This window comes from Micropterus salmoides, unplaced genomic scaffold (genome assembly GCF_014851395.1).
Source record: "Micropterus salmoides isolate LMB-PRFRI ecotype aquatic unplaced genomic scaffold, ASM1485139v1 Ms_hic_scaffold_10, whole genome shotgun sequence".
In the NCBI taxonomy this organism is placed as follows: Eukaryota; Metazoa; Chordata; class Actinopteri; order Centrarchiformes; family Centrarchidae; genus Micropterus; species Micropterus salmoides.
The window spans coordinates 3101284-3173372 of NW_024040041.1; the positions used below are offsets into that span (position 1 = coordinate 3101284).

General features: G+C 39.8%; 2 protein-coding genes across 2 annotated transcripts; one reads left to right on the top strand and one right to left on the bottom strand.

Moving 5' to 3' along the window:
- Positions 1–10636: 10636 nt before the first annotated feature.
- On the bottom strand, positions 10637–22121 carry eve1 (even-skipped-like1; the record flags this gene model as incomplete). Its single annotated transcript, XM_038737143.1, has 4 exons — positions 21892–22121; positions 18567–19039; positions 11678–11708; positions 10637–10654 (listed from the first exon to the last, which is right to left on the bottom strand). Coding segments are annotated over exons 1-4 (735 nt in total), but the record flags the coding sequence as incomplete, so codon positions are not given.
- Positions 22122–52527: 30406 nt separating this feature from the next.
- Positions 52528–55528, top strand: hoxb13a (homeobox B13a). The gene is made up of 2 exons (XM_038739719.1): positions 52528–53744; positions 54822–55528. Exons 1-2 carry the CDS (start codon positions 53030–53032, stop codon positions 55067–55069), a joined length of 963 nt encoding a protein of 320 aa, XP_038595647.1. The 5' UTR covers positions 52528–53029; the 3' UTR covers positions 55070–55528.
- Positions 55529–72089: the final 16561 nt, after the last annotated feature.

The window sequence follows — 72089 nt, forward strand, 5'->3', positions numbered from 1 at the left end:
GTGTGTAGATTTTGAATATTGGCAGTTTTACAAAAAGTGATGGCAGATCGAAAATGTGTTTAACACACAAGTTCCAGCGGGGGAAGCTAGCGAGCCAGCTAGCCAGTCATGCTCACAGACCCCTCTGGCTTCACAGTCACACACACCACTGCAGCCAACGCAGCAGATGACAACAACGGCAGAGGAAACCGCAGCTTTAACATTTTTGTACAGTTATTCTGTCTTTACATTCTAAGTAATGTTGAAAATTTTTTACTTAAACCATGACACATCTGTTGTGCAGTTGTGGTTGTGTGTCTCGTTGAACATTATGTTTCGGCAGTTTCGTGCAGGGTTTTTATGATGACCCTACATTGAGGGGGTACTATCTGCAATGGAAAACAAGAGGGCGGCAGGCCAAAAGCGAGTTGAGTCGAGTTGAGTTAAGCTGGTACCAGTGATGTAAAACGCCATATCTGTCCACAAAGAAACTCTGTAAATCACATATTTCATTTCACTTTTACTTTTGTAAGATATGATAAATGAAAAGCACCATGGTTAAGGTATTTGATAGTTCCATCCATCCATCTATTGTCAACCGCTTACCGTGCGTACAGGGTTGTGGGGGGCAAACAACCACTCACACTCACGCCTAAGGACAATTTAGGGTCACCAATCAACCTTACCCTTGTCTTTGGACGGTGGGAGGAAGCCAGAGAACATTCAAACTCCACACAGAAAGGCCGGGGCAAGGCCTTCTTGCTGTGAGGCCACAGTGCTATCCAGACCGCAGTAAGTAACTTCACTGTATCGTTAGTGGATGGCTCTTCCACTGTGTTGTCCTGTGCCCTTTTGTTACAGTGTTTTATATTATATGGGTCACATTAGTTATAGCGACTGAGAGGTGGAGAAGCTGTGTACCTGAGTATCGGTGAAAGACAATATATCTAAATTGAACGTTATGAAGCAAACAGCGGCAGTTCCGAGCTAATTAGCATTAGCTGGCTGCCTTACATCACTGTAGGCTAGTAAACAAATCGCTCCAAATTTGCTTTGTACCGTTAAATCCTTTCTTGCAGGCTAATTCAACACTTTGACATAATACTGGTGGTACACAGGATAGTAATATGGGTCGCATTAGCTGGTGAAGTAATGTGGAAAGCAATACAACCGAATAACATTAGCAACTGCTCGGCGTTAACCATGTGCTTTATTTGTAAGTGAGGCCCATAGGAATTAAGGCAGTGAAAATTATTAAGTAATTTCATTGAAAAACTATATATAGCCCCTTTGAAATATCTAGATGACAGGGTGCACCAGCACATGACAGGGTGGACACATAAAGCACAACACACAAAGCATGACAAAATATAAAAATGAAACAGGGACAATGACGATGATGTGGATATTTTGGGACAATAGGATGAAAATTTGGAACTTCCGTTAGCATATTAGCTTAACCTCTTACCATTCCTGTAAAATTCATGCAAAACGCCTATTCAAGGCATATCCAAAGTAAAATGAATATAGTTATAGGTTATAGGGCTGATCTGGTTTTTGATCAGCCCAAAAGGACTCATGTCACTCCGTTACTGTGTGATCTCCACTGGCTCCCCGTGGCCTCCAGAATCAAATTCAAGTCACTAATGCTGCATACAGAGTGACTACTGGGTCTGCACCCATCTACCTAAACTCCATAATACAAACTTACGTTCCTTCTCGACCACTGCGCTAATCCAACGAACGCCACCTGGCTCTGCCATCCCTTCACACAAAGCAATCCCAGACCCTGTTCTCATCTGTGACACCACGATGGTGGAACGAGCTACCACACGCCATCAGAGCAGGGGCGTCCCTGTCTAACTTCAAGAAGCTCCTGAAAACTCATCTCTTCTGAGAACACTTCCTCTTGTAACACCTCTAACTCCTAACATGCACTTCCTGTGCTCTTCTTCTATCCCCTTACAATTATCTTGCATTGATTGCACCTTCTGTTAAGTCTTACTTCTTTCTCTAGGTATTTACCCCATTGATGTGATATGTGCCATTAGCACTTACTAGTATTAATTGCTGCTCTTACTAGTATGTATTGTCAGTTGTAGATCTTGTGCTGAATTTGATGCTCTGTTGATGCTTGTATGTTTTTCTAAAACAGCACTGCCCCTTGGCGGCAAGCGGCTGCTGCTGCATCACGCCGTAGCTTGACGCAGATGTGTTTTTTTGCTGGTAGATCATGGACTTCCTACTAAAAGCTGGGTATCGTTATTTTTTAGAATTTTATTGGCTACACGAAGTGCCAGTCATCGGCGCAATTGGTTGAAATTGGCTCTGCCTACCCAGGAAATAACAGGGGCTGGAGCTTTCTTACAGCGCGGGCCCTCGTTGGCTATTGTAGGCTGTGAAAGGGACACGTGTGCTCCAGGACTTTTTCTTTCAATCTGAGTTCCGTGTGACTTTGCCGGTTAACATGTAGGATTTTTAAATTCCACAACTACACTTACATTTCATATCACCATTCACAGGTTAACAACATTGTGTTTTATGAAAAATGATCTTGTCTGACAGACAATAAAACTGTTTTGAATGGAATTCATCTTATACGAAAATCTTCAGCCAAAACAAAATAGCCAGTAAACAACAGAATAATAGAACATGACACAGCTAGACACACAGGGGGATGACTTAACATGCAACAGATGCATTAAAGAAAAATAGTTTATGGGAAAAAGTTGTTAGGGAGCTCGATTTGGCACTCCATGTGGAAGTGGCGAGGGTCTAGTTTCGGAAAGAACCCAAGATATCGTGGTTGTTTACATTCAAATCTGAGTTATCATGGTTATAATCACATACGAGCCACGTCTGCCGGCAAATATGAAACAATGCAGCAACTGTCCCTGGGGATTTATTGATGGAATAATGTGTTTCGTACTAAATGTTTTTACTGGTTTGGATCGTCTGGACCTTTGACAACGTAAGACCATTTTACAACATTATACAATGAGGCTCCATAGGTGAGTTGCGTCAATATTGATTGTACTGGTTGGTCTGACAGAGGCGCTGATTGTACCCGCTGTGGTGATTGTGTCTTGAAATGGTTTGCATTGGTCGAATCACGAGGATTTTAGCTTTAAAATGGTGTGTCATATGAGTATGAAGTTAACATAGCAGCTGTGTGCACATACCGAAAGCTGCCGCCAGGACCTGATGGCCCGTGGGCGGGCTGTTGGAATGTTAAGAGGTTTTAAGTCTACTACTGATATGTTTTGAGAATTATACTCCTGCATATATATTTTGCTCATAAGAGAACCAATTAGTTTGAGATGTCAATAGAGGGGTGGTGACGGAGCAGTGGCTTTGGCACACGCTATGATCCATCCACCAATGTGTCGCTGAGCAAGACACTTACCCAGTATCTAGTTGCTCCAGAGGCGTGTGACCTCTGACATATATAGCAATTGAAAGTAGTTTTGGATAAAAGTAAATACCTCTATAGGGTTCTTCTCACATCTTCTCACATCACTTGTCTTGGTCATATAACTGTGATATCTACAATGAAGCAAGGCCTACAGGTCTTTGAGGGGGGAAAGACTGATGGTATGTTTGATTGGTTTAGACTGGTAGATGTTTTATTACAGAAAGTGTATGAAACCCATGACCGAAATAGTAATGTATGTTACTTATGGATGGAATTATAGCGGGGGGGAAAAATATTCCCCTTTTTGCTGAGGACCCCTGGAACCACCATAAGGACCCCTAGGGGTTCTAATGCACAGTTTATGTCTGCCTGCTCTGACATGCTGAATGTTTTTGAAATGAAAATGTGTTTTTTTAATGTTTGTATTTTATTGCTTTAACTTGCTTGGTCTAATTGAAAAATTTGTGTGAATTTTGACTATGCCGTTTTCCCACCAGTCACTATTGTGACCGAGTATAAAACCTAATATTTCACTAACTTAACCAACATAAAATCAAAAAGGGCATAACGTTTGTGTGTTAGGGAGGTCTAAGGAGTAAAATGCATGTACTTAAATTGTTAGGAAAAATTTGGGATTAAACAGGTTAAGAAGCATTCTGACATAGCATGGGTTTTGCAGTGAGAGGCATCTTTTTCCAGTTGTTTTCTACAGGCAGTGAAGAACTGAAGAAGCCCCTTGAATGACAGGCTGAACAACTTCAAGTACCTTCAATTGCCCCTGATTTAACTCTCCTTGGATAACTATGACCTGGATGACTGAGAATCTTCACAGACATCTAATTATTTTGTGTAGTAAAGTAATGACAGGGTGCAGTACAGCTTAGTACACAACAGGTGGCAGTATATGATACGTTATTTACTGTATAACGTGGTTAGAATCCACAGAGTGTTAGGTATGTCTGTTCGAGGAGGGGTTAATTGACAGGGGAGGGAGGGGCTTACTAGGCTATGGGTTATCTCACATCCCTGGCACACTGCCATGCTGTAAGAGAAAAAGACACCTGTCTGTCCACAAATGATGAGTTCTTATGCTGGTACAGTTCATTCCGACACAGATCCTGCATATCTGGACTGTACAATTGTACAGCATTGGCACAGCTAAACATAGCTTTGCTCTGTTTGTACATTTACTTTTTTTACAGTTTAATACTACCTGTGTGAAGAGTTACCAAATTGTGACAGCAGGTGGTATTAAGTTGGGTCAAATACATACACACAGTAGGCAGTGCAATACACAACCAGCATCATTCCCCGTGTGGTGAAAAACCCTGCTACAGGGAAAACTCTCAGCCCTTTGCAGCTGTAGAGCTTTTAAAGGAAAACTAATTACATGATTTATAGTGCAAGATATTAATCCTTCAGTAAATGGCAAGGGAACTGCAACTTGCAATAAATGTTCAGCTTAAAGACCACAAGGATGAAAGCAATACTACAAATAAATTGTCATTTAAAAATCATCATGAGAAATATGTATTTAAGGAACATGAAGCCACAAGCATTAGCGAGAAAATATCTGAGAAGTGCAGAGTGGGGGACCGAGGCTTCCGCCCATAATATCATCACCACACATGTCAATTCAAGGCAAGTCAGTTTTATGTGTATAGCTCAACATCACACATTTGCCTCAAGGGGCTTTACAATCTGTACAGCATATAACACCCTCTATTCTTAGACCCTTGTTTCGGATTAGGAAAAACTCCCCCCAAAAAACTTTAATGGGGAAAAAAATTGAAGAAATCTTAGGAAGAGCAAGAGAAGAGGGATCTCTCTTCTAACTTATCAACAATATGGTCACAACAGACACGAGATGTCAGCTTTGCTAACTGACATATGGACATCTAATATTAGCCTCACTAGTATGGTCAGCTTAACTGCTCATTGACTGGATGAACAGTTTGAGTTGAAGAGGGCTGCACACGAATTCCACTGGGTCCCAAACAGCAGCATTAGCAAATTCCTTTTAAAACATACCTTCACAATAGAACTTGGCAAAGAAGAATGTGCAAATTGTGATAATGTATCTTAGGCTATGGAGTATTGCTAGCCTGAACTACAATTTATCATGCGTAAAGTTGTATTTAGCTAAAGAAGTGTCTCTCACAGTGTTTCCATCAGAGAGATGGAAACTCTGTCATCCCTAATGTTATCCCTTAGAGGCACTGAAATGTGTTGAAAGCTCAAAGGCACCATGGTGTCAAAACATCCAAGGACACTCTACTAGAGACAGTAAACCAGAAATTACATATACAGAGCTAAAGTAATATTAGGCAGCTATCCATGACCCAAAGATGGCTACTTTGACCCAGGCAAAAAACAGTACAAAATAGAAAAGTTGCAGCAACGTATGAATAAAACAGCCAGTGATGGCTAGGCATGGGACTATGAGATTTTGACGGCATGATATCCTTAAGCAAAATATCACAGCTCTCACAGTATCACGTTATTGCGATTACAGCTCTAAAATGTATTATTTTTAAATGTCTGTGTAAAAAACATCAACTTATTTCTACTGAACACATATACAACATATTCAAACATAAACTACTGCTGCTAAGAATAATATCAAATAACTATAAAATCGATTATTGTTATTCAGTGTTGATAAGCATAAACACATGAGGAGAGAGAGACAGCCCGAATGTGACTCACACACAGACCCGTCTGTTGCGCGGTCTCTCTCCATACAACAGAAAAACAGTGGAAAAGACCCTAGCATCGGTCTTAGCCTCCTCGTCAGTGTGTACCGCCTTCTGTACCCGAGGACGGCGGTTTGAGTCAGGACCGATTACACGAACACTATCAGATTGATGCAAATTTTCATTTTAAGATAGTGTTACCTTGAATTTAGCGAGAGCATGCAACTGTTTTTAAAAAAACTTTGCAGAGGTACAATTAATGCTAAAAAAAAATACCCATAATGACCTCATCCTTAATTTAATTTCATTATTGCGGATTATTTAAGCTAACTGTCACAAACCACTAGGACCGGCTGGGCACTACTGCCCACATCCACCTGACACCCTGCCATCCTGCAGCCACAGACACACCAGCAGCTTCAGACTGGAGACAGACAGACAGGTGAACTGACACACCTGCAGCTTCTTCTCTGCTGAATAGCTGCAGAATTAACACGTTTCTTTAGTTCTGTTCTCACACATCACATGACCATTTTCACAAAATAATGAGTAAATCTGGGTATAAGAAACATCCATTTCCATTGCATTATTTGTACTTTCCAGAATGTATTCGGGTACACCCCAATGTATGTGTGTTTTTGTATTTTGTATGAGTTGTAGATGGCATTTATATGTTTATCATCATCAGTTGTATTTGGACATGTTTAACAGAAAAGGTACTAAGGAGAAAGTAGCTAATAGCAGTAGAGTTGAAGAAGTCGTCAGTATGTGTTGACTGAGTTATGTAAGTATGCACATGACACAGAGCTGACCTAAACTGTATCTTTATAATTCCAACAGAAATTAAATGTGTTGCACCACAGTGAGTTTCTTGTCCTTCTTGCCCCTCTAACATGATGTCCATTCATGTCAGAAGGAAAAGGTGTTTATAGCTGTTCTAAACAGCCACGCTCGGGTGGCGGGTGAAAAGCAGTCATTGAGAGCAGGGAAACGTGGGAGTTTGGTGTGACCATATGGCATTATTTGGTGTTTTGAACTGCTTCTGTTTCCTTTATTCAAGTTCTTCCCGATTCCAGCCTTACTTTTTCACTTAATTGTCTACATCTTTATCAAAATCAAAATCTGCACATTTGAATAAGAGGAATGAAAAAAAATAGACAAAACTTACCAATGAGAATATCGTAGCTTGTGTCTTTTTCTTATCTGATCTGACATGATTGTCTGGACCTATATATGGGACTCTATATACTATATACTACATACTATACTACATATACTATATGAATTGTGGCTGTTGTGGGGATCAAATCTGTACTCTTCTGGTTAAATGACAACCACTGGTCTTTGTTGGTCAGCATTTTTCCTTGTGACCGATGTGGATCAGTAAACCTGTAAGTCTTATTTGAGAGTCCCTTTCGTTTAAAGCTGATCTGGTTTCACATCTAACAGGCTCATTAAACTCAAAAGGAAAATTATTTGCTCAGCTAATTTATGCATCAATAAATGAAAGACTCTCCCTTGAGCAAGCATAATGTTAAATATTACATGGCTGAAACCACCATGGCTCTTTCTATTGTTAGAAAGAGAACTAGCACAGTGCTTAGTGAGTAAAGGCGCATTTTAGGAAGTATGCTGAGCTGGCAAATTTCTGTCCACTTAGCAATGCCAAAATACAGCATTGGAGAATAGCATATTTTTCAACATTGACAAGGGAAAAACATTACTTCTCTCTATGATTATGCCCATCTTCTAGCTAAAGCTAGCAAACAACAATTTCCATTTGCATTGCTCAAGTTTGATTAACTTGCCTGTCCAGCAGAAAACAGGTAACTTTTGTCCTGCATAAGCACCTTCCAACTGGGAAAAGCCACACTGATGTTTATCCTTGATTTCTGCCGTCATCTGTCCCAACTTTGCTGGGCTTCATCATGTTTCCCTTCGTGCTAAATGATATGTGTGGTCCTCTATTTGTCCAAATTTCACTTCTCTCCTTACGTCTAATAAACCAGACTATTACTTCTTCTACTTCGTATTCAAGGTAGTGACTAAACGCACTCTGTAGGGCAGTTTGTCCGTTTGGGTTGTAGAAACATGGCAGAAAAACATGGCGGGGGGTCCGCAGTGTATATAGATAGAAATGGCTCATTCTAAGGTAATAGAAACATAATGGTAATTATGTAATATAAAGATATTATACACCACTGAAAACATAGTTATGGATATTATATTGCATTTCTGTCAATAGATCCTCCTAAATATTCCACACTGAACCTTTAGGACATCGATATTTAACAGTGAAATTAGTTACCAGTACCAGACAGAGCAATGTCTGGTCAACTCTGCAGAGAGGGACACAAACAGAACCAGCTGTTTGCACAGCTGAGGACCTCAAATATGGCCGACAGACAGTAAATCACATGAAAGCCCTTTATTCACTTCTTACCTCTCTACATCCCACCTGAGCCAGTTCAGACAGGCCAGTCTGTCTTCCCCCTCTACTTATGGCCTTACATGATTACACCACATTATTATCCTAGCAGTACCCTGTGTGTCCCGCTGTGCTAAGCTCTGTTCATGCGTACTCACCTGTAATTAACCCTTCTGTTTATTGTCCTACATTATTACATACAGCCTATGTAGAGCTGCTTCTAGTTTCAGCCTGCACAAGTATGGCTGTCATGGCGAACACCTGTCCAGGTGAGTTGGAAATCAGTGCAGGGTGCCTAAAGTTTAAAGGCGCACCTGCTGTCCTGGAATCAGCAGAAAGAACAGCACTGTGCTGTCATTTCAGCTCTCACTCTGGGACTCTTGTGGCCACATTGTCTGAACTGTATTCACATCAGTATTACAGCATTGCAACTACCAAGTGGATCTGGAATTCATTCTGCTAAAGGAAATTAATTACCTCACAAAACCTCAGAGATCATATGCTTCAGTTACAGCTTTGTTTTGATTCTGTAAACCTCATATTGATTACTCAATGAAGCAACTGTTGCACTGTAAAAGCCGTGAACACACATTTTTCATTTTCTTATTTGTTCATACTCAAACTTTTATTACCATTAAACTTAAAGATCTACCCTTGTAATGTGCATCAGTGTTCTCATGCCGTTTTTGTAGGCTGAGTTCTTAGAACTATAAAATTAGGTATAGGCCTGGCATATCCAATCCACTACTGTTCAGGGCCCACTAAAGCATTTAGTTTATTTGAAAATTGTAGTGTTGTGTTTTGGGCTGTAGGCCAACAAGCCAGACCAGTGAAAAACAGTGGAAAAGAGCCAGTTTCAAAAAATAAGCTATCATTCAATCAGCAGGCGTGTGAGACGCAAACTCTTTCTAATGCATCATTATTACAAAGGAAAATCATTTCACATTAGACCCTCTGCTGATTATAAAATAAACATTAAAATAGGCACTAACAGTCAGGAGTCTACAGCCATGCTAGCAGCTGTGGTTATACAGTAGGCTGTACTGCACACAGGTGCTTTGAGCTAAATGCTAACATCAGCATGCTAACATGCTGACAATGACAGCAGGTATAATATTTACTGCATTTACCATCTTAATCTAGCATGTTAGCATTCCAAAATGTTGCGAAAACAGTGGAAACCACTTATAGCCAGTGTTCACACTCAAATTTAAACAAGCTAACTCAAAGTTCACACAGATTAAAATGAACTAATACACGTTAATAGTTCACAAATGAAAAAAATGGACCAGAGACCCAAGTCCAGACCAGAGTGGTGAACAAACCAACCACCTATCAGACGAACATTGCCATCCCTAGATCCATGCTGATAGCACAGCTGAAATGCAATTTGATTTCAGTTTTAGACTGTCTTTCAATGACGCTATGACCAGAATAGTTTAAAACACAATTATTGCCCACTCTGTCCAGACCTGGTTCTATGAGGGTGAATTATAAATAACAATAACATATTATAATAATGTAAAAAAATCCCAACTGTAATGACAACCTGTTCTCACTACTAACTCGTCACATGGACACGTGGTAAAGACCCATCGGCTTCAGTTTGTAACACACTGGGGAACCCTATAGCGTCAATATTCAAGTAGTGGGGGAACACTAGGGCTGGGGCGATTCGTCGACGTAATCGATTACGTAAATACGTCGACGCATCGCTGCATCCGGTGTGGGATTATCCCGGACAAGCTCCAGCTACAAGACCGCGCCTTCGACCGTCTAAAGTTTGGAGTATTTCAGACACTCAACAACGTGCTGCTCCGTGAGCTCTGTGAACTGGAAACAGCTTCACTGCTGCACAACTGCTGTCCACGAATACATGAAGCAGCACGAACACGTGAAACGAAAGTATCCCGCAGCACTTTGTCTAGACGGCAGCACCGCAAATCGTGTTTACTTTCTGTCGTTGTTATTATCACAACACATCAGTGAGTGGAAATGTGATTCATTTTAAGATTTGCTGCTATTGTCATTATTCTAATGTGCTTCATTAGGATGATTGAATAAAATATAGATTTATTGATTAGACATGTTTTTGATATTTATTTTGGATAATCGAGTAATAGGCAACTTTTCTTTCTTTAGAATAAACAAAATTAGTCGTTAGATTAATCGTCTAATCAAAAAAGTAATCGTTAGATTAATCGACTTGAAAAATAATCGATATGTACAGCCCTAGAAAACACTGAGTAAGGAGGTGGTTGGGGTGGTTCAAAGTCCGGGTTCTGGCCTGGACTATTTTTTACAGGTTAGGGATGCATACCTCTAGTGATAGGGTTGACTAATTCATGTACTCTAAGGTGCTGTCTAATTAATGTGCTGTTTTTTTTCTTGTTGATTTTCTAGCAAATAAGCTCACTGTCAGCAATGTTATTGTTAATATTTTGGCACAGTGTTTAGTATATGTGAATAGACAAGCTAAGGTTTTAATGCTGTCCTTAAAGCAACATTGTATAAGACGTTTTTGGTGCGATTTGGCACCCCTACCATTTGTGTAATTCACCACTGTCGTAAATAAAAACAGCTGTACACGTACATTTGTTATGATTACATTACAATAAAAAATCAGCAAGTCACCAACTTTGCTAACGCAGCCAAACTTCATGAAAGTCCAACAACACAAGACATAGAAATATTACTTACTAGTCCAACATCAACAGCAGTCTTTTGCTTGGTCACTGTATGTTTCTCTTCTTAGCTTCCTCTGTCAGCATCCTCTTTCGTATATTCGCCTTGACTATTAGCTAACGTGATGTCCATAGAGGCTGCTGAGCATTCAGCGGAGCTGCTCAGCATAATGTTGCTTGAAACTTGAATGCAAGCTAGCCAACAAAGCGCAAAAGCAACCAACGTAAGAGCACTTACTGAAAACGTTATCGATGTCAGAGTGTTTTATGTAGTAAGTTTGCTAACATTAACTTGAGATTCATAACTAGCATTTATGAATCTGATGATCATAATGTCGATTTGTTAGACATGAATTCATGCTTTGTCAGGTCTGTCAGCAAGTCAGCAGGACAACAACTTTTAAAATGTTTGTTTTCTGAATGGAGTTCAGATGCTATGCTATGCTAACCTGTTCACAGTAAAGTACAACGATACCTGGAATATAGTTACAGACACATTTTCTGAACTCACCAGGTAGTTCAACTTCCTCGCTTTCTTTTCTCCCAGCAATGTCCAGTTTTGTCCGGTTTTTATATAAATATGAAGTAGTAGTCCAGCAGAACTCTGGTGCCATCCGACGCTAACAACAACAGTGGAAACTTATGTGCACGGAAGCTAGCTGCTGAGAAGCGCGAGTGAAGATAAATCAAGTTGTAATCCCAAAAACTAAAGTAAAAAGCTAATTTAATAAAAGCAGTTAACTCTGAGCTCCTACCGTGAGTAAATGGCGTAGTTGTCAAGAAAAATTACTCGCAAGTTGGAAAATTTAAACTTGCATGAACCAGCGAATGTCACGATAAACGCCTCTTTCGCAGGAATTTGCCTCTTCGCGTTGCTCTCTCTTTTTCTCTTCCTCGGACTTCTTCTTCAGTCTCTTTGTAGCCTCTGCCATGATATCAATACTGAGAATACCAGGCTAGCTGTTTCCAAAGAACTTACATTGTACATTCTATACTTTTGCTTCCTTTTATATTACCAGCACCAGACAGAGCAATGTTTTATTTCCTGTTTCAAGAGTTTCGTTGAAGTGTTGTGGTGTCGTAAAGCATTATGCTGTTCTCGCAATACAAATCGTGCACAGGATTTCAATCCTATGTAGAGCTAGACAAAGCGTCAGTGACGTCATTCACCATCAAAATGAATTTGAAGCTGTCTTTAATATGGGATTAATATTCTACATAATGTTGCTTTAACTATGTTATCATAACTTTGGATTTTATTTGTTCTTAATAAACCTGATAGCTGTAGCTTGTTAAATTTGCTTTAAGTCTACGTTTCATACTTAGTGTGTTTAGAATATGTACTCACCTACTCATGTCTTGTCAAGTATAATAATAAAACAATATAATATTTACTTTATTGTCCCACTGGGAAAATTATTTTTTTCCCTCTGTTGCTGGCCTGAGCACAAACAGAAACCTATGCATTTGCAGTTGATGTCAGAGTGATGGGTAACCACAGTGCAGTGTCTAAGTGGTTAAAAGCAGATGCAAAAAAAAAATCAGTGGTGGTACAGTTTAGCAGCAGTGTGCACAAAGCACTTGTCTTTTATAGGAATCACCAGCCAACAGACTGATTGACTTTTCTGTTCAAAACCCTCTGCGTCATTAACAAGACGAGGGCTGCTACACTATGTGAGGGTTCGTAAACCAAATAACAACTGCAAGGCATGAACAAACAGAAATGCACATGCATTTAAATGCATGCAATTAATTCATGTATGCATGCATACACACAGTAGATACACACATACATACAAACATACGTACACATACACCTAATGTAAAGACGACATATACCTATATCTATGTACTCATCCATTCTCAATCTTTCTCTGTCTCGTTCACTGTCTTTAGTCTCTTTCTGTGTGTGTGTAAACACACAGTCTTATCCACAAAAAACAGCCTCTATCCATGAGGACCTCAATTTTTGTCTCCACTGTGACACAAGGCCCTATGGACTAGTGTGCATTCAGGTTAAAGTCCCCAGCAGGATACAAGAACATGAAACAAATACACACTCAATCTTTTTCTTTCTTTTTTTTTATCAGTTTATAGCTTCAGTGGAGGGTTTGTGTTTAGATTGTAAAACTCCATCAGACCACAGAGAACTATGGCAATTAATCAGCGGTATCACACTAATATGAATCAGGTCAGAGGATATTTTATTTTGAGTAAGCATGGCAGATTAATTATAAAAGTGACATTTAAAGGGATTTTGATCACAGTGCATTTTTACCATTTATAGTAACTTACAGTAAGTTACCATACTTTTAAGTGAATGGAATTCAAATCTATTAAATCTGCAAGGCACTATTTTCTGTAGAGGCCAACTTTGAGTTAAAACCTATAAAAACAAATTGAGAAAACATGGTAATTGGAATTGTTTGTTTTAATATACAGAAAACATAAATATCTGAATTCAGTGAGGTCAGTGACCATATCACTAACTGCATAGAAAATAATTAGAAATACCATTTGAACAATATTCAGAGTGTATTTTTATTTATAGTCTAGTTGTACCTTTTATGCATAATATAAACCACATTGTAGAACATTTTGCCCCAACAATACCTACCCTGTCTCCCTACAAGCTTCCGTGGTATCAGTATTATGTTAAATATATTAGCTAACATTAAAAACGCAGGTCACGTTTCTTTAACATTGTGTGGAAGTCGGGTACAGTGCCCAAGGAGTGGCAGACTGGGGTGGTGGTTCCCCTGTTCAAAAAGGGGGACCAGAGAGTGTGTGCCAATTACAGGGGTATCACATTTCTCAGCCTCCCCGGTAAAGTCTACTCCAGGGTGCTGGAACGGAGGGTTCGGCCGATAGTCAGATTGAAGAGGAACAATGTGGTTTTCGTCCTGGTCGTGGAACAACTGACCAGGTCTTTACTCTCACAAGGATCCTGGAGAGGGCTTTGGAGTACGCCCATCCAGTCTACATGTGCTTTGTAGATCTGGAGAAGGCGAATGACCGGGTCCCCCGGGAGATACTGTGGGAGGTGCTGGGGGAGTATAGGGTGAGGGGGGCCCTTCTCAGGGCTATCTAATCCCTGTACATCCAAAGCGAGAGCTGTGTCCGAGTACTCGGCAGTAAGTCGTACTCTTTCCAGGTGAAGGTTGGCCTTTGCTAGGGCTGCGCAATCCTGATTGTGATATTCATGGACAGGATATCGAGGCGTAGTCGTAGCGAGGAGGGGCTGTGGTTCGGTGGGCTTGGGATCTCGTCACTGCTTTTTGCGGATGATGTGGTCCTGATGGCATCAACGGTCCGTGACCTTCAGCTCTCACTGGATCGGTTCGCAGAGCTAGATGGAGCCAGTATTCCATATATGGTAATTTCCCCCGCACAACAACGCTCAGTCTGTCTGTACTGCTCATTGGCAACAACAGCCTGGTAACATGCAAAAGGCCAATCAGAAGACAGTAGGCTTTGAGAGGGAGGGCCTTAAAGAGAGAGGACCATCTACAGCTTGTTTCAGAAAGAGGCTGAATTGAAGCCCTGCATGAAGAGTCAGTATAAGACAGAAAACTATTTTGAATCATGCAAAGCTGCCATACAGGAGTCAAAGAACTACAATATAGCACTGGAAAAGCAGTATAATACGTCTCCTTTAAGCAGTACTGTTTCTGTGGTGTGAGGTACCCTGAAACCTGACTGAAAGTTTTCCAGCAGATTGTTTTCGGTTAAAAATGAGGAGAGTTGAGAAAGAACCACCTCAACATAAAACATAATTTAGAAATGGGTCTAAAATTATTCAAATGGGTCTAAAATTATTCAAATCCATAGGATTGGAATTTTTTAATAAGAGGATGAACCACAGCATGTTTAAAAGTGGATGAAACAATTCCATTTAAAATAGCTATTTATTATAGACAAAAGGCTAGGACCAACAGTATCTAAAACCTCTTTCAAGAGATGTGAGGGGACATCGTCTGTAGGAACAAAAGTAGGCTTCATGTCTGAGGCTATTGTGGTATCCGAACAATATCCATCAGTTCTGACAAGGCCACAGGCTCAAAACAATTGAGAGAAACAGGGCATGGGGCTCGCTCAGATGGGTTGATATTGGAAGGTGACATACCAGATCTAATGATGTTAACCTTGTCAATAAAGAACCTCAAAAACGTCTCCTTAATTTCAGAGGTAGTATCAGGGAGTGCAGTAGCATAGTTTAGAGCAGTGTTTATTACACTAAACAAGGTTTTAGGGTTGTGTGGATTCTGAGCTATAATATCTGAGAAATACTTTGGCACGATGTTAGGCAGTTTCTCTGTATTTCATAGGACACTTGCAGATTATTCTTCCAATTCCTCTCCCCACCTGCATTCTTGTCTAAGGGCATGACTCTCACTATTAAGCCAAGGTTGAGCTAAGCATAAAGGACCTCTTGATCTGAATGATGGTGTCATGCATGTTTTTGTTGCTTTCTTTGCATTACATTACATAGTCATGCATTTGTTTTTTTTCATTACATATTAGATACTACAGACAGTTTTGAATGGCGTTAATGATATTTATTAATATCTTATCAAAACGTGATCTATGTACAATTCATTCCTTCACAAGTCCTGACACACATCATCTTCCATCTACTGGTAGTGTGAATTGCGTTTGTTCACTTTCAGCGATCATTTGATCTTTTTTGGTTCCTTGGATTGAAACATTGTCTCTGTGAAACGTGACCAAACCTACATTTTGTTATTTGTAAAATTGTCTCTGGGTGTGGTGTTAGACAAAGCCTGCCTCTGTTCTGTAGAGTTTTATGACTGTGTACCTTAACAGGGGATCACTTAACAGCTGTTTTGATGTCAGAGCAAAGGTCAGCAATTTAAAAACAATTATCATACAAACACATTATTTTCAACCTTCAAGTAATTTTTCATTCAAAAATTTCACTCACATATCAGGAATATTTTACAGTAAAGGCACAGAGGCAAGATCCATTGTAGACATTTTCCTGTGACACAGAACATATTGAACAGCAACATTTACGTGCTAGAACAATTTCTTGATGAGCAGCGGGCTGCAGTTCTAAACTTAACCATTGAACCATTGATTTCAGTAGATGTAGAGGATAATAGTAAAGGCTGCAGTTACACTTATGCACTTACAGTTTTGTATGAGAATTTTTTCAGCATGTTTGTTGACAACAAGATCATGCAATGAGTGAAACTCTGCTAGAAGCACAACTGATGTACACAACCGCTCTGCCTCTAGTTTTCTACGAATTGAATCGGTTCTCTTTACTCTCTTTACCATGAAATAGCCAAATGTGTCAGTGAATATCAATTTACACTTTACAGTTGTACAAATAAATAAAATCAGCAGTCATTAGTATTACAGCAGAGAAAACAATGAAAACTCCAAAACCATAATATGTACATCAATGTCTTCACTTGGTGCAATTGTGCTTTTATAGATGCTGACTTCAAAATGTCTTTTTGTGTTTCTTTTTTCATCTTCGCTCCCCTTCACCTAATCAAAATCACATCAAACAAACACACAAACTCATATGTGCACACTTACTGTGGCTTTGCATTGTTTGTGTCTTTGCATACCACACCAGGGGGGCTCTTTAAAACATCACTGGTTGGGCATAAGGGTCAAAGAATCTCAAAAAACAACATTGCCTGTAATGAAAGGTGACAAATCTGAGGATTTAGAAGGTGTTTGAGTTACATTAAAGTGCAGGAATGCTCTAGCAGCCTATCATTCTGAAGAGCTGACCACCAGATGTAAGTATCGAAATAGAAATTCAAGCATTTGCAGGAATGTTAGCATGTACTGAAGACTACCAAAGGTACTGACTTCTCCACTCAGGCTTAAGATAATTTATAAGAGGATATGTCAAGAAACAGAAGCTCAAAGTATTATGTATGGCTGGCAAAAATTTGAATTTACAATATTTTATGAATAATGGTATATAGTCTGTGTCAGTCTGTATCAGTTTTGTTAGAAATTACAGAGAAATAAAGAGTAGATATTCCTAGAAAATAAATAAAAATAAAAATCATACAAAAGATTTAACTCTAGTTTAGACTGAAAATACGATGCATTTTTCCACCCTGATGATGTTATGTAGATTTCTGAAATGAGTATACTGTGGCTTAAAGAGTAACACCAGGCTGACAAGCAGTGTTCCACTGCCCTCTCTGGCTGAAAGTTTGAATTCTGCAGTAAGATGAGTAGTTACACCACTGAAGGTTAGCAAAAACAAGTTTTTCGATGTTAAGTTACTCTTTAAGGATTGTTATGGCGTATCCTGACTGAATGCAAAGATTTTTTAAAGCTGCCATTGCATACAAGAAAATGGAAATATGCAAGTGCACACAGAGACAAATTTGCTCCATGAAACCGAACTCTGAAAGAAGGTGGATGAAAGTGGCATTGATGCAAGTTGAATATTTTAACTGGAGTCAAAATTTTGCTCTACTACCCATTGCTGTGTGAGTCCTCTTTATCAATATACATACATAAAAGTCTCAGCTGGTGGCTCAGTTGATAGATTGGCTGTTTGGGGTTAATAAACATGGACTGTACCAACAATCTAATGGACAAAGTCATAAGAAAAAAGCAAGACAAACACTTGTTTGGTATTAAATCTGAATGCATCTTGAAGCTGGCAGTTTGCTCCAAAAGCAACTGAATTTGGCAGGTTTGCACAGACATAATGTTAGCTATGCTACTGAGGCCCTCATCCACACTACTACGTTTTTGTTTAAAAACTGAGTTTTAAAACGAAAATTATCTCCGTCCATCTAGTGGCCGTTCAGGTACAGTGGGCATGTGCATGTCGGTGTAAACATGGTTGACGATGGATAGATGATGGATGGATGGACCAGTAACGACCTGGAACTGGAGTTTAAAGCAGCTGTGGCGGCGGAAAACAGACTGAGAGTCGTTGCAAAGTAAATAAGGTAACATGCACAGTAAGTGTAGGCTATAAACGACAACGCAATAGTGTGGATGGGGCCTGAAAAGGTTTGCGTTCTGGCCAACCTACTGAATTTGGTGAAAGAATTTCACAGCCTTGTAATACACTTTTTGTCAAGTAGTAAACATTGGCCTCCAGTTAAAAAGCAGTGTCGTGTGTTTGGTGTTGTTTTAGATAAGACCTGTCAATCACATGTTTCCATTTCATGTTTGTACTGTAGTGAAACTCTGTGGTGCTGTTTTGACTTGGCAAGCATCGCAATGTAGATAGCATTAATTGAAGTATACAGGGAGGATACTGCTATTTGTTTGCAGCAGCTTATTTGAAAGCCTTGGGGAGTGTGGAAAATTAAATTTTGTTTGACGCAGTTTCTGTCTGGTTTTACACTATCTCTTCCCTCTGCTCTAGGTTGGCAGGCTGGATGTTGGCCTTGGGACTACGACGCTGGCTCAGTCCCAGTGTCTCCCCTCTTGCTTTGAGCAGTTGTTCTGGTCCCCAGTGAAGGCAGAGGGGGCAAGGACATGAGGCGGGATGGTGCATGATGCTGGTGGAAGGGTAGAGGGCTGCTGTGGTTGGAGGCAACCCTCCTGGTCTGTTGTGGTACTGGGAGAGGCGGAGTGCATCCAGGGTCCTCATGGGTGCGCTGTAGCGACTGTGTGCTGAGGATGCTGGTGAGGAGAGAGATAGGGGGTAGTGGTGGTGGAGCGGGAGGGGGGGTGGCATGAAGGGGTATGTCAAGGTGGAGGAAGGGGAGGCACGGCCCATCAGGAGTGCCCCCAGAGGGTCGACGAGAGGGTGAGGCCACGGTAAGGAGTGTCTCTGCCGTTTGTCCTTCATCCTCCTGTTCTGGAACCACACCTGGAGAGAGGAAAGGAAGGAACAAAGAAAGAATTAAGGTAAGGAACATCAAAAGGAGTACAACAAGGAAAGAAGGAAGAAACACAGGAAGAAGGGCGACAAAGTTGAGAAGACGACAATGCAGATTTGAATAAGGTGAGAGAAGACAGGAGTGTGTAACCCCCCCTCCCCTGACACACAAACCCCACACGATTATAGGCAATCCTTGACAATTCTGATTCAACTATGTAAATCCCAAATCCTTAGTCGGGGGCACCCCTCCTTGGACCCCTACCCCTATCTGCTAATTAGCACTAAACACAAAGTAGTACAGCTGAGGCTGATGGGAATGTCATTGGCTTTGTAGGTATTTGGTCATAAATCAAATTATTGAAACGTTTAAATTTAGACCTGACATGGGACATCAGTTAATGTTATTATGATTCATCATGTAGGGAGCATGAGCGTCTGTCACAAATTACACTACAATCTATCCACTAGTTGTTCAGATATTTCCCTCAAAACAAAAATGACAACCTGATGGTGGCACTGGATTAAAAGTCAGAGGATCATCAAAGTCAATAAGATTAATCCTGTGGGGAACATGAGTGTCTGTACAAAAATGTCCACCTGTTGGTGGCTGTAATGTAGCAAGTCTAGTAAATAATAGGGACAAGTTATTGCTGCTCAGTGATTAGAGACTGAAGTGTAGCCTGTGGGCAGTGTGAGCATGTGTGACAACAGCAGTAGCATACACAGTAGCTGCAATGTATCTATGTCCCCAACATGGCTCCTATTAAAGCTTGGAAACTGAGAATACTCGCATAGACTGGTCATTAAACATTACAGTGGTAGTAAAGGAAAAGTCAAGGGATCCCCAAAGTCATAGTACATTGTGTGGGAACCATGTATTAACTGTAGATGTTCAAATAGTTCTGATAATTGTACTTAATATATCAAAATATTTAATTCCATTGCTCTTCACCAGATTCCATTTTTCTATATTATTCCTGCTTTTTTCTGTTGCTGGACTGACGTCTGTACCGTCTTGAAGCTTTAAAGCTGAGACTTACAAGCTGCTTGTGTGTCTGTCTGTCCAGTCCTCAACTATTTTACCAGCTCATAGAATCTCCCGAATAGGCTGCGCTTCTAAAACGTCAGGTGGCAGCATTTACAAGGCATTGCCTCACATTCCTGCTCTTTCATAAAAGACCCTCCAGTATTTGGCAGAAAGGTGGGTGCATTTACTGCGCATTAAAGCTGCTGCATTGGGCCAGACGCTCTCTGTGTCAAATGTTAGAAACTGCTAAACCTGTCACTGTTCAATCTACCACGCTGATTGAAATGACAAGTAAGGGGAGAGATGATGTTAACCTTACAGGAAATGTCAAAGGGGTGTTGTTGTTTAGGTTTTATTAGGCAGTTGTTTGAGATTTTTCACTTCCTGTTTTCACCTGCATGGTTTTATTTTTTGGGTCTATAAGCAACGACTGTGAACAAATGAGGTAAGACAACAGAATTTCATAAAGCCTGCCAATCAGTGAAGGTGACATATTATTGAGGAAAGCGCACTGTTGTTCTGACAGCTAGATGAAAAAATCAATATGGCTGTCGAGTAAGTGCGGTAAATACGGAGCTGTAGCTGAAGAGCAATTAGCTTAGCATAAGGTTGGAACCAGGGGCAAACAGCTGGCCCGGCACGGTTTTTTTTTTTTATACATTTGATGAAACAGATACTGTTTAAATTTTCAGAAAACCATATATTAGCTTTCTTGCTGAGGGTTAGATGAGAACAGCGATACCACTCTCATGTCTGTACAGTAAATATGTACCTGGAGCCAGCAGCCAGTAAACTTAGACTGGAAGACTGGAAACAGGGGGAACGACTATTCTGGCTTTGTCCTAAAAAAACACACTCTTCATATCAACTTGTTATATCCATACTAACGTGTAATAATGACAATAATCACAGTTTGTGTTGGACTATATTTTGTCTGGGACCAAATGTCAAACAATGAGTGACGACTCCAGCTCCATACTCAGACATCACATTGATATTAATCTTCTCATCTATCTATCTCTTGTAATGTATATGTTGAACTATTTCTTAAATACTGTCTCTCTATGTTAGTGGCTCCTCCCACCTTTGTCTGCAAACTGAATATTAGCTTAAACAGAAATTCAACCAAGGACGTACATCTAGAAAATAGATGGACAGACCAACCTTCAGTATCTGGTCTGGGACAATAATCAACACTGATGATACTAGTTAGCAAGCATCAGTCTTATCATATTGCTAACCATTTTCTCTATTTTAAGCTCCATCATGCTCTATTGAGCTGTGTGATGAGATTATTGTCTTTCAAAAAAAGAAGTGGAAAGCCACATTAAAAACTGTGTTCAAGGATGCTGATCGAGAAACATTGTTGCAGTTGATTTTGAAATGTATCTCTGTCCATAGGAAGAAGGATGTGTTGAGGCTTAGCAAAACTGTCTCCACACTGTCTAACTGGAATTATTTCTAATAAATGTCAGTGAAGTCAAAGCTTGATTAACCTGCATAGAGGACCTTGGTGCAAAAATGAGCTGCTGGGCCCCTACTGTTCCTCCCACTCTCTGTGCAGGCATAGGCCTAAACTATTCCTATGCTGGAATATAAAATGGACACATGATGTTTAATGTAAACATCTGTTTGTATGTTGCTGTATGATAATATGCTCTTTCTCTCGATTTCACTTATTTGATGGCATAGGCTGCAGATAAATGCTGAAGTAGCCTAACTGTGAGTTGACATGTGATTTGTACCCTTATAAAATGTCACTGGCTCTTACCCTCACTGACAGCAGGGCTTGTGCTACAGCACAGTAGCCTACCTTTATTGTTGTCTCAGGTAAGTTGAGCGCCGTGGCCAGTTCGCAGCGCCGGGGTCTGGAAACGTAGCTCTCCTTTCCATACTCCTGCTCCAGTCGGGACAGCTGTTCCCGCGTGAAGGCTGTCCGGTGTCGCCTGCTGTGGTCGAGCAGCGTGGTACGCGGGCATGGCTCCGTCTGATCCTTCTCGCCGTGCGCAACAGCGGCAGTCGCCATTGGCGTCTGTCTGCCCTCCGCCACTGAAAGGACGCACACGGATCAGCACGAGTATGCAGTGGGCATAATAAGGCCGAATATGAGGCTCTTCCTGTTGCGCCTTTAGTAATGCAGCCCTAATGCCTCAGAGTAGGAAATCTAAACTACAAATAGACTTAGCACAGGCCATAAAGTACATTGCTGTATGCCTATAATTAGACTACATTTTAAATGCAACATTGTCACAAAGTAAATGCCAATATACCTAGAGATTAGGCCTGTACTTCTTAAACCAAATATTGTGGTTGGGGTCCTGGAGACCCAGGGTCCAGCTCAAAAAAATGAGCTACTTAACATTGCTTTATCAGCTTGTTACTTGACGACTTTTACTGATTTCATATCTGTGATTGGTGTTAGCAGTAGTTTTCACACATTAGCCTACTAGTCCTCCTAAACCCCAAGTAAGTTTATTAGGACTTTTATAACACTTCATAAGAGCTCTAGCAGGGACATCAACCTCTCTTGGATCAAGCAGACACCAAACATATAAGTAACACCCCTCTGTAGGATAACATGGCCTACTCTACATTTCTTTGTCTGTGAATAACGTTTTGGGTAAACAGAAGGATTATACTGTGTTCATGCCTTGCTATTATAGCATCTAAAACATGAACCTTTTCTTTATTTGCTGGATTAACAATGGTTTATGGTCATTTCCATATTTTGGGAGTTCAATACCTTTCTACATATAGGGTTTAAATAAGGTCAGAAGAAAATAAAAAAAGAATCTGTTGAAGTTAATATTATTATTAACTACACATTCAGCAGTGGAGGAAACACGGAGGAAGTAAAGCCAATGTCAACAAAACACAAAGGTTAATCCTATTTACATTTTGTGTTTAGGCCATTTTATTTACTTATTGAAGTAAGAAGTTATTTGTTGGCTATATTTGTCTGTAACAGAAGTGCAGACAGTTATCTCTGTTCCCGTTTATTAACTCGAAAATAATTGGAACTCATAGTGAACAAAGTTTGCTCAAAAGCAGATTTTTCATTTACTTACGCATCAGGTTTGTGATTTATAAAAAAATCCCTCCTATTTTCTCTTTAGTCCTTTAGGTCAAATATCCCCCCTCTGCAGGCTGGGCTGCGCTTCAGAAGGCCGGGGATGAAGCTGGCTGCAGTCTAGGCAAAAACTTCTCGCCTATCACTCAACTCACACTTCACCCTGTCTGTTCAGACAGTCAGGGAGAAGATGGGCTGTTTTTGTCCCAACACCCCCTCCTCCTTCTCCTCCTCCTCCCCCGTGTTCTCCCCCTCCGCTACTGTCTGTCTTCTCCGGGGCTTCTCCCCTCTCCTCCTCTGTCCCTATGGCCTATTGCGGGCGCTCCAGACGGGCCGTGGTGTGCGCGTCGGCCCGGCGCGGCGCCGCGGCCCGGAGAGGTGTTAAAGGTGTTTAGGGATAAAGCCTTTGGTCTCCGGCTCGGCCTTTGTACTTTTGTTATGGAGAATTATAGACGCACAGGCAGAGACAGCAGACAGACCCTCATTGTTCTCCGCCGTTTGATCTTTGCGGGTTTGGAAGTAAATCATTACAGGCCTAATGGCTCCAAATTGGCCGAGTGGGAGCACGGTGGAGAGGAAATATTAGTTTAGATAAAATTATGGCAATAACTGTCGGTATTATAGGCTACTGTATTTTTAATCATTTATTTTCTGCCTTATAGGCTACCAGATTTTCTATAAAGACTTTCTTATTTGAGTCCTTTTTGAATTTTACATTTTATTAATCCTGTTCTTTTCCAAAGTGATGGTACCCTACAAAAATTATGGTTTAATATATTTTCACTTAGGCCTATAACTGAAGTAGATTAATCTTGAAACATTTAGCCTACTTTTCATTTATGACGCTTCTGTAGGCCCTTTTCTATAATAAAATGTTTTTTATTTTTATTTTTGTGTGGATATAACCTAAATTAAGTAGGCTAGGCTACACCAGTAATTTTATTTAGAAATAAAACTAGTAGCTTTGAATATCGCACCAGGTGATTTGAAGAAATATTCTCTTTTTGTTTTGATCATGCCTTTAAATAATAACCAGTTATGACAATAAGACTGTGCAGATTAATTTAGCTTTATGTAGCGTAATAGCAGTGCAGTATCAATCAAAACGCGATCCTTTAAGTGTATAGCTTTGCCTCCAGTGTAGAAACTGACCCTTAAACCTCTGTTTTGGATGTTATTATGGCTATAATCTGCGTTGATTGTTAATCCAGCGGCCAGGTGATGATAAAGAGGACAGGCGGAGAACAGAGACAGACAGACGCCAGGTAGGGTGGAGTCAGTGTTGCATGCAGGACATTTGTCATTGTAAAAAAAACACTCAGGCACTATGGAAGACTCACATTATGTCATTCCTAAACTGTCCTATAGGCTACTTCAGACTATTAGAATCATAATATTTTTTACTTCTGAATAGATTCACACTGCTCCTATGGTTTGCTGTTTTATGACTGTTTGTGTGTCAAAATCTTTTTTAACCTTTTGTTGTGTTGACATTACTTCCTGTTACTGTTTTGAGTCATACCCCACTGCTGTGTGTAAAAATAAGTCATAATTTTTGCAGTTTTTTTAATTTTGCCTGTCAAATAGGGTTCATATTTTTGTTTTTTCACATTTTTTTTTCTTTTAACTTGTTTTTTAGCCAAACATGGGGAAAAGTATTAAAAGTGGTAATCTTTTGTCACAAACTGGGCTGCACATTTGAAGATGACAACCTATGACCATAAATATGTAGATAGCCTTTTTATTAATTATGTATGTATTTATAAATACAAAAAGAAATATGAAAGAAATCAAAGGAAATATTTTCATGTTGCAGCCCTAATAAATCAGCTGAATAGTAGGTTCATGTTATTTCTAATGGAACCAGACTTCTTTTTGCAACCAGAGGAGTCGCCCCCTGCTGGCCGTTCGATGGGATGCAGGTTTAAGTTAGGGAGACCGGGTATGGTTGTAACACTTTTTGCTTTGGCAACTATAACTCGCTGAATTTTTTTTGCTAGAGTTCTCGGACTTTTATACAAAGTACCCACATTTGTTCACTACAAATGGCACCAATTCAGTCTTCTACAAGAATATCACAGACCTCGTGAGTTGATGTCATATACATTGTGTTCCCTTGTTACACATGCGGGTGGTAAGTTGTAACAATAAGACAAGAAGCAAAAATAGATGCCACACTATATGATATGCTTCAAAAACAGGTAATTATATAAAAGAAAAATGCTTCTGTCTCACTGTAATAGACTGTCTGATGACTCCAGCCTGTTCTCGTGCTCAGGCGTCACATATACACGCTTTGGAAAAACCGTGGCTTTTGTACGCAATATGGCGATTTTGCGTGTTTGTGATATGCCCCCAGCTTCGTGTATATGAGACGCATCCAGGCTGCATGTGTATATGACGCCCTGGGGTGACCAGAAATGCTAGTAATGCTTCCGGTCGCCAAGTAGCTAGCTAGCTAGCAATGTTTGTCTTTAAGGAGTTGACAGAACTGAAGAAGTCTCTTGGATGAGGGACGAAACGTCTTCTATGGACAATCATTGCCAAGTTCATAGCTTTCTCTGTAGTCTACAAAATGCCAGAGCCATTAAGCCAATCAGAAATTAAAATGTGTTGCCCTTACAAGGCAACATGAATGCGCAGGCACATACAGAGTGGAAGTTGGAAGCGCAAGACACGACTGATGCAATAACAGTAGTTTTTTTTTTTTAGCGTTTTAATTTTACGATTCCTGGACAAAGTCACTTGCCTGGGATCAAAGATAGTCAGAGCGGCTGATGTTGGGGAGTGTAGCAAAATGCGTGCTAAATTATTATTGATGCAGACAAAAACTCTACAACCTCTTTGCAACCAGAAGTTTCGCTTTTTTAGCCAGTGGTGAGCAAAGTAACCTAGGCCTATTCAGATCCTTTAAAAAGTACCAATACCTCATTGTGAAAATACTGCATTGAAAAAGTTCAGTAAAAATACATAAGTAGGCTATAAGCAGGAAAATGTAGAAGTAGCCTATTAAGAATAAAATAAATGTTTTTACATGAAAAATGACTAATACCAAAACATGTTACGGGTGGCGTGGGGACAGAGAGGACCCAAATGCAATGTTCAGAGGGAGTTTTATTGGGGGAAAAAGGGTTAGAGGGACTGGAGTGGAGGGAGAGGTGGATGCCGGGTAAACACAGGCACGGGGAACCGAGGAGACTGGGACCAGAGAGCCAGGGAACACTGGGGCCGAGGAGGCGAGGGAGAACTGGGAGGACGCCGAGGGGGAAGTCAGAGGAGGAGAGGACCGGGGGATGAGCCCAGCCGACTGAACGGAGGACGAGGGTGAGTGAACCTGGGAGGGAAACAGACAGAGAGACAGGGTTAGAGACAATGGAGACAAAGCACAGGGAAATGAAAGTAATCAAAATACATGCAAGCTTGAGCACAGGGGTGGCACCGGGTATGGAGCAACGACAATCAAGCAAGGATGGTGTGAAGAACCGGGGTTGAAATACAGGCAGGGATGAGGTTGACTACTGGCAGGTGTGGCAGGCTGACGAGGTGGCTGATGAGGTGCAGGTGCAGGTTGTAGGCTGGGCTCAGGAGCGGAGAGGAGAGAGAGAGAGAGAGAGAGAGAGAGAGAGAGAGAGAGAGAGAGAGAGAGAGAGCACACACAGGGGAGGAAACACGGGGAGGCAGGCAGAGAACAGAGAAAACCAGGGAAAAAGCAGAATAACTGAAGAAAAGGAGAAAAACCCAGGACACTCACCGTCACCCGGGCTGCCACCACAACAAAACAGATGCCAATTACATTTATGTCAACTGTTAAGTAATTTAATTCAATCAAAACATCCTATTTTTGAAACTCTTCATACATTTTGTGTGTAAAAAAGCTTATTTTTTAAAGTAACTAGTAACTGAAGCTGTCAGATAAAGTAAAGTAGATATTTCCCTTTGAGATGTGGTGAAGTAGAATAAGAAAGTTGCATGAAAAGAAAATACTCAAGTTCAGTACAGATACCCTAAGTACACTTTGTTACTGCTTAGCTCTGGCTACCTGAAACTAAGGAAAAGACTAGAGATGTATTTCTATATTTGGGCTGTGGACGGAAAGCTATTATCCATCATGATGGTGAAAATGGCTGGCCTGGAAACGTGTAGCCTATTCACACACACAGCTTGGCATACAGCACTGCTGTACACATAGCCAAATTTCTTTTTAGTTCTGATACATTTGTATTTTTTAAATGTAAGTTTATATATAAATAGTCTTTTATCAGATTTACCTATTGTTATAATTTCTATTTTCTCGGGTCAATTATGAACTATAGATAAAATTTAACTGCTAGTAAAAACTTGAGATAACTGTCTGCTGCAAATATTTGAGTGGCTCCTCCCCTAACACACGTTATCTCACTCCAAGCTTTTGATAAAACTTGAGAGCCCTGAACCTTCTTTGGATAACTATGACCTGGATGACTGAGAACCTTCACAGACACCGATGGCTTCATATTAAAATACGAAACAACAACAAAAAGCAGCAACAGCAGGCAAAATTGATTTTCATGGACACATGGAACACGCTGTCTGGTGTCCTATGGCTGCTCTGCCTAAACACTCCTGATGAATAGATAGCATTACTTGTTAATAACTGCTAACCACTAACTGTAGCTGCCGTTAGGTAGTTAGGTCAGTTCTATTTCGTATAGGCTTCGCCTTCTAAGGCCATTCGCTATTGGGTTTACCCTTACGCACGCCTGCGTGGCACTGATAAATTTTGTCCACACCCACCCACAGCGTGGGCCTCTCCTACGTCCGCACCTGGTGAACGGTGAGACCCAACCATCGGCTCCCATTTTAATTCAGCACTGAGCAACATTGTCTTAAGAGACAGACTTCATGCAGCCTGACTCCGATGTCACAAGCAGTTCATTTTCCATGTTGCCAACCTCTGCCTCCCTCCCCTCAACGGGGGAGCGGCGGGGTTATGACCCACGAGTGCAGCTACGCCGTCTCGTGTGGACCCCCCAGCGACGGCATCTCCCCCTGCCCCCTCCCCAGTCTGGGAGTGCAGTAAGGCTATGGATGCACGTGAGCAGCCACGCTGCCTCGTGCAGGCCCTCCCACCACACACACACCCTCCTTAACTGTGTGTGGAAGGTTGTCAAGTGGGGGCCCGCCCCACAAGGCGGTACACGGCCGGCCCTGCTGCGGTGAGCATCGGCCGGTTCTCTTCGGTGGCCGCGCCTCGCCATCAGATTAACGCATGCTCGCCACGCGGGGACCAGGGCACCACATCAGCAGGTCTGACCACTATTAGAGTGATACTCTGAGTGGCTCCTGTTCTATGGACAGGTGGATGAACAGCCTGGCCATGGTCACAGGCTCCAGTTCCAAAAAGAATGTGGTTCTTTTTCCGGGGCATCCAGTATCAGTACAACCGCCTGACGTTCGTTATTCTCTGGCCCCACGCACCTTCTCCAAGTGCATCGAGACGGCCTTGGAGTCTCTGCGGCGGGCGGGCATGAGAGTCCTGTTTTACCTGGACGACCTACTGCTGCTGGCATGGTCCCAGGACGAGGCGTTGGTGCAGACGGCCAAGCTTGTTGCACACTTGTCTTGCCTGGGGTTTCACGGTGAACTGGGGGGAAAAGCGCTCTCTTTTCCCTCCCAGACACTCACCTACCTGGGCGTGGTGCTGGGTTCCTCCCTCTTGAGAGCGCAGTTCTCCCAGGAGCGCGTGGACACTCTGACAGAGCTAGCAGCTCTATTAATACTAGCTGACTCTGCATAGTCAGGGAGTGTTGGTATTACACCAAGCGGGAACCTCTGGGTCTGAAAAGTAAGGCCACTCGGAAGTAGGGGAGACTGGGTGTGGTTGTAACACGGGGAGAGTTGTAACAACATCAATTCCACCAATTGGAGATGAGATAGGAGTCCTGTGATCATTTCAGTATTTACCTACTTCCTCCTCGATCAGGTATGGTGGTTATCAAAACACAACGCAATTCAAAACCACAGGGAATAATCCAGAACAAGGAAAACGGAGCAGAACACACAATACTGGACAAATACTGGAGACACAAGCAGGCATACATATACACAGGGACTAATGAGACACAGGCAGGTAGAGAGACAGCAGGGGAAACAGACAGACACCAAGGCCATAGGGAAACTAATAACCAGGAAGAAACAGAATATAAATAACTGAACCAGAACATAAGCAGACAGATCACTAATATACCCAAAAACACAACAGGGAAAACAGACTGAACTAAGATTAAACAGAACGCAGAGCAAACATGTGAATGAACAAAGGACTAGACTTAGCTACAAAACGATAATCCTAACAGTTACACTTCTTTACAAAGTGCTACACATAAAACTAGGGACTTTATAGATTTTAATATTTTACAGAATGCCCTTTGCAGTCTGGGCCCACCAAGCCTGCATTCCAGGGTTATCAGCATTCATTTGTCAGCATTGTGACCAGTACTTCCCATTCACATGTAGTTCACATGTTGCCGTGTGTATCGGCACTCAATCTTTTCTATACTCAGTCTCTGCCAGTGGAGAGGGCAGAGAAGTGTACGGGCTGCTTGTGAGAAATTCCAGTGCGCAAGAAAAAGTCCCACTATGCCAAAGAGTAAAATATAAAAGTGCTTGTACTGCATACCAGTGAGTACTGGCCCACTTCAAGCACTGACTGTGACTCTGATTAAGAATATACACGCATTGACACACACAGACACACACCTCTTTTTTGTTAGACCTAAGGATATACAAAGATGTTCTGTCCGATCTAATCTCAAATGTATACATAATTCCACTGGTGCTCACATAAAGGATGTAAGTTGAGTAGGTTGTCCTTTAGTTTGGCCCAGGACACATTTGCATTAGCCCGGGAAATAGGCAAATCTGCGAGCTAGTGTTTTATTTGTTCTGGTAGATGGTCCCCCTCCTGTTTGGAAAGATTTGCAACCGACCTGGTCCGTATTGGGCTATTCACAACCATTTATCTAATACAGCATACTAAATTGTTTTTCTAAGAAAGTCCATGATAAATTTCATGTTTTGTTCAGCGGGGCTGCCTAACAGTAGACCATATCTGTTGAAGTTTATTTCTGCTGTGTTTACTACCATAATTAAATTTGGGATGTATAGAAACAGATGCTCATTTTGCTAAAGTGAGCATGAAACCTAGTTAATGTTAACAACAGGGGCAATTTTACTTCGTACCTATGTTTCAACAAAGCAGGGGAAAAGCCAGCTTGCTGCAGTCAGTGCATTACACTAATCGTAAGTCTATCCAATTGCAACATGGATCATGGGATGGTGCTTACATAGCACTTTTAAGTACATTCCACGTGCCATGTTAACTTTTCTCGTGTCATTTCACGCTGTTCAGTCCCAATAGACCTAAGCAACACAAAGGAGGTTAACCCTATCTACACAGCTGTAGGGTTAACCAGTTGACATGCATATATAATCAATTACTTAGGTTTAGGCAGACACCACTGTGATGGTTAAGGTTAGCATAAAGTACTTCAGGGGGGATGTCAATGCTAACATCGTTAGCTAGCTAGCTACTTAAACTTTAACGTAGCTAATGTTTGTAGCTAACATTAGCGACGTAGCTAATGCGATGTAGCATGGTAACGATGTAACGTAACTTATGCAAGTTAAGCAAACTACGTAACTTCAAATAAAAAACAAAAATGAATGCTGTCTTATTATTACATTTTTCTTTCACAAGGGAACTGAATGCCGTTCTCCAGGGTTAGGGACCACTATCCTTCTGACCACCCCTCCTCCACCTTAGTGTCAGCCTTTCATGGCTATTGACATCACATTGACATGTTCACAGTGTGTACTAGCATGCTAACATCTGCTAATTAGCAGTGAACAAAGGACAGCTGAGGCTGATGGGAATGTCATACGTTTTACAGGTATTTGGTCATAAACCCAAGTATTGGGCACATTGAAATTTTGACCAGACGATGGCACTAGATGAAAAGTAAAGTGATCAAAATAATTATAAATAATCCTCTGGGGACCATGACTGTGTGTACAAAATGTCACAGCAAACCATCCAGTGGTTGTTGAAATATTTCACTAAAAAACCTTAATATTCAGCCTCATGGTGGCACAAGAGGAATAGTCAGAGGATGACCAAAGTCATTAGATTGTAACCTCGAGGGACCTTTAATTGTTAAGTTAATGTCATTTTATGGGCTGGTTGTTGAGATGTTTCACATTGAACCACAAATGTCAACATCATAGTGACATAATTTTATACGAATCCATCAAATAGCTGTCACGATATTTCAGTCTGGTCCAAAGTGGTAGACTGACCGATCCTTAGAGCAACTGAATAGTAAGAAAAATATGCAGCAGTGCCTGAGAAATTCTGACTTTAGTACATGCTGATCCACTGTGTTTTTACTCACAGTCCAGTAGCTTGCTTCTAGTCCTTTGGATACATCCAAAGTTGTTTTTCTCTCTCTTTGTGGTAAACACTGGAACCACGTGAAAATGGCTTTCATGTGTTTTAAATATTGGTGGTTAGAGAAATGCTCTGACCTCAGTTTGAGGTCACGGGAAAAAGGTTGGGAGGGTGTCATTTAGAGGGATGAAATGTTCTGTGTGAGCGATCAAACACTCACCCTGTCTTTTTCACTATATCCATATTTCAAGAACAATGCACATGTTGCATTACTTCTTTATGTAACATGTGTTAAACATATGTAACTAGGCTGCACATGCTGCTATAATGTTTTGAGAGCTTACAGAAAATATGTGTGCTGTCCCCAAGTACCCCTACACACTGGGGGTATTAAAAATGAAACAACCTAGCAGGGTTTGAGCAACATATGCTGATATCTTCATCTAAAACTCTGAAGTGCCCAAATATTTCTATTGTGGTGTTGACCCACACCAGTAACAGGCATCCTTCAGTGGCAGTGATAATTTGAAGCCTCATTGGTCCATCCATTAGAGCTGTGTTGTGTGCTACAATGTAACAGCGTTCGCAAGTTGGGGGCTTCCAGTAGCCTTCATCCTGACAAGAATTAGCCTACTGATTAAAAACATTCATGATGTCCTTAAGTCTTGAAATTGTTCAGTGGTCAATGTGATTCTGTAAAACACAGGGAACCGTTGCTTTGATCTTCTGTTGAGGCTGCAGATAAGGTAGTTTGATCAGCCATACAGAAGACTGATGAATCTTCAAAAGCCAAGATTATTATTCATGACAAAGTTTTTTACTTGATTTCTTTCTACAATATTGGCACATACTACAATTACAGTAAGGTTAAGATTAGGCAAACTATGTTTAAAGTAAAGTAAGGTCAGGCATCTAAAACACTTTAAAACACACATGTTTGCACTACAGGAATAGGTATAGTGGTTTTGGATCTGGCACTGGTTTAATATAGTCTGCACGTGAAAAAAGCATTGAAATTTCCCTTTATAGTATTTTCACAAATTGAATAAAGGTTTCACAAATCTGAAAAAATGTTTGATTGAAACTGTAGCCTCTCTGGGACAATCTAGTCCAGATTTCAGAGCTCTAGGTGTAGTGGTTTTGGATCTGGAACTGGTCTAATGTCGTCTGCATGTGGAGAAAAAGCAGTGAAATCGCCCTTTTTTCATTTAAACTTTAAAATAAAATAAAGTTTTTTCAAATCTAAACAAGTGTTTCAGACAGCGTTAAGGCTTTGCCTAAAACGCATAACAGCTTTCACAACAGTAAGAGGTGCAAAAAATGGAGAATCGGTCGCTCAGCAACGTAAGTTAACTTTCTCTTAAGTCCCCCTTAACTACCGAATCGGAAGCTAATTTCAGTGTTGTGATAAGGACACGGTTAGTGAGCTGGATTGAATATTATAACGAGATTGTGTCACACTTTATAACAGTTAGACTGCAGTAAGTAACTTTACAGTAGTGTTAGCGGATGGCTGTTTTGTTGCAGTATTTTATGTGGGTCATGTTAGTTACAGCGACCGAGAGGTGGAGAAGCTGTGTACCTGAGTATTAGTAAAACCACAATAAATCTAAATTGAATGTTATGAAGCAAACAGCGCCAGCTCCGAGCTAATGTTGCATTAGCTGGCTGCCCTGCCTGCATCACTATAGGCTAGTAACAAATCGCTCCACATTTGCTTTATACAGTTACATAATTTCTTGCAGGCTAAATCAACAATTTGACATAATACCAGTGGTACATAGGATGGTAACATGGGTCGCGTTAGTTGGTGAAGTAATGTGGAAAACGATACAACTTTGCACCAGATAACGTTAGCAACTGTTTGGCATTGCCGGCGAGCTAACGGGACTTTCTCTGTGTTTCTCCAGCTTTTCTAATGTTCACTGTGTTTTTACTCAACATCATCTGAATCTGTTTGGTCTGATGGGCTTTGGCACATAAACCTTTATTGTTGTTTTGTATCCTTACGTGGAGTCTGTGTTTTGCTGGGAGCAGGTTGTTGTATGGTGTTAGTGGACTGCATGTCGTTATCTGCCGTGTTGTTGCTGTAGTCAGAGAGAGGCTCACAGGGCTGCATCTGACCCGGTGTAGCTCAGCCTAATTTTAAACTCTCTTTCTTTTCTGTCTTATGATTCTATATTACATTTCAGGAGAAAATGGGTCTCTGTCTCCACTTCGCCTTTTTCCATGTGCAAGGGTTTAAAAGGGTGTGGTCACTTAGTCGGTACTTTGTAAGAAGCTGGGGATAGTAATCTCTGTTTAGGGCCAGATAACATTCTAGTTTGTGTTGTTTTTTTTGTCTCTTCCTCCCAGTGTTCAAAGTAAATATTTTTGCTTTGAGTGATCATTTGGTTTACTCTAACTGGTGTTTGTAAAGCATTGCTGGCTTGAGAAAGGTGTGTGTGACATGTTGCAGGATTTGTTAGTCTGAAGACTAAATGACATAAGGGACTTTTTCCCGGGTTCAGCTCTTGGGTTTTAAGAGCCTTGAATTGGAGGGATTCTTGGGGACTTGATCTGAAGTACACCAGAAAGTTTAGTCTGCCCTATTCCCTACATGCATTTGTAAAAGCTTTCCTTTGACTGTGTAGGATGTTTCTGCAGAATTCTGCATGTAGGGTCTCAAAGGGTTGCTTCTCTTATTTGTTGTAGTTCTGAGTGGGCCCAAACTTCACTTCCATAGAGCACAATTGGCTTAATAACACTGTCAAATATTTTACACCAGATTTTAATTGGGACACTTATATATTATATTATATACACTTTACAGTTTCACCCTAATCAGCTGACTATGGGTATTCACTCTTTAGTTAAACTAACCAGATTTTGCCACATTCTCCATCAGTCAATCATGTAGTTGCTCTCGTTTCCTCTCTGTTGCTGTCAGCTTCATGTAAGTACGAAACTGATGCAGCCCTCCTCCACCCCATTTACCTCCAGTTCATCATATCCAGGCCCAGGTCGAACTCATCAGAAGTCCACTCCTCATCACATCCAGATCTTCAGCATCACCACCACCACCCCAGAGTCCATCAGGGTTTTTTCTATACCACTTAGAACTTCACCACCCCCTTTAAATACCACAAGGGCACAATGAGGTCTAATTGTCAAAGACTATTCACATTTTATTATTCATTGTGCACATGTCAATAAATGATTTGTTCAACTCTGATAGAAATATAGCATTCCTTCTCTCCAAGAGTACCTGAAGCTTAGTGCTGCAATTGATCTCAAAGCATCTCCCCAAAGCGTTTTAACCCAAACCATTATCTATTCCTAAGTCGTTCTGTTGCATCTGGGGTAAATGTAAACAGCAGCAACCAGATGTTAATATGAAAGTTTCATCTTCACAATTAGACTTGGGAAACAGAGTCCCTCTTTACTGCACTTGAGCACCAAGCATCATCGATGTAAAACACAGTCCACTTCCTCTCATCTTGCCGGAGTCTTGCGCTGACAGCATGTATGAAGACTTATGAGGATACTTTTATTTTGCTTTAACAAGACTCTGACAGATTACCAATGGAGACCAGGCCAATAAATTTGTTGTTCTCACAGAAGAAATGTCCTGACTATGTTTACAATAGTAGGTGGAAAGTTCCCATGCTTGGGGCAGTTGGGGACAACATTGTCTCTTACTGCTTTGATCATCCAGATTTCATCCAGATCAAATTCCCCCCAGCTGTTTTTTTTCACACTGTCATGAGCTGACACACCACACACCAAAATCTATACAAGTTAGGATGGTCTGTAATTAACTGACTACAGTGTAAGTACTAGGGCATATGTTTCTCAGGACAGCAGATCCGTCCCATTTTGGACTGCAGAGTCATGAGGGCTTTATAAGAAACACATCATAAAGAAGAAGGAACAACCTTCCTTACAGACACCTGTCTCTCAAATGAATAAATAACTTATTCATTAAATAATTTGTGACTGTGCATACTGATGAGATTTTTTTGTTGGCTTTGATTTCAGCTAGAGCACCAGGATGCCATTGTTTTCTGCCTCACTCTGCCAATCCCAAAGGACTGGTAGTTTTGATCAAATGATCAAAGTACATTGTTGTATCTGTAAAACATATGGCTATTAAATCTGCTTTATCTCTGGTATTTTTACCATGCTCAAAATAAATGCATAAGCCTATGGAGGACTGAAAGTGCCCCCCCAAAAAACATTGACTCAATAAATAAATGCACCTTAATAATATAAAAAAATAAATGTCATTAATGCATTTATAAATGTGACATATTTTAATATTTCTGTTTAAATTTGCTTCTGTATTTACTTACCTTTGTATTAATTTTGTATCGCATTTAATTTTCCATTTAATTTATTAATTTATTTATTTTTGAAGTTGTTTTAAATTGTGCCTGTATTATTTTCTCTTTGCATTTTTCCTTATTAATTTCCTCAAACTTATATATTTGTCTGTTTTCTTTATGCACATCTGCTATATTATGCAAATTACAAGGCTGCCAGAGCTGCCAGCTTGGATCAACTTTACAAGCCTGTTCCCATGCACACAACAGTGGCCACTGATCAGTGCCACAGACAGTCCGGCTTACCACTGTCGTACAGAGGTGATTACAGCTCCTCCAACCAGAACTATGATCATACTTTATGGAGAACTTTCTGGTAATCACCTCTGTACAACAGTGTTAATCATTACCGCATTACAAGAATCTGGGCTCATATAACCATACACCCAACACACTTGTAAAAATGACCCATTATCACGAAGGGACTCATACCTGAAAGGGGAGTGGTTGAATCAAATATGCACAGACACAAACTTTTCTCAAATCATGTGTGTAGAAGCAATACCCCTTATTGGCTAAATACTTTTGGGGATTGTAGTCACACTCTCCACGGTAAACCAGTGTCAAAATGAATTGTAGACAAATACGAAGCAAACAACAAATACACTGTCCCCTATAGCATCGTTTTTGAATGGTAAAGTATAACATATATAACAATAAAGTCTGCGTAAGGAGGTTATTGGGGTGGACGAGTGGGCCAAAAACCGGTGTTCATTTGTGAACCAAAAAGTCAATATTTTCTTTATTGGACGCAAGTATACGTAAGTTACGCAAGTAATGTAAGTAATGTAGTCACGTATGTAACGTTATTTTAAGCTAAACCATGATGTTTTCGTTAACCTAACCAAATAGTTTTGTTGCCTAAACCTAACCAAATTGTGATATTTCACAGTTTTTCACATAGTTGCATTTCACATTTCACAACATTTCACAAAGTTCTGTTTCACAACATTAACCACTAGTTTTATTTTGAAAGTCTAATCAGATGTTGCATATTTATTATTAACAAATGTTACATATTTATTACTGCTAACTTGACCACTAAGCTAAACACGTCGAAAAATGATTCTAAAGGGGTAACCGAGATGTAAAAAAAAAGTTTATTTATTTATTTATAAATTTTAGTCTATTTGTAGATCGTGTTTTATATTTGTGGATTATGAAGAGTTTGTTTGTGGATTTTGTATCTATTTTTAGATTGTGATTGTGTTTACAAATTGTGAAATATATTTTCAACATATAGTCTGTGCATTTGCAATGATAATGACATTGATTTACCCCCATACTAATGACCTTCATCAAGTTGTCTTGGAAAGAACAATCTTCTCACTGAAGTGAACAGAGCAGCTCCTTCTCACTTTACACTGTGTGCTTCTCATTGCATGCATCAGTTAAGATGTGCAGCTGTTCATTTTTCATCTGTTTCAGCTGACTCTGCTGCAGATTATAGTGCTGCCCAGATGTGATGTATTGTTTGCTCAATAAATATCTGGGCTTTGTGTTAAGAGTCGGTAAAAGCAGCTGCTACTATGAACAACAGCAGGGAGAACAGAACTTATTATCTCTCAAAAATGTGAGACTATCACGTAACAGCATTTTACAACATGTTAGAAAATTGTTATCATCACCACCACGGCTGTAGTTTGCTCTCTTCAACTCTGCCTTGTGTTCTTATACAGATGTCTCGGTTATTTTCTACTTTGACCTGGAGTATATTCTACGTTCAACACTAACTAAGTTCAACATACCGAAGTTATCTTGCACGTACTTAAAAGGGCAGGTGTTTGCAGCAGATGACTAATTGCAAACATGGAAGTCTATAGGCAGAAGACTGGCATATTTTACAAACAAAGAGCAAACTGTAATATTACAGTTATTATAGTTATTACAGATAAATACAAAGAAGCTACATGCATAATCCAGGCTAAAAGCAACACAGCTGCCACATGCAGGAAAGACGCACGGGCAGCGCTTGGGGGCGCTAGGGGGTGCTATAGCTACCCCTGGAATAGCCATAGCACCCCCAAGAAATCAGTGGTTTATTTATCATTTAATACTTTTGTGTGAATACTGTCATTCTTCAAGAAAATAAAACATTCATTAAAATTAATTAAGAAACCTACCAAATTATTTTAATGTACGCTAAAAATAGAGAAGTGGTTAGTTTCAACCAATGAGAGCAGAACGCATTGAACCTTTGACCTTATTTTCACATCCTGTGAGAGAGCCAGAGCTAGAGCGCGATTAAATTTTGGAGTAAGAAAATGGGTCACTTTTTACGACATAGGCCTAAATTTCCACGAATGGAGTCCGATAGTACAGAGAGTGAAGGTGAATCTGAAGACCATATGCCAGCGGCGTGTGACCAACAAAATATAAAGAATAGAGATCAACCCGCCACTGCTGAGGATGCTAATGCTAGCCCAGGAACATTAGATGATATTAGCACGAATCCCCAGGATGGATAGATCAGTATGCATGGCTGGAATATAGTGTGTGTAAAGATGCAGCAGTTCAAAAATACCCAACATGCTGGACAAGGGACATTCAGCGTTGGTTCTGGAAAGTACATGAAGGCTGTAGTGGAAGGCTTAAGGTACAGTGCTTGTCAGGGGATCGCACAGCGAGGCCACAGTGAGGATGAGGACTCATCCAATAGGGGTCATTTTCCTGCGCAGTTGCATCTTAATGGGATGTTTGATGCAAAAGTTGAAAAAAGGTTAGCTAGTGATCCATCAAATGCCAAATACATTCCCCATGATATACAGAAGGAGACATTTAGTGTAAAGGCTGAAACGATTCAATGAGGTAAAAGGTAGTGTTGTAGTACTCGAGACCGGTCTTGGTCTTAAGACCACATATTGATGGTCTTGGTCTTGTCTCGGACATTGAAGATTCAGGATTTCATTTCAAGACCAGTCAAGACCATAACTTTGGGAATATCAAGAAATTGCTTTTGCATTGTCTGATTTGTTAACATCCTAATTTTGATTGGAAGGAAAAACATTGCTTCAAATGCAACCAATAACCCTAATTAATGACTGTCACCCCTAAGTTGATTTCAGCTCTTAGTGTTTGTATGTGGGTGTTATGGGAATGTGGCTCTTTCAGATCAATTTGAGAAGCACCTATGATCTCGTTCCACATTTTATTGTGTGCCATGCAATGCAGGGAACTGGTCTTGGTCTTGACTCGTCTCGCCCTCCCCCGGTCTTGGTCTCGACTGCTCTCAGCCCCTAAAAGTTTTGGTCTTGTCTTAGTCTCGATAAACTCTGGTCTTGGTCTTGACTTGGTCTCGGTTTGGGTGGTCTTGACTACAACACTAGTAAAAGGCTCAGAACATTTTGCTATTTTAGTGGATGAAAGTAAAGACGTTTGCAAAAAGGAGCAAATTTCAGTGATCGTGCGTTGTTTGCAGCCAGAATCAGACAAAATACAAGATGAATTTTTGCATTTCACCCCTGCAGATTGGCTAGACTCAGACTCACTACCTGCCAGCATCAAGGGGATGCTCAGTCAGTAGAATAATGATATTAATTGTTGCGTTGGCCAGTGCTACGATGGCACCTCTGTCATGTCTGGACGTAACAATGGAGGGCAAGAAAAGTTCAAGAAGGAGGTGCCACAGGCAATATATATACACTGACATGCACATGGGCATAACTGTGTTTTAAGGAACTGTGTGCATGTTGTTGATGCAGCATCAGAGTTTTTTTTCACACTGCAAATGGTTTAGACCTTTTTTTCGGGGTCGGGGGTCCACAATATTTTCATGAAAAAACAGAAGTATCAAGAAAACTCTGCCAGCAGTCATGGCTACCCTCTGTGACATCACAGAGCTAGCAAGCTTACGTGTGAATGCTGCATGCAGCTCCTAACATTAAAGCTACGCTCTGTTGTACCGCTCCCTCATTTGGGTGAGAGAGCTAGCCAAGAAATGTGACAGCAGAGAGTGGAGACCTTCACGTATATGAAAAATTTACAAAGTAAATACGTTGGTCTGTATGGCCATAAGCACATGGCAATTTACTTTAAGAGAGCTAATTTTGAGTTTGAATACACAAGTTACAGATCGAAAATAAATGATCAAATATGGATCTAAACAAATGTTTAATAAATAATTTAATTCATTTGTATGAATTAGTACTTAATCTTTGTATTAGATATTTTGTTGAGGAAAAGGGACTGAAAAAAGATTTTACTTAATTTAACTTGTGCATTTTTGTTTTAAAAAAGATCTTATCGTAATAGTTTTGAATGTTCTACCTCAGATTTGTGAAGTGATCAACTGTTTGGCATCAAGTGTTTGTTCTGACCGTAAAGAATGGTTTAAAACCAGGGAGGTCTCTCCCTCCCTCGGTCTTGGTCTCAGTCTTGATAATCTCTGGTCTTGGTCTTGACTTGGTCTCGGTTTGGGCGGTCTTGACTACAACACTAGCCCATCACGCTTCCCGTCACATCAGTGAGTTGTGAGCAAAAGTTTTTCTTGTGTGCGTTGTTTTAAATAGCAGTGGGGACTTTCGAACCAGCAACCTGGCACCACTGGCGATAAACTCTCAGAGAACAACGGCCCTGGACAGCGATAAAATTATTAATACCTTTGCTGTTAACCACAACAACAGGCACGTTGTGTTTTTATGTAGACATTTTATGGTAAATGGGTGATTTACCTATTCTGTGGCAGTGTTGCCTGTTATAAGTTCAATGTTTCTGCATTTGAGACAAATTTGTTTGCATTAATCAAGTAGCCTAGGTTTGTGTGGTTTCATTGACAAGCTGTAGATTGCCAATATGTTTATTGTGCATGCCTCACTAATAGCAAGTGATTGTTTACTGTCACCGATGCGATCTCGTAGGTTATGTGTGCGCTGGTGCATATGTGTGTGTCGGTGTTGTCATAGTAGAGAACAGTGGTGACACCTAAAATGTTGCCTAAATTTCACAGCACACTCAATGTGGGTCAAGCTACCCAATAGCACTGGCAGAAAAATATCTCTGGCACCACCACTGGAAAAACAGCCAATGGCGGACTGGCCTTCAGGATTAAAATAGAGAAACTGCAGTTGAAAATCGATTGGTATGTGCCTTGGTGTGTGCCCACAGTGTGTGGTTACTGGCCCAGACGGGGGTGGGGATGTTTTAAAATGATTGGGTCTGTCAGTCAATCACACAGTCCACATCAGAACATAATGAAATGGTTGAAATGCCAACCTAACCCCTAGCCCGGTTATTTGTGCTTCAAAAATCATGGATAAAAAAACAGGAGACACAATGCAAAGATGGTGCTGAAAAGTTAAGAGAGAAAGGAAGAAGTCGCTTGAGGCAGGTGAGTGCCTCAACATTAGGCCACAGGCTTTTCTTTTGTTGCCGCTGCTACTTCTACCGCCACCAGTGGAGACAGCAGTGAGGATGCTGGTGGCTACAGTACTGGCGCTGACACGGGTGAACATGAGACGGACATCAGAGATGAGGGCATTAACGAAACAGAGTCAAAGCCAGCACGGCCCCCAGAGCCCAGGCAAATCACCGGTGATATGGTAAGATTGATGATGATATGGCTTATTTGGCTAGCTTGCTTTTTAGCTAATTTAATATCAGTCGCAAATGTGGTAGCTGAGAGTTACACATATCAATGAGACATTAATATGATGGCTTACTGTTTTTTTATTTGATTAGCTTAGATACTGGTAACCACAAGTCAGATCTATTTCTGAGTTAACGAAACAAAAACTGGTGACTAGCCTAGTGGTAAAATCGGCCCCTGACTAGTACTACTTGGACTTGTATACTAATAAAGGTGTAATAACATCCTAACATCATGTACTAGAATTAAATACTAACATTTTAATATTTTACTGAAAGTAACATGACTTAGTGGTGTACTCACATAATATCCTAATCATAATACTAATTTCTTATCTCGGTTGAGGAGTGAGTCAGTGAGTTTCTGCAGCGATAAACAAAGAAGTGTACAAGTCAAAAGCTTGAGAGTTTGTAAATCTATGTTGTTCATGTCCTTTCAGATACAATTTTTTATTGAAATGGCCTGTAGAGTGTTTTTTTTGTTGCCCTCTAGTAGTTTATTTTGGGTATAGGCAGTACTGTTTTATTCTGTGTCTAGCCTGACTCCAGCTAATCTGCAAATCTTATTGCTTCAGTAATCTATTAACATTTAAATCACTGATGCATGGTCTGTGCAGCCACTGGGCTTATATGTACGCAATCATTTTTTTTGTACTCAGGGGCTCAGTTGAGGCGATTACTTTACTTGAGGAGAGCTAGATAGGTGTTTCTAGGTGTATTTTATGTAATTTAATGGCTCATTTCAAGATGTACTGTACTTGCATTAAATTCTCAATAATGCAGAGATAAAGGTCTCTAAAGACCCAAAGCTCCTGACAAATGCTTTGTCCGGAGAGCGGGCTGATCAGGGACAGATTCCCGAGCTGTTTTTCTTGCCGCAGTCTGCCCCAGTTGACAGCCAACTGTGTGGGTGCATGAGTTAACAGGCTTATTATATCACTGCCCCATCAATAGTATACTTGACTGGATTTACATTTGCATATTCCATTAAATGAAAGTGCTTAGATGTAATTCTTATGTCGTACATGACAATACCCTTACACATTAGTCCAAACATTCACAAAACATATAAGAAACAAAGTAAATCCTCAGATATATTATGTTATATATATGTCTAAGGCCTTTCCAGCTAATATTGTCGTTATGTTTCTCCATATTGTAATTTACTGTTATAGCTCACTCTTATCACATTACCTTTATTGCATGTCTGTCCATCCTAGTATCCTCTGTTTACTATTATTATTATATTTTTTTAGTTTTTCTTTGTCTGAGCTGCAGGTCTAAGAATAGAGAATGTTGTTTTCTGTACAGATTGTAAAGCCCATTGAGACAAATTTGTGAGTTGTGAGTTTAGGCTATGTAAATAAACTTGATTTGACCTGATTATTATTACAACCAAGTACAGCTGTGATCTGTTTCATGGAGTAAGTCTGAAGCTTCCTGGAAAACAAGGGAAGACAGCTCACCAGTGAAGAACCTTTTGCTTCAAGTTAAATGACATCACTCAGTTACAGTGTTGTTATTGCAGGACAGTACCTCAGATCTTACTGACCAGTCAGTCAGTTTCTACACATAAAACTTTTGTGTGTGTTACTGACATCACAAACTAACATTTCACTGTTAATGTTTAGGGTCAATCTTCTACGTTTCAACAGGTATTCAGAGGAAGATGAAATATACATCAAACGGCATAATAGAAGCAGAAATGCAATCACTGCCATTTGTTTACTGATTCCATTTTTACTATATTTTGTTCTATGATTTTACTCTTTTCCCTGCATTCCCTTGTGCTGCTGTGCCATTTACCCTACGGGGATCAATTAAGGAACATCTTATTTAATCTTTCTCATATACAGGATGTGTACACATCATGGTGTCTTTGTATGTGAGCCAGGATGATCACCTGAACTACAGATTGAGGTACAAGGCTCCCTCCTATTGGCCACTGAGGGAACAGAACATCACACAGAGAGACCTGCCATCATAGGCGTCATGGACAAATTGTCTGTTAACAGAAAAAACTGTCACTTGTGAATTATACTGCTAGTTTCGTCATTATACTGGATCCTCTTATATTAATGGAACAAGTGGAAGCTTAATGCTGCAGACTAACCTGAGAGGAAGGAAGAAAGTTAGTTTAGTTATTCTGTAGCAGAAGGATACAATTCTTTGCTACAGAATACCTGAAACTTATGTGGGGGAAGAAAGGGTCAAAATATTTAACATCTGTGATCTTAAATAACTACAAATAGTCTACAATTTTAACTGTAAGGTATATCCTTGACAAGTTAAGTTATGTCTTGATCATCACAACTGGTTTTAATATAGATGGATGTGATTATATGCTTGTAGCACTATTGTTACATGATGGACATGTTTTGTTTTTTCATAATTAACTAATACTGCTGCATTGGATAATACTGCTTGAAAATGCTTTTGTTTAATCTGAAATGTAATATAATCACTTTTGTATCATAAACATTATAATTTAACAAAAGGAATAATTTTTAAATCTGAATTCTGAATTTTGTACATTTTTTGGGGATAAATGAAGCTGTTTTGAATAATGTGGCTGGGCTCCCCAAAAATGAGAACAAATGTTGAACCATGGGGAGAAAATGTACACACCTTTGACAGCTTCTTATTTAGTCTCATCTGGATTAGAAAAGCCCACTTGATACTGCAAACTTTTAGTAACATTAAAATAAATAAATACATTTAAAAACAAAAAGTAAAAGTCTGCTGTCTCTTACAAGAAACAACAATAATGCTATGACTATGAATTTCTACTAACATGATATGTGGTGTGTTTGCTTATTTATATTACATACATTACAGAGCTGAAATAACACAGAGACACTGATTTCTAAATTAAATAAATAAATATAAAGGCTAGCTTCAGTCTGGAAGTGGAGCCTGGAACCATCCATAAAGTCAGGATGACAGTCAGGCTACATTTTCATGCATTCACTACCTCACCTGACAGTGAGCGTAGTCTATTACAATTACTACAACTCCTACTACTAATATTAATGCTACTGATAATAACAATTTCTTTCAGAATGAAAATGTTTCGCCCTGTAATAAATTATTTCCAAGGAGCCAACAGTGGTAGTTAATTGTTTTCTTGTTTGAGTATTTATTCTGTAATTCTTGGAATCTGTTTCCTCTGTTCTGTTAGTTGCAGTGTTATAGGGAATTTCCTTTAGGCTACCTGAGTTTCACAGTATCTCTAATCTACTGTATATTCAATTCTATTCAATTATGTTTTATTAAAATAGCACCAAATCATCGTCTCTATAATAACATCTACAATCCCATCCATCCATTCATTGTCCTACACATATCCAAAACGTCTGCTCATAATTATGTCAGATGTGAATTTTATTTATATTGCCCAAAGTTCCAAATTTGCCTCAAAGGGCTTTACAGTCCATACAACATCCAATCTATCCTTAGACCCTCAGATAAGAGTCCGTCAAAAACCTATTTAACGGGAAGAAAATAGAAGGACACCAGATCCCTCCTGCAGGACGGACAGACATGCACTTTGTCTACAAAAATGTGTCTGTAAATGTCAGCAAAGTCTTCACATGTCTTGTTTTGTCAACCAAACCCAAAGATGTTCAGTTTCTTATTGTAAAGGTCAAAGACAAAAATATTTGATGTTTTAGCATAAAACATTACTTGAATGATTATTGAATTCTAATAGACTATTACTGTAGTTCTCCACACTGTTGTTGTTGGATCACTATAGCTCAGCTCTCTTTTTTACTAAAGTAATAATCACCACTTTTATCTTTCACAGCATGACAAACATGAAGATTCGTCAGTGATAGCCCAGCAGACTCACTGTAGAGGAATTGTTGCAGAAAACACCATCTGTTTGTATCCTACTACACACACGATTTCATCAGATTAATTCCTTATTCTGTTTTGTCAAAGAAATTATGATGAAGAATAATTGTTTATTTCATAATTAAGGCTTTTTGTCAACATACAACAGAAAAAGTTTGAGTTTATTTCATGATGATGTTTTCTGTACAGATTTTATTTATTTTTTATATTATGATTTATTAAGAAAAAAAACATTTCCAACTGACCAGTAAACTCATGAATGGTTAAGCTACAGACAAGTTAGAACAAGCAGTTCTATTAGTACCATTAGTAGCTCTTGATTTTACTCTTGTTTTTAAGTTTTTTCCCTACACGCATGCATGCACGCACGCACGCACGCACGCACGCACGCACGCACGCAGCACACAAGCACACAAGCACGCACACAGCCAAGGCTCTGGCTCTCCTCTTGTTAAATGCTCAACAAGGTCAAGTTCAAGGACACAACACAATGAATGCTGGGTAAAAGCCTGTATTATAACCATATATGAAAATGACTGACTATATTTGAGTTAAGGGCTGGGTGGCATGGTTGAATGAACTGTTTCATGATATGGCAAAAAATGTGGAAAAGACATTTATATAACAGTTACATTATATCAAACAAAACTTCATAAATAAATCAAATAACTTATGTAACACATTTTATTATTTCATTATTACAATATTCCAATAATTATTCATTCATACAACAGAATTTGGTAAACCAATAGGACAGTCACTCTAAAAGTGTGTGAAGTGGTCTCAGTTTAACCTCCACTGAACCACTGTGTGTCCAGCATTGGACTGAACCAGTTTTGTGTTGTTTAGCGGCTTAGTTACCAGCCAGGAAAAGTGGACAGCAGCCTTAAAGCACCAGGTTTACTGGATTCAGTGTCATTTTTAATAATAAGCACCACTTGCAAATAGCGACTGAAAACCTAAAGGCTGATTAGTCCTGTTAAGGTGAATAATCATGTGGATGGAACCTAAATCAAAACATGAATCATTTTGAATTGACCAATGTCAGTAGCTAGATGAAGATTAACAGGTCTTCAATGAGAAACCCAAGATATTTTCCTTCTGTGAGACACATAATGCAGTATGGATGCCAGTATGGAGGCAGCAGGCTCGTAATTAACCCACAGAATAATTTGCCTGTTGTCGCCACTGACGAACATCCAGGAGACCAGTGTAAACAACAGGCCGCCGACTGCACCGAGCTTCAATTTCATCAGTTTCACGACCTGTTTCCACACAGGCGTCAGGTACGGCTGCAGGCGGTTTAATGAGCTGCAGTAATAATTAAGTATGGAGCTGAATGAGAAGCAGGCAGGCTGCTGTGTGCTGCATGGAGGCGGAGTGACAACCGTGCTGCACAATGGCTGCAGGCACAACACACAGGTTTGCATGTTGGCCTTTTTATCCATATGTTCTCTCAAAGCTCAGCAAGGTTTTAATATAATAGTGGAAATGTCCTGGAAAATCAGGACTGTGAAGAACAGTGAAGTGAAACCACACAGATGTTAAAACATATAGACTGTGATATATAATTATGTATTCAGTTATTATCATTGACAAGCTGAGAAGGTCCTTGAGATTGCAAGAAAAGAGAACCTGTGTTTAGTAAAGTGACAACAAATGCTATTAACACAGGTCCTCTATTTGGTTTAGTGCATTTTGTTAAAGTGAGAGTAAAGTTTTGGTCAATTTATTTTCCTAAAAAAGGACCCACCATTTTTCATAACTGGCATTGCTTTTTATGAAAGGAAGTATATTTTCCCCTTGCGCAGGCTCTGGCAAGAAAAATGGACTGAAATAGACACCGCCGTGGCCCTTTGCCTTTTTTTCACTGTCACTAATATGCCACTGGTTTAAATCTGTCCATTCCCTCCTCATGTACAGTCTACAAATTCAGTTTGCACAGGAAATGATCCCACTGAGGAAACAAGATGCTCTCTTGTGTTCTTTTGAAGAGATCTTAAAACAAAAATCTTGTCTGACATATTCAACACTATTAGTAAAGAACTATTGGTCACATGTTGTACTTCATTAGTGTTTATAGATAACCAGATATCTTCCAGCAGCTCCAGGGGATGTTCACTTGTTGACCTTTCAGGTTCAGTCGCTCAGAATTGAAGAGCGAGACTTCTTACCAGAACTGACATTAAGCACTGATGTTCAACAGCCATACAGAGAGAAATCTGTCAAATAGGCACAGAGGCTAATTTCAAGACCTAAGTTATGAATAAAAATAGAGCAGGATGCAATGCAGCTGCAGAATAGGTTGAAGTCAGAATGGAGAGGTAACCTATTTAGCATACTGCACATCACATCAGCTGGTTCTGGAGCAATGAGGATCACTGCTCTGCTGCTAACCCGGCATTTCATCTGTGGCAATATGTTTAGTGTTTGTTCTTGTTTTCACTGCCGTATTTGATTTAAAATATCTCCGGCAGCACACAAGACACCACAAGCTTTGACAGAAGTTAGAGAGATCTTGAACTGTGATTAATGGCCACCTTAATGTTGCAGAAAACACTGCCTATATTTTTAAGAAAGCCTCACAGAGATTGTATCTACTTATGAAGTAAAATTATTTTGGACTTAAGTAAACCCTGGAAATAGTGTATAGCCTGGTGGTAATATTTTATTTTTGAACAAGTGGTTTGGAAATCTGACCTATAGGGAAAATTGCTAATTTTAGAAAAAGCCCCAGATGCAACCAAATGAGAAATATGGATTAATATTGTTATAAAGAGCAAAACAAGTGATCCTTTCCACATAACATAGCCCTTCCGCTTGTATTGTTACTGCATTCATGTTTTTTTTTAATCAAATTGTTTGTTGATATTGTTGTCCTGCTGCTTGTCTGCATTAACAGTCTGTTGTCAATTGTCTTCTGCGGTTTTCAACCCATTGTGGTGAAGCCTATAAGTCAGATTCAACAATGTGGACAATAAACTCCTAATTAAGTGACTGACCTAAGATATGATATTGAAAATAAGTGACGAAATCACTGTCCCTCCATCCTTAAACTGAGGATACTCCTGAGCAAGGCATTCACCCTCAGCTGATCCTGGAGATGCACTGTGGCCCAAAAGAAAGCAAGGGGAGATAGCGCTAATGACTGGAATTTTATGGATGGGTAAATTGATGGACGGACAGAAAAGAATTACTTAAATACCAAAGGAAAAATAGAACTAAAGCAAGATACTCCTCCTCAAAACGAGGCCTTTGCTATTGTATATCAGGTGCAGAAAAACGGCATGCTTCACATCATATTTTGACTTTGTTTTAAAGCACAGGAAAACATTTTAAGCGTTCAGCACTTTGGAAACTCATTTCCTGAAATTCACCACTCACCTGACTCCCCAAACTGTTGATTGTTAGCCCAACAATGCATGATTTCATTAATTATTGAATGCTTATTTTCCTGGTTTATATTCATCAAGTCTATGTGTTGCTTTTGAAAAATAAAATCGGTAAAATGAGTCTCGTCATTTATTGAATCTCTTCTCGTCCAGTACCCAGGTACAGCACCCGCGTGCCGCGCGCATTGCTTTGCGCCTTTTTCAGCCTCATTTTGAAGGTTAACCATATAACTGCTGCTTAACCACAGTGTTCTGTTAATGCTGCCGATGAAAAGATGCTGTCTAAATGATCCCCGAGGCTTCCTGACATAGCAAATCCACACAAACACTCATTTCCATGATGATGCAACATGCTGCAGCGTAAAGTAAAATAGCTTTTGTTGAGTCAGATATTGTATATTTGATTTGCTTAACTAATTTATATACAATCAGATCAGACTTCAAATGCAGAGCATCAACTGACATGAGATTGGGATCAGGAGCACTTCAACAGTCACTTCAGAGGCTCGAGCACTAGGTCTATGCAAGTATCCATTCAAGCATTTGGGTACATTCTAGGATTCTATAAGGCTGTATTGGGAATGTATTTTCATTGCCACTGCCATTAAGCCTTGCGTATTTCAACTGTCTTCGTGTCTTATATATATCATATTTGTCTTTATGTGCGTGAATTAATTGCATATATTCGTGTATGCAAGCTTGCCTAAAATTTTCCATTGCGGGAACGAATAAGGTATTTAGAATTGAAGTGAAGTGACCTGAATGTGCGAGTAAGTTAAGAAAAAAAAATCTAAATACGTAACTTCTATCAGAAAGCTAAAATATGTGCAAATGGCTACAAGAGCGCATTGTGTTTGCCGGTTCTGATCAGCAGTAGATATTTTAGTCATGACGAAGAGGCTGCGAGTTATTAGGCTACAATAGGCTACATGGTGCTGCAGGTGCAAAGAAAAGAAAAAAATAATTTAAAAATAACAACAACAAGAAACCCCCCTCAAATGCTGCTCTTTCATGTAGATCATTTGTGAAGAAAAACATAACCTACTCGCGGGTCATCTTGTTTTGAACGGAAATAAAGACCTTTTGGATTGTGATTTAGTTTTCTCTTCGTCTTATGTTGAGGCCGATTTCTTTTAGTTAATGAGTTATGGAGTGTTTGTCTTTATACCGGTTGGACTGGTTGTCCGCTGGGCTGTTCAATCACTGGGACAGCGTGGCGTCTTCCATGTCATCTGCACGGTAGCACACACACACACACACACACACACACACACACACACACACACACACACACACACACACACACACACACACACACACACACACACACACAAAAAGGAGACTCCTCAAGGTGTGCGGTGGCCTTGAACTTGAGCTCATTACATCTCTCTGTCTGTCTGTCTGCACCCACACCTCCTTCCCTCCCCCTCTCCTTTTCCCTGTTAAACTTGACCTTGACCCCCCCTGCCCCCCAGCAGACCACACTATGGGAGAGAGACTGACTGTCTGGGTGGTTTGTGCGTTTGTGTGTGTGTGCGTGCGCGCAGATGCTTGCAGGCCCACATTGTCTGAAAACTTTAGAGACAATTAAAAGCAAAGCTTTTTAACCCATTTGGTGTCAGTTTGGTTATCAGTGAACTAATGTTCAGAGGTTATTATATCATGGGATGGAGGGATATAACTCTCCTGTAACATAGCCATCTGAAACTCTTCACAGTACATTGTATTAACGCTGATGAGAGCGGGTATTATTCTTATATAGTAGCCGTTATTAATGACGCCGTCAATCTATGAAGCACCCCCCAAAACGTCAAAACAGTTTATTACTCACTAATTTAATTTTGAATCTTGAAACTGAATTACTGACTTTGAGAGTAGCAGTTTGACAAAAAATTAAACCAAACAAAAACAACAAGCTGGGCTGTTACTGTGGCTCTTTCTGCAGCTTTCAATCGTATCTCATCAGCAAATGAGGTTGGCAAAGTCCATCCTTTTCATGTCTTCATTTTATATGATTAAAATTGAAAGACTACATTTATATTTCAGTGCCAAACCTTCGACTCAAAAAAAGATTAAACTTCATATAAAAAGACGAAAAACTTGATCAAACGGCTCGATACTCCTTCATTTCTTTCTTTCCTGTAAATCAATAGCCCATGCAGACTGTGATGCCTGAAACCTTTAAATTCAATGCGTTTTTCTTGAACATTCTGTATTATTAATTCAGTCACCACTAAAGCTCAAACAAGTAGTTAAGGCGATTTATTTATCTGTACTGCACGCTCCAGAGGACTGCTCCCCGCTGCTTCCGCCTCCATCACCTGGAGCAGCTTCGCACCTGTTTCTGACGTCTACTGCTGCTGTACAGTGCGCAGAGGCAAAAGTGACTGCTTTTAAAAATGAGATCTAATGCAAAAAATACAGTGTAGGCTATTTCACAGAATCAGGTCTGTGGTCCACAGCTACATGGACTTGGAGAAAACAAGCACATCAGTAGCTTACCAGTGCGGATTCCCTGAAGAACAAACCAAAAATAAAATACAGTCAATCAAGATAAAATGAAATGAAATTCCATCCCACTTTTAACGGCCATTAGCGGGAAGGGCTCAGCGTTTACCTCTGCTGCACCTACTGTGCGTTTCAGACTTATAAGCTTGTCCAACCACAGAAATTATGCATGATCTCATGCTTTCCACACATACCAATTTGTGTAAAATAATGTAAAAAATAAAATCTGCATAAAACAATGCTCGGGCTGTGTGCTTTCATTTGAAGTAATATTCAAACACATGACGTCATATAAACATCACAAACGCTCCATTGAGAGCATGCTGCATGCAGAGTGTGCACGAAGAGGTTCATCCTTAAATAACTTAAAGTTCTTTGTGGAGAAAAAAAGAGTCAGAAGAATTTATTTCAAAAAGCATCAAGCGAAGTCTGAGATCCTCTCTCACATAAATCCAAAATCATAAGCAGCTAAGGAAATTAGAACGCAAATAAGGCGGCTCAGAATTGGCGTGAAAACCTTTCTGGACCGCTTTGAACCAAAGCCATATTTTTCAAATCTTAAAACGTCCAAATCCCTTCCATAAATCCCACTTTACGCCTCCTCCAGTCAGATGGTGAGCTATAGCCTACAGATGAAAGCACACATATATTAATTCTGAGAAATGTCCATGCGGGTACAAATCTTTTGATAATCAAATGTTTCTCTTGAAACGATGGCGATCCTCCTGGTGTGTTATGAATTTTTAAAAACTTTTATGAAAACGTTAAACTTTTTTTTTTCATGCATTTGGCAGCACCGCTTATAAGTCTTTAAACGTGTCCATAACGCTGTCTAATAATGAGCATTTTTACACCGGAGTTCAAGTAATAATAGGTAGGCCTATTATTAAGAATATCATAAAACATATCATTTTTTAAACGATTAATTATATTTCATTGTAAGTTGTTTTCAATGTCAAAATACTTTTAATATACTTCATAGTATACATAGGCTACCCCTGTGTCCACTGCAGGTGTGTTCACAATATGTAGGCCTATCTAACATGAATCATATAAACTGGTAAGTGGTTCAGGTATTGGCAATAACATTTGCATAAGCGCGCGCACTCCCTGCCTATTTACGCACACCACAAAACACGTCTGTTAAAGTGGCTTATTTTTTGGTTTCTAAACTCACAATAATCACGTCACTCTTCCTGGCAACCGCAGAAGATCAGAGACTTATGTTATAACATAATGCGGCATATTCGGGGAGCTGAACCACTTCACCAAGCTCATGCTCCTCCAGTGCCACAGCTCGAGCCTCATAAAAATATTTTTTTCTTTGACTGACAATCCCCAACAAGTCCGTTCTTCTCCTTTTTTTTCCTCTTGTCCCATCACGTGATCACCCGGTCTCATCCAATGGACACGCGCCCTCCCTCCTCTTCTGATCCCGGGGGCTTGTTGCGTCAAGGTTGTGGCTGGGATGTATCTGGATGTCCGGCCGGTTACCGGGAGTCTTTGCATCTGAGCGAGCGCCGTCACTAAACGGTGCAACAAAGCAGCGCACGCGTGCTATGACAGTGCGCGTGAGGTACAAGTGAATTAGTTTAGCTGTGTGTGAGCAGGAGAGTCAGTGGTCAGAGAAGAATAAATGCGCACCAGTTCACCTCATTCAGCCAATGTAGCAGCGTAGCGCACAGAACCGGACAGAGTCAGAGAGGAAACGGCGACGAAAGGAGGCCAGACCGGGAAAAGGAGCGCCTATGACAGCCTCCCTGGTCCTAAACCCTCGCTGGCCAGCGGAAACGGTAATGTTTGTGTATGACAACAATCTGGACGACCTGAACAAGAACATGGAGGGGTTGGTGGGCAGCGGCAACTTCGCCGCTAGCCAGTGCCGCAACATTATGGCGCATTCGGCGGCCGCGGCTGCTCTGGGCCACCCATCCGGACTGGTGCACTCTTCGGCTGGCTACTCCACAGTTGACGTGTCCGCTTCAGGCTCTAGCGAGACAGGCGCGTCTTCGGGGAAGCAGTGCGCGGCTGGATCGTGTACGGCGGCCGCCGTGCCGCACCAGAGCTCCTCTGCCGCTACAGCCTTGCCTTACAGCTACTTTGGTAACGGCTACTACCCGTGCAGGATGGGGCGGGGTTCTCTGAAGTCGTGCACCCAGGCGGCGGGAGCCGCGCTGACCTCGCAGTCCTATATGGACACGACAGTGAACTCTGATGAATACTCGAACCACCGCGCCAAAGAGTTCGCCTTTTACCATGGCTACCCGAGCCCATACCAGTCCATGGCCAGCTACCTGGACGTCTCGGTGGTCCAAACGCTGGGGACCGGGGAGCCGCGCCATGACACCCTGCTCCCCATGGACAGCTACCAGCCCTGGGCTCTTACCAACGGCTGGGGGGGACAGATGTACTGCTCCAAGGACCAGGGACAGGCCGGACACCTCTGGAAGTCCGCTCTGGCTGGTAATACACCTTTTTTATCCTTCTGTAACAGGATCTTTGTACCGTTGGAGTATTTAAAAGAAGTTTGTGTAGCTTAGTATGATGCATATGCTTACTGCTAGACACCATGTAGTAATGTGGATTGGTAAAGTTACCAATTTGATGACTTGTTTAAAATGCTCCTCTAGGTAAATGCAGTCTTTATAAATTTGGAATATAGCTACATAGAACACTAAGACGAGTTCTCTCTGCTATACATATATAAACTGTGCGCTTTATGCAGAGACTTGTGGCTGATGTTAATTTCAACTCAAACAATATCCATCCGGTCTGAGGGCGTTCGTGCAACTGGTGCACAAAGTAAAACAAGCTGTTTGGACCAGACCACTAGTTTATCACAATGGCAGCAACTTAGAGCATTCTGATCTGTTACTGCAGAGGATATTATTATTATTCAGTTGTTCTGCCTCATCATGCTCGTTGAGACAAGGCCATTTATTAATCAAAAGGCCATGTGTTGCCTGGTACCAAGTAACTCATCTGTCAACCTGATTAGCTAATTAGGTAATTATCAAGTGACAGATGCTCCTAGTATTGTTAACATTGCTGAACTATCACTGATCCCACTGAACTGTGTTTTAATTTGTGATTGGTGTTCATTTTGTTCATGGCCGCTCTCTTCAAACACACAGAGACTGAAATGACGCAATATAAAGTCACTTCAGATAGAACAATCAAAATAGGTTTCCAGAATGCAAATTTTAATGCAAATTTTAATCATGTGCACACACAAATATGTACATATTTGAGGACAGAAGGTGCAGGACAGCTTGAATTTACAGCCGCAATGTCGCGCTGCTTGCACACGGCAGACATCCACCATGATGTCTGTCTGTGTCGCAGGATGGATGTCCAATCAGCTTCAAGTATAAAGTCGCTGTTCTCCTCATTTAAGCGGCAGACTCTAAATGCAACACAGCACACTTTTGTCTGAAGGCTATCACACTTTGCTAAAAACCGAAGCGAGTGAAAGTGTGTCCCGGTATGTGCTGCCTCGCCCTCAGACCGCCTGTCTTCTCTTTGCCCGCTTTTTAACAGATGTGGTGGCGCACCAGCACGACGGCTCGCCTTTCCGCCGCGGCAGGAAGAAGCGGATACCGTACACCAAGCTCCAGCTCAAAGAACTGGAGAAAGAGTACGCAGCCAACAAATTCATCACCAAGGACAAGAGGAGGAAGATCTCCGCCGCGACCAACCTGTCGGAGCGGCAGATCACCATCTGGTTCCAGAACAGGAGGGTGAAGGAGAAGAAGTTCGTGGCCAAAGTGAAGACCAGCGCGCCATAGCATGCAGGTTCCTGCGCTTTGGACGATTGAATGAAGGGACGTGGTGTATTTGCGTGTTTTACATTAAGAGTGAACTCAGAGAAACTACAAAAGAAAATGTGGAAAATGAAGAAACGACTACGTGGTACTCCTGACGAACTGGGACTGTGCGGACCCGCGCGTCAACGAATGGAAGAAAAAAGACCAATAAAAAAGAACATAAAGGGCAAAATAAGGTTAAAGACAAAAACCAAAGCCCCCTGATCAACCTTCTTCTTAGAGGCGTCCTGTAAATACAGCACCTTCCTGCCTGCTTTGATGTAACTGACTGTCTACTGTCTGTGTTTTACTGTTTGTCAGTGTTGTCCGTGCCCTGCCTATAGTCGAAAACAAACTATTATGCTGTCCATATTGTTTATAATGCCTGTAAACCAGTAATCAACGTATAGTGCAACACTTAATAAATTCTTTTAATCCCGACGTAGTCTCCAGTAGGTCTTATATCTTTAAACACATCAATATGTAAACCTGCAACTTTGGATTCGTGGCAGTAATTGGTTTCTGATCGTCTCATCCGTCAAAATATGCTCGTAAATTGTGCAAACAAATCCGCATTTAGTTCATAGCAAAGGCTGAAAGTTGATACCCGCAAACTGGACAAACGGAGCGGGAGGATTCAGACTCCCCATGCAGATTAAAAAGTGTTTATGAGACTGTGAATTCATATTTGGATCAGGCCTCTCTCTGGAACATCGCCACAACAATGCTATGCATGTTTCACAGGCCTGTATAGACCGTGTGAAACACAAATCCCACAATTTAACTTTGACCACGTATTCACATTGTTTACAAAAAATGCTAAGCAGGAAATTCAAACTAAAGCGCATCACAACATAAGCGGAAAAGTCCTGATTTAGGATTTTTTTCTCCCTCATAGGAAGATTTAGTTTAAGAATGGTATCTTCCTCCAGCTCTTCACTTCAGCTTCTGTAATATCTCATAAGAATTCAGACCTTGATGGTTCTATTTAAAAAGTAAATCTATACAGTTTAATTAATTAAATAAAATTAATTAATTAAACTTGATCTAAAACCCATCACTGCCTATAGCCTATTAGTTATTTAATTTACTAATTTGTTATTTAATGTATTATAGCCTATATTTAATTTACTAATTATAAATTCTGTTTCTGCAAATTACAGCTTTTGACAGTAATTTATGTGATAGTGGCTGACAGGAATTAATGTATTTGTTTGTTTGAAGCGCTATTGAATTATGTTAAATGAACTGATCGCAATAGTCATCTTGAAAATGTCACGTTATTTTAAAACACGGGCAAAAACACATAAAATAGCCTCCAATCATAGCCTAATCTTTTAATAGGAAATACAAATAGGCTACGCGTAATGTCTCTTTTAGGCAGATGACCTGTGTGTCTTTACACAGGAGTAGGAGGGCGCATCCCGGGAATCGAACAGAATAGTGCTATTGTGGTGCGTCCTGTGCACATCCTTGTTGCCTGCATTGCGTTTGTGTGTGTGTGTGTGTGAGAGAGAGAGAGAGAAAGGGACAGAGAGAAGCCCTTGACCTTGAGAGTCACGTGACCAGCAATAGGCTCTCATTCAAGACTCCCGCGAACATTTCATGACAGAGCGTTGTGTTCTTGCTCTGATTGAAGCCCTTAAGCACTTGTCAGCTCAACAAAAACTAAACTGTATCAGCTCCGACACCGGAGCAGATAAACAGCCCCGGGTGTGTTGGGCCCTTTAGCAACAGCCCAATTCTAAAGTCCACATTAGGGCCAGCAGCATGTGGGTTTCCCCCCTGACATAGGGCCGTCACTTTGTTGTTTGGATATTTATTACATCCTTTTTAACGTTCCACGCGCAGTCACGCGGTGTTTTGTCCACTAGCGGCATCATTCATATTGTAACAAATCGGAGCCCTCTTTCTGCTTTGAAAGAATCTTAAATGATCAGCACTGAATCACCAAGTCAAATGATTTCTAATGTGAACACGGTGTATCAGACCTCCTAATTGTTTCTGTCTCCAAGTAAGGTTGAAAGCAATTCTTTAAAAATATATTTAATGGTGTGAAATGCACTGAATGCACTGAGAGCTAGTATTTGGAACACAGCAGTCTGGTTTTGACCAAACGATGCAGGCATTATATTTCTGTCTCTCTCTATCGCTTCCAAAGCCCCCTCCAAAGTACATTTTTAGGAGAAGGAGCTGCATGGACAAAGTGAAGAAGGTCTTACTTTATTCTCTTATGCTGTGCAGGCCCCTGCGCTTTGGACCATGTCTAAATAAATCCTGACTTTCTCTCCAACACTTCCAGAGCTTTCTCAAAAGCGTTGCAAAATACATTTTACTTTTCATTAGCATTGTTGTGGTGATATTTCACAGGTCTGACCAAATATGAACATGTTTGGGCTACATGGAGAGGCTTCATTCTCCAGTGCTGTTAGTCCAAAAATGAAAATGTTGCTGGAAACATAAATACCGTTTATTGGCTGCGCCGTGGTGATTAAACCGCGCTAATATATAGTTTCAGGTTCTTTCAAAAGTTACTTTAAAAGGGACATTTAAACAGCCGCTACATTACAGAGTAATCGTCTGCAGTGGCTTTTTTTTTTCTGGATAAAGCAGGCCTGCAGGAGCAACCAGGACACGTGAACAAAGTAGTAGGCTACAGAAAAATGGAACACATCAGAGAAATAGAGAAAATGCACAGACTAGGCTACTTGACAAAGCTGATTTATTGTTTCTATCAGGGAATGATTCATATGCAAAAGATATATAACAAAAAAACCTAAGGTGAATTCCACTTATTGTAAAGCCGAATTTAATTTCTTTCTTTCTTTCTCTCTCTCTCTCTCTTTGTGTGTCGGGCTGTTAAACATTAACATTGAACTTGACAAACGGCGGTGTGCTCTGCTGGCCTGTTGACTCTCTTTACTGCTCCGTCTCTGTCCTCCTTTAAAACCAACAATACTGACGGAAGCCCTGAATCTCATAAAGCTCTTTCTCCCCTTTAGTCCAAATACCAGAGAGGGGAGGAGGAGGCGGAAGAAGAATAAGAGGAGGCCTGCCAGCTCCTCTACCCGACTCTTGAGGTCTTACCTTATTCTCACCCAACACAACAAAATCACGCCTATTCATCACGCCTTTTCAGTCCATTTCAGTTTTTTTCTGAAATTCTGGCATGACCTGATGCTACCTAATATAATATACACTGACAGTAATAAGGAAACCAGCTTTCATTTATTAACAATAATACTTTTTTTACACATTAAGTTTTGTCACACTCTCACCTGCTTTTATGTGACATTTCAAATAGAAAACCTCACATCTGAAAATCAAGTCTAGATGAAATGTTTTACTTGGGAGCAAATTTAAATAAACTGGCATACATTATTACGTGCATCTTATGCAAATGCAGGAAAAGGTAAATAGCGATGTTGAAAATATCTGCCAACAGTGGCTCACACCCTTGTGCAAAAAAACTCAGAATAAATAAATAAAAGAATAAATGTCCTCGTTCAAATTAGATTTAACTTAAAAAAATTAATTTCCTACATTGTGGTCAGTAGTAGAACTTACACACTAACATTTACTCAAAGACTGTACGCAAGTATAATTATGTGGTACTTTACTTGTGTTTACATTATAGGCCAACTTCTCCTCCCATACAATTATGAGGGAAATGTGTTGTACTTTTTACTGCACTACATTTATCTGACAGCTTTACTTTTTAGAATTTACATACAAATTATTTAATCAGCTGAGAGATTAATGTCCCAAAAAATATATAAAGCAGGCCAAGTTAAAATGATCTCCGCCTTGAGCAACTACAACATACACAATGCTGCGGAAGCATTTAGGCATCACTAGTAGTGATGCAATAATATAATATATAGGCCTATGTAATCTTAAAGGGTTAGTTCACATGAGGAATAGTTCTGATGCTTCTGTAATCATTTTTGAATACATTGCTTTTACAGAGTATTTTTACATTATGGTACTTCTACTGTTACCTAAGTATCTTAAGAATTTAATTATCAGAATACCTCTTCCACCACTGGCTATGGTTTTATTCAAATATGAATTCACCATTTATATTTTTCAAGAAAAGAAATGTTTGGAGGAAAGTCACTATGTGCAAACTTAAAGCAAACTTGTTTTTCAGTAAGATAAACGATGTTACTAATTGGTGGCAATAAAAAGACTTAGTGGGTACCTGAGAGGAATTCAGAGATAAATATAAAAGCTCTTATTATATATATATATATATATATTTATATAAAATAAAGTACCATTAAAGAACCATTCGCAGATTTGTGTTTTTAAAAAGACTGGAGCAAAAAAGTTGGTGTAAGTGTAGTGGCTGTTCTGGTAGTAAAAACAAAGTGAGTAGTCATGGAGCACTTTATATTCCTGCTTGCAGACAGCTGCACTGTCAGAGAGGAAAGTTGGACAGTCAGAGTGAGATCTCGTGTCACATTTGTACATTTGACTCAGATAAAATTATTAACAGTGACGGTTAGTGTTGTGAGTTTTGGAGCACAAGTAGACTCAAACCAGTGGTGGAGGAGGTTTTCATCCAACTGCAATATGAAATCATGGATTCTCTTATGTAAAAGTATGGTGTATCATTAGAAAATGCACTTAAATTATCAAAATGAAAGGTACTCATAATGCACAAAATATATTTTTAAATTATATTATTCATGATGCATTGAAATTAAATTATGGACGATGCAATAATGTGTTAGCAGCATTTCACAGTTGAAGTTGGTCAAGTTCGAGCTAGTTTGAGCTATTTTAGGAGACTAGTTTGGTGCTGAAACTTGTACATGCATTATATTTTATTAGCTCATCAAGTGTTTTGTATGTAAAATATTCGTCTGTACAGTAGTAACTACAACTGTCATATTTTACAACTACAGTGCTTGAGCACATGTAGTTTGTTAAGTTCCACCACAGACTGAATTATGCATGGTCTTTCTTTCTCAGGGAAAAGGACAGGAACCTTCTGCCCCAACATTTCTTATTCCAGCAATACTGACAGAAATGTTATGTTTTCTTATAATCATGTCTCTCCTTGACATCATGACGAAGTCAAGGAGGACTTGTCAAAGGAAAAGGGACATCATTCTGTAGCCTATTAGGATCCTTGTTTTCCCTGAAAACAGAAAGTGCTTCCTGTCTGTCAAAGCTGCATGCTTCACCTGAGGGCGTACACATTCTTCAGGATCAGGTTCACAGGAGCGATCATGACACTGTTTTGCAGGTGAATTTAGTTTGAAGTTGAATAAATATGCAGCACAAGGGCTCATAACATGAATGGCTGACGTCAGTAACTGGCACATGTTACAAACCCACCCAGTTGGATGGATTTCAGTCAGTCTGGGAGACAAGCCAATGAGTTGTACATCCAGCCGAGAGGAGAGTTAGTATCAACATGCCTGGGGAAATGATGGAGTTTGGAAAATTGGAGTGAATTTAAACATACAAAAAGTAGCAAAAGTAAAATAATTTTTATCTATTGTTAAACTATGCTTACATATTATGACCGTAGTTATGTGAGGATCTGAATGGCTTTTTTGTTAAAAAATTTCTTATTTACATCAGACCCTTCTAATCGTTGTAGTTTTATGAATTCTTGTTCCTATCGTTTAAAAAAAAAAAGCTTTATCTATCCCAAACGTTATTCTTAAGGTTGAAAATGAAATTACTAATTTAGATGTTTTGAAACCTCACAATGAATATTTTTCTGGAAGACATTGTGATCGACACATTACAAATGCAAATGAAGTGATTTTGAGAACAAAAAAAGAGACCCCAGCATTGAAAAAGACAGAGGGATATTAGCAAACTTAGTATTAGCAGAAATTTGAAATTCTTTGTATGAAAATTGTCAGTTTTACTTTATCACTGAAAATCTATCTATGACTATGAATATTTTGTGCCTTAGCACGTTGCTGAATTGTTGTCCATGCTCAGGTATCTCCCTTCAATAATTCATTATTATGTAAGACTTACCTGTGTCTGTCATGCTTTAGCAGATAGGCCCATACAACCGAAAATGAGTTCTCAGAACCTGCAATATAAAACCCTATTTAAACATGTGGTAGGATTTTGGTATTATATTTAGAGAACATTCAGGATCAGTTTTGTGATCCGATATGTGATCCTCAATTTTTTCAAAACGTGTTTCAAATATGTTGATATATAGAAGGGAAATTTATTTCTGATAACATTGGACATATATGAGCAGAAAGTTTTGCATGAAAAGTGTTCTTAGAAAGCCCGTCCATCCCTACTGGTTAAAAATAGGAGGTCCATCCATCTTCTATCCTCAATAGAACAAAATAGAACATTCTGAAGTTGATATTTTGTACTCTATTCCATTCTATTCTACACAGCCTGTATGGGACAGCAGGAGAGGAGGCGAGGACCCACCCCCTGAGACACACACACACACAGCTCCCCAGAGTATACTTTATGCTTCAGACCAGGAATGCAGGACTGAGGCTCGTTTTTCTGTCTCAAGTTCATGTCCAAAAGACCCCTCACACACACACACACACACACACACACACACACACACACACACACACACACCCACACCCACACCCACACCCACACCCACACACACACACACATGCACACCCACAAACTTTCCCTACCGTTTTTACCACCTTCTTTCTCCACCCCTCCTCCTCTTCCCCGTCCTCTGTCTGCATTGCGGACTGTCTTTTTGTTTTCCAGGTTGGACTTTGCAGTTGAACTTGAGACAGACAGACAGCTTGTAAACAGTTAGTAGTCTGGCCCCTGTCTGGTCTGGAATGGCCTGGAATGGCCTGGGGTGGGGGGCAAAAGGTAAATGGACACTAGACAAACACATTCAAATGAATTTAGAGATGTTTTGTTTCTTCTAGGACAGGCGATGCTGCATCTTCCTAAGTCTGACATTTCTGACTGAGAAATGTTCTGTTTACATATGATAAGAGTTCATTTTCAAGCTGACATGGTGCTTAAATTCAGTCTGTAAATAAAATAAAATGTAATAGCCTCTATTAGTCAAATTAGAAAGTGGATGGAGACTGACTCAAACTGTTGTTACTGCACTGCTCATTTTGTAAAACTGAATAGACTTTAAACTGTGAAATATAATCAGCCCAACCCTGGATCAGTAGTGTGTGTGCGTGTGTGTGTGTGTGTGTGTGTCCGCACACATTTTTAACAGCTCAGGAAGAAAAGGAAACGACTGTAAACACACTATATAGCTGGACAGGCCTCCAACAAAGCCTGTGTGTGGTGGTGGTGATTGGGGGGGCTATATGTCTTGCATTAACAGTGGTGGACAAAGTACACACATCCTGTACTTGAGTAAAAAAAGAAGAAAAAAGTACAGGATTATTATAAATATTGGCGTAAATCTTACGCCACTAAAAGTAGAAGTCTTCCATTTAAATTTGAGTCAAAGTACAAAAGTACCTACTTTTAAAAATACAGTAGGCAAACTTTCCTATTTATTAAACAATGGCATTCATAATAAACACGTTTGTAACCAACAGTTCAAAGCTCAAAATATTTACAATAAATTAAAATAATTAAAAGGAAAAGCAGTAAATGTTCACATCTGTGAAGGTGGAACCATGAAATGTTGTGCCATGAAAAATTACTTAAACGATCAAAGTTGTTGTCAGTTCATTTCAAAGTCAATCTAATAATCCTGTCAGCTTTATTTGTATAAAACGTTGGGTAGTTTAATTTATAACAACACATATTTTATTAAGTCTTCATATGTTGCGTGTAAAAATCTTAATTTGTAAAGAAACTAACTAAAGCTGTCCGATAAATGTGGTGAAGTAAAAAGTACAATATCTCCTTCTGAGATGTAGTAGAATGGAAGTTGAAAGCGGCATTAAAAGAAAATACTTAAGTAAAAGTACCTCAAATTTGTACTTAAGAACAATACTTGAGAAATGTACTTAATTACTGTCCACCACTGAGAATCAAATACTGCAGGAACAAGACTGCTCCAGTGGGACTGAGATGATTTCTTTGGCTGAATAGAGCTGCATTGCGTTGATAAGTCAGATAAGCAGAAAATTCAGTGTACATACATGAACCTGATGTGTGGGCAGTGTGTTTGAAGCACATTTAGTTCAGTGAATACTGGTGGCATCCTCTAAGGATGTGTCCACACACTAAAACACCAAACAGCACGTGTTCTGACAGGAACCAGGAAAAGAGATCAGATTTCTCCTGTTTTAGCCTCTTTGCATTGGCTTCCAGTAAAATCCAGAATAGAATTTAAAATCATTCTTCTTACCTACAAAGCTCTTAATGGTCAGGCACCATCTTATCTTAAAGAGCTCATAGTACCTTACTACCCCACCAGAGCACTGCGCTCCCAGAATGCAGGGTTACTTGTGGTTCCTAGAGTCTCCAAAAGTAGACTAGGAGCCAGAGCGTTCAGCTATCAAGCTCCTCTCCTGTGGAACCAGGTTCCAGTTTGGGTTCAGGAGGCAGACACCATCTCCACATTTAAGAGTAGGCTTAAGACTTTCCTCTTTGATAAAGCTTATAGTTAGGTCTGGCTCAGGTAGTCCTGAACCATCCCTTAGTTATGCTGCTATAGGCCTAGACTGCCGGGGGATTTCCCATGATGCACTGAGCTCCTCTCTCCTCTTCTCCCTCTTTATCTGTATGCATTTGATGTTTGCATTGCATCTCTGTATGGAACTTGCAGATTGCTGCTGCATTCGCTTTCCTCCCACTCTCTCTCTCAACCCAACCGGTACAAAGAGTACAGTCTAGACCTGCTCTATATGAAAAGTGCATTGATATAACTTTTGTTATGAATTGGTGCTATATAAATAAAAACCGAACTGTATTGAATGAAGAGACAATAAACAGATCAAACAAAGATACTGAATCACATTAAATATTGTTTTTTAATAATACTGATTTAATGATTGAAGCGCTCGTTGTCAGAAAATCTGAAATGTCAGTGTCTGAGATGTGACACAGTCCTCTTTTTAAAAAAAAAAAAATCACATTTCAGAAATGAGACATAACACTGAAAGGTAGTCTTAACGTATATCCATATTCCACTTGACAAGTCTAACTGTTGTCTATGTCAGGTCATGTCGTTGTCACAGTATGCAAAGTAGGTGATGTTTTATTTTTTTATTTTCTTGTTTCTGATGAAAGGCCGAAAATAAAGATGAGTCTGAAACAGCTGATTATATTTCTGCGCCGAGTGATCAGTCTGATGATTCAAAGCCATGATTTGGAGCAGGAGTATGAAAGTGGTACCTCAGAGGACATGAACTTGACTGCACGACAAGACAATGATTTGTGATTACTGTGCTGATAAATTTGTATTTGCTAAATGCCAGTCATGAAGCAGCAACATTAGCATGTGCGTAACACAAAAATGCATATTAACATTAACATTTTATCTGTGTTACATAAATAACAGGTCCGAAGGTATGTAGGAATGTTTGGAAAACACCCATACATTTAAGGGCTGATGATTTTTAATTGTCTGCAGTGTTGAACATTATTTATTCTGACAAAATGAGTTATGATGGATAGACAAAATAACACATCATATGTAATGTTATATATATAATGTTATATCAAATCAAGCTTATAAAGGATATAAAACTATTGCACTTAGCTTCCTGGGAGAACAATAAGGTTTCTCCAGAAAGATAGCTATGGTTATTGTGTGAGGTTCTGTACAATACAACCTCATCGTCCACTTGTGAAGTAAATTTGTCTTTGACCACACCTCAGCACAGCAGGACCAAACATTAACAAGACAGAGACAACTATATCATATAAAACAACAAACTGATATGTTGCTTCTGATCTGAAATTCATAGTGTGTCATACAGCAAACATCAGACCAACAAGCAGAAAGCTGCTTTACAAACACAAACACAGATCACCCGAGTGCTACAAGTTACACTACAGGCTCGTGCAGACTACACGACTTTCAGCGTCGGCCGATGGCCGTGCAGGTCACACAACTTGCCGTCATATGGCGGCAGTCTTGAAGTCGTTGTGGCGTTCACACTACGTGACTGATCGGTGACAGGGGGTCACACACTACAGGAGCTGACAACAGCTATGGCACCCGACGCTGGTTTCCAAACCACGTTTTGTCAAGAAAACACGTGAAATGTGAAATGGGAAATGAGCGATCCTGCACACAAAACAGCTGTTGTTTGTTATTATAAAGATGGCAATTATAAAGACAAAGAATCTGGGTGAAAGGATGGATTAGTACAGGCAGGTAGCAGGGATTGTCTGAGCTACAGAGAGAGCTGGAGGTGAGTTAAAAGGTGCAGCTCCCCGACACCCAGTTAACACGTGACTGTGAGGTTCCAACTCGGAACACTGTGCTGTATAGTTTAAACGAAGCATTGATGCAAAGAATTTGTGTCGAAGCATTTTATGAATTGATTTCAGCCCTAGTATTTTCTAATAAATTCTGACAAACATAACCATACTAATAGTACTTTTTATTTTTGATACTTATGTTTTTTTAAAAGCAGGTACTTTTGTACTGGATTAGCACAGGATTTGTGTACTTCATCCACCACTGGAAATGTATTAGAAATGATACAAATGTCAAATGTTACTAAGAGACAGAAACCACCAGTAGTGTCAACAAGACTATCATTATCAACACCTGAAACAGTCTCCCCACCAACTCTAAATGCAACATTACCCAACAGACATCCTCTAAATGGCACACGCACAGCAACATAGGAAAACACACGCAATGCGAGCTGACAAAACACAAGCTAATTTAGAAAAGTGACCGCTGCGTGTACCTTGCAAGACGTTGCAGAGTGAAAAAAGTGAAATTCTATCTAATGTTAATGAGTTATGAGGAGATTCAGTGTTTATAACTGATTTTAACCTTTACCACCAGGCCTGCATGATAGAGCAAGTACCCTAAGCTAAAGGCTAGAAGGCCAAGCATCATAATGATAAAGAGATAACCTCAGCTCCGATGTTTGAAGTTACACATCATACAGTATCACATTTGTAATGGAATTTAAAAAAAATTTAAAAGTTTTTATAAGCTGCCAAACCAAAAAATCTGAGCCTTTTGGAAGACAAAAACGGATACAAGCAAAAAGACGTGAGGCATCAACAGGAGGAATAGGACAACTGAGTGATCCTGACAGTCAGTCTGCCTAACTAATGTGTGGTCACTGGTAAGCCAAATATCCAGTTAGTTTAAGGCTAACTATATTTCTGTAAGTTACGCTTAAACATTTTCACAGTCTGCAACTTGTGTTATAGTGGAATGTGGCTACTTCAGAAAGCCATGCAGTATTATGTTTGCAAGTGCCTTACCTAACTACAGTAGCTTGCTAACATCTTTTCCCATCATCATTTTAGTTTTCAACTGCACCCCAGCTTCCCTCTATATCTTGCTCTACTTTGGCCATAATGAAATTGTAACTAATTTTCCTCCCTCGTGTGGCATATATGCCCTGGAGAATCTTGCAAAAAGATTTTACACAGTACATTATTCAAATAAAATGTTCCTTACTTTCAAGCTGTATGTACGTGAGAGAGAGGCAGAGAGGGGTGACAAATCATTACTTTTCTTTTTAACCATTACTATCATTAAATAAAAAAAAACCCAAATATTTCACCACTTGCCATCCATCTGGAGGCATCACCTTCCTTTCAGAAGGCTGGGGTGTTGTGATTTGGGTTTTTGAATTGAGTTGTGGAAGTGTCCACCTCTTGTGTCATCCATCCATCATCAACCGCTTATCCTGTGTACAGGGTCGTGGGGGGCTGGAGCCAATCCCAGCTGACATCGGGCGAAAGGCGGGGTACACCCTGGACAGGTCGCTAGTCCATCGCAGGGCCACACATAGACAGAGAGCCACTCACACTCATATTCACACAATCAATCAACCTAGCCTGCATGTCTTTGGATGGTGGGAGGGAGCCGGAGCACCTGGAGAGAACCCACGCAGACGTGGTTGTACTTTTTTTCCTGTCTGTCCTCTCCATTTCCTTATCCATTTCACCTGTGTGTAATCACCCTGCCTGCTTGTGTGTGTATTTATAGTTTGTGCTTCTCCCTGGTCTTTGTTGGATTGTTAGTTGCATCTTGTCAAGCGGCTATGTCAGTCTCCCGTGTCTCTTTTGTGTTTTGGCATTACTTGGCATTTTATAACATGGGGATGTTGGATCTTATATCCATATCGTTAGCCAGAGGCTTTTAATCTTCCAAGTACCACAAACCAGGTGACCAGGTTGTACAGATTTAGCTGGGGACATTACCTAAATGTGAAAATATCCCTAACCATATTTAATCAATCAATCACTCAATCAATCATTATTACAATGGGCACAAATCTGGCACCTCTGGGTACATACCTGTTCTCTTCTGCCCAGGCAAAGCAAGCTCTACTTCAAAGAGAAAGCACATCTTTCTGCACATATTAAACAAGATACTATCGAGAAATGTGACACACCTTGCTCTAAAGACATGCAGAGGAGGAGAGCATAATTTCCACCCCGTCCTCACCGACCCATATTTAAGTTTGTTAGGCCACAACATCTAATGGCTGTATGACAGTAGCAAAGGAGGAAGTCAGGTGACGTAGTATAAAGAGCGAGAAAGGATTGGAGTCCAGTGTGAAAGAAAGTTAACTTATTTAAAGTTTTAAATGTGTACCCACATGAGCGAAGTGATGTGACTTACGTAACGTACTATTTTTACCCAAACCACATTCCTTTCCTAAACCTAACCAAACTGCAGCCTGCACAAAATCAATACAACTGTCTTGTCCTATGTGTTATGTGAGAGGGATAATAAAGTAGATAAATAATTATTCAATTAAATTGTTTTTTATTACTAAAAAAAAAAAAGTCAAACATTAAAACACCCTATGTGTATTTGAGGTTTCATAATCCAACACATTCATGACAATTGTAAAACTGTTGATAGTACTGCACTGGCCTTCAGGTATGTTTGGGTTGGGATTCGGAGGGTCATGAATTGTGGGTCATTTAGGTAATGTTGCTAATTTAAGGCTACCAAAACAGTTGACACAAGATAGTCAAAATAATTTCATATAATATTCTAATTGTGGTAAATAAAGAGGATCTCTGCCTCTCACAAACATACAGTATGTAAGAGAGTCCATAGGACTTAATTGTGCTCTGTCTCTTTTGGATAGTCAGTGTGCAACATGCTGATTTGCTAGTCAGTTCAGGTGTTAAAACAGGGCCAAAATGTGTGCTGGTAACTCATAGCTTGTAGCCTGTAGCTTGTAACTTCAGGGTTGCATACAAAGATAGGAAATGTGTGTGTTGGTCTGTCAGACCTTGAAACCTCACTGCTGAAAATATCCCTTTAGAAATTTGAATCACACATGCAAAAAAAACATTTCTACTGTTGCAAATTATTACAAATTCACACATTCAGATACCTGAATGCAATGTTTTTACATGCACACAAAAAGTGATATACAACTGCGGGCTATGAAATTGTTTGTGACATTGTTTGTGAACTTCCGTACATAACAGGCTACAGTCTGTCATCACTGATGAACCTGGTTCTTATTTTTGATAAATGGGAGTGTTCCAATTTTTTTCAAATGCCTTTACATTTATCTTAAGTTTCTGTTTCAAAAATGCTAAACAAACATTTTCTTTAAATCTGTGTACTTCTGTGAGTGCAAGTGCAAGCTGCATGAATGTGCATGTGAAAAGTGGAGGAACAGTACAAAACAAAAAACAGAAAACAATGAATAGATGATACAGACATGCCTTCACGAGTCTCAAACCTTTACCCCCCTCTTTCCCCTAAAAACACATCCTTTGTTGTTTTGTGTATTTGGTTGTACTTTCTGAGTTAGCATGTTTTTCATGCTTTGCATCTGTCAAATTGATTAAGATATTTTTTAAATTTGCTTGCATTTTGACTATTTGCATGTTTTTGTATTAAGTTGCAGCGTATTTGTCCTGCATGGCCACCATACTAATCAGAGACAGTGAATGGAACGATATTTTTAGTATATTTTTCAAACAGTATATTTTGACAGCAATTGCGGTTACAATTTCTGAAATGGTAAATAATATAAATGAAACTGATCTAATCACCATAAAACAGAAACATCAAGAGACCTCAACCCACTTCCCATGATGAACCAAATTAACTTTCCAAAAGATAAGCCACAGAATTATAAATTGTGCAGGAATAGTTATATTTATATTTATATTTATATTATATTTATATTTATATTTATATTTATATTTATATTTTATTTATATTTATATTATATTTATTTTATCTGTCAAAAAAGGGAAAACTCAAATTTGGAAGAAAAATAATATCTATCTATCTATCTTTCTGTCTGTCTGTCTGTCATCCCGACAAAACATTTAAAATATGACAAACTTCTGCAACCCATATTTATATGGGGCGCTTATTGTCATAATAGTTTACTCTCTGCCGGTACAAATGTTTTAGCAGTGTGTTGCTGACAGTTGCAGGTCATTTTCCATGCACCTTTTTTATGAAGATCTGTTTGCAAGATGGCACAATGAATGCTAAGGGATTGGATCGTACTAGTTTTTTGGGGGGTGTAATGGCCCATCCCATAAACTGATCCAATCTAAGGCCAACCCATTATCCTTTAACTTTTCCTCATTGGATTTTTAGCTTTAACTTCAAAGTGTGATATCAGACAGATTCTGATTGGTTTCCTTGTCTTTCATCTCTGAGCATAAAGCAACCCTAACACCACAAAAGTACACTGATATTGGACAATTTAGCAAAACCTTAGATTGCATTAAATTAAAATGTTTTTTTTTTAAGTCTAATGCTGACGTAAATATTTTACTCTGTACAATATCTGTGCACAGCAACTACAGTATGATAAAGGTTAGGGAAAGGTAGAGGTTAATGTTGGAGTATAGTTAGGCTGGATGTAAACCGGGAGGTACCAAAGCGTCCAATTCAATATAATTCCAAATATTCTGGGTTGACACACACACAGAGGTATTGGATGCTGAATGTACCATAACATCTGGAACACATGCACACAAACAAAGGTCTGTCCATAATGAGTAGCAGGCCAACATGCAGCGGGCAACAGAAAAGGCACTCGTCCTCAAGCCAGAATAAGTTTAAGACGGCATGTGGCTGTTTAACAACCAAATGTACTGGCAGCCAACGCACTAGTCATCTGTGAAAATTTACTGCCATCTACAATGATGTTGACCTTATAAATGAATGTGTGTAGCCTGTTTGTTTAGAAGAGAGGTGAAGGCATGTTGCTGTTTGAGGTGTTACGCTGCGAGATCCATCCGGCTGATTTTCTCCCTCATTTACACTGACTCATGTTCTTCGTCATTAGGTTTGTCATGAAACAAGTGAGCCAGTCATTATCACTAAGCAAGTCTTAATTAGTATCGTTTATTTAGTTAGTCAATTTGCACAGAAACCATGACATAAAAACAATGATGAACAGCTGTGCAGAAACACAGGTGGAGTTAGTGTCCTTCTCAAACAACACTGGAAGTCAAATAACAGAATAGCAAGCAAGTAGAAAACTACCAACAGTTAAAAACAACAAATGAAAGTAAATGGAATGGAAGGAATGGGTTGTGTTTTGATTTGTGGAAAATACAGTGATGAAGAGAGAAGGATAAAGGACACTGTAAACTCCCTCGATGTGCATTATAAGCTGCACATGTAAAGTCATGTAGAAGATTAGTATATTTGATTTTTACATGAGATATTCCAAAACACTTTCGTACCCAACTCAAACCTTGCACTGCAGGGAGAGGAAAACCTAAGCATTATATTATTTGAAGATCTAGTTCCATATGAATGAATGAGTAAACGAAAACATCAGTCTTAGAAGTGTTGAAAACAATGTAAGCAAATATGAAAAAAATATGTTTTTTGGCTCATTATGATCAGAATGAGCAAAACAATTTAGTCACTCTTTCCCACAAATATTTTTTGACAAGTGATTTAGTGTAAAACCATTTTAGCGTTTTAGACCATATTTGTTTGTTTCGCTGATAAGTAAAAACACATTTCTGTGTGACCAAATTAAATTCGTCTTATCTGCAGAAGAGGTTAAGTTAGGTAAACAACAAAATAATTTACACTGTGTACCTTATGGAACTGGAGCCCATATGTAGGAGAAAATAAGTCACTTAAACAACAGAAAGGGCAGTATAAATGATACAGGTTAGCAATCTAATGTATGGGGGTAAAGGTAACACTTCCACATTCTACTTTTCAGGCAGTTCTAATATCTGTGAGAAGTCTAAATGTTGACCTGTGGTTGGCTGCCGTCTAGTGCGACTGAAGAATCATTCACTGTTTAATCTCCTTCAGGTTCACATTTCTCTGTAGGCCCACAAGGATGTTACCTTCAGGCTTCAGCTGCTCTGCACTGCTGCAGCCTGTAGCTGAGCTTGCTTGACTTTCACACTCCACACATTCTAAAACAATTAACACATTAAAACAGCTACATCTTGCAAACAAAAATTACCTTAATTACAGTAATATATGCAACCATGCAAATTTGACATTCTCAGTACATTTTTGGTGCAATTTAAGTATAGAGGGGTGCACTGGACGAGTACAATGATGAGAAAACTGAAGACTAAATGATTCTGAGATCCTATCTTGAAACTTCAGAGAGGCAAAACTTACAGATAATTTCATTTCAGTTAAACTAATGAGCTAATTTCTTCATTTTCATCTTCTCCAAGTTATGTCATTGCATGGCACAAGCATGTTATATATACATATCTTTAACTGTGTGAATATTGTTTTAGTTTTAGATAATAATTTTTTTTTATCCTAATGCACATTATTCACCTTTGTTATTTATGTTTTTTTCTGTTTTTAACTTGTGCAAAAAGGCTGATTTTTTGCCAGCTTTTTCTCATGCCTGGTGTCACATACACGCTTTTTATTTCACACAACACGTCAATTCTGCGT

What these genes read in the sequence shown, in the direction of transcription:
- hoxb13a (XM_038739719.1), top strand. Translation starts at nt 53,030, where the DNA reads ATGACAGCCTCCCTGGTCCTAAACCCTCGCTGGCCAGCGGAAACGGTA. An exon ending in CTGGAAGTCCGCTCTGGCTG is followed by an intron (nt 53,745 to 54,821) that starts GTAATACACCTT and finishes GCTTTTTAACAG; the next exon opens with ATGTGGTGGCGCACCAGCAC.